We start from the raw sequence: 72089 nt of genomic DNA, 5'->3' as shown, positions 1-72089 counted from the left end.
CTGTCAATTACCAACAGGGCCTAGTATACCCAGGGAAAGCAGATCTGTTCCAACCTCAGATGAACAGACCTTAGGCCCATGTTTTCAAAGCTTTCCCCTGAAACAAGTGGTACATGCACAATCTGAATTATTCTGACCCTTCCTAGACGCACGTAGAAATGTAAATTATATTTTTTAATGATGAATAGTTTGCTCCATTTTTAAAGAAACAAATATAAGCTGTTCCAGACCACACTCTTAAATCTAACTGAGGAAAAACAGAAATCCAATAACAGAATCTGTCTGTCTCTTATTAGCCACTTTTCTAGACAGAGCTAAGAGTTCTACATTCTTTCCTTTCCTTTATTTAATTCCCATATCAATGCTGATAAGTAATTGTTACTCCCGTTTTCAATTGAATAAACTGAGATCACATGACCAGCTTAAAGTTACAGAGCTGTTTCATGGTGTGGTCAACATTTGAGCCCAGGTCAGTCTGACTATTACAGCCTCATGGTTTATCATAACAATGATAACACTACTATTTACACAAAAGATGAAAAAGATTATGCTAATACTACTTCACTACTGAAATAAAATAATAATTATTAACAGCGAGTAACAATAGAGTAGCAGGGGAATCTACAATAGACAGCTCAGAAAGAGAGCAAAAGTAGTGAGCTATGGTTTCCAAGAACAGCTCTAGATCTGTGTGAGACGGGGAAATGCTGGGCCTGAGAAAGAATGCTCTGTCAGTTCTCAAATCACCTAGACCAACATCATCTAGGTCCTGTTTAATGCCAGTGTTTCCAGTTGATTATCCAAGAGATCATTAAGTCCATGGTAAAATCTAATCAATTCTGCTAGATGTTTCTAAGACTTGGGAAAGTAGAAACTTCTTAAAGATGCTCAAGTGAATTCAGCTCCAAAACAGGCTTCTACTTCACAGTGGGCTCTGGTGTGTGTGTGTGTGTGTGTGTGTGTGAGAGAGAGAGAGAGAGAGAGAGAGAGAGAGAGAGAGAGACAGAGACAGAGAGAGACAGAGAGATAGAAACAGATGAGACAGATTTAGAGAGACAGACATGGGGCGGGGGGAGAGAGAGAGAGAGAGAAGAGAAGGAGGGAGGAGGAGGAGGAAGAGGAGGAGGAGGAAGAAGGGGAGACAACACAAGTGGAAGAACATGTGTCATGGTAAATCTACTGCTGCAGGTCAGGAGTATCACAGAGATGCAATACCTTGAACATTAGTTCTCTGGGTCCTGGGGTTGGATAGGGTCACCAGCCTTAGCATAGACTATGGGGGAAAAGTGCCTGAGGAAGGGGCTCTATATACAGTAAGTGTGTTCTGGAAAGATCTTACCCTGTCAGATGCCCGGATGTTCCAGAAAACCCATACTTAAGGCCAGCCTCCCCACTGGGCCAATGTGGTGGGAGCTAGGGCAGAGGCAGTCACTCTATGGGCCAGTGGGTCCGCTGTGCACCCAGCTCATAGTCCACCGGCCAAAACATGAGGAGGACATCTGGCTGCCTCCTGTTGGCCAAGCTGGAATCTTCTAAACCTCAAGGGCCCTGGTCATCCTCTGGCATTCCTCAAGCATACCCAGAGTGCACAGTAGGGACATTCTTCTTTCTTATTTTAAGAGGAGAAATTATTCGTGGTGTATATTAGGGGGAGGGGAAAGATGTTGCAAATATTCCCAGGAATTACTAAAATTCACACTGAACTGCATAGAAAGAGGTGCTAACCTGTTCAGGCCACCATAACATGCTTGTTCCACACATGGCTGTTAGCCCCTCTCTCATGCAAGACACACTTCCACAGGCCAGAGATGAGAGGGGTAAGCAAGATTCCTGTCTCTGATTTCCTTGGACTGAATTCTTCCATCAGAGCTAAGTATTCCAGAGGCATTCTGGGGCTTTTTGTACCTCTCTGCTCTTGTTTGGATTCCCACCACACCCCAGAGGAGGTCAGTCTGTTAGCTTTGTTCTAAGCCACACTCAAATCTGAGCCTGGAGTGCCGACTAGATGCAAAGTAAAATTCACACAGTCTGTGTCTCTCAGCCCTCCAGCCAGCAGTGGATTAAGTGCATATTCTCTCTGTGAGATGATTTCCATAGTGAAGCTAATCAAAGACTGCGGTGGTCGGAAAGTTTTTCTATAATAGTTCAAGGAAATCTTCAGACGCACCACCACATAGCTGTCTTAGCACAGCTCTTTGCTATCCATTTACTATTATCACTTTCTTTTTTTATTCTCTTTTTCTTTCTCTATCTCACTCCCTTTACCTCGTCTTCTTTCATGCTTTGTTTTTGTGGATTTTTGAACATGTTATCTTATATCTGTTGAGGACCAAGACAGGATTTACACATCTCTGAACACTGAGTGCTTTGCACAGTGCTTGGGGGCAAAGTTAGGCATTCCATAAAAGTCCCTCTTCACTGAAGAGATGGCTCAGTGGTTAAGAGCACTGGCTGCTCTTGCAGAGGGCCTGGGTTCAGTTCCCAGCACCCACATGGCAGCTAACAACCATTTGGAACTCCAGCTCCAGGGGGATCTGATGCCCTTTTCTAACATCCCTGGGCAATTGCACGACATGAATGCACACTTACGTACGCAGGCAATACACTTATACACATAAAATAAAAATAATAAATAAAATAAAAACAAAAGTCCCTTTTCTTTCTCTCCCTCTTTCCACTCCCTATCAGGGACCTTCCTGGGTTCCAGGCCTGGATGTGGATAACATCAGTCATGTAACAGAAGCAGTCATGCCTTAGGCACTGCAAAGACAGCATCACCTGTCTAAAAAGACTCTCGGGGAACTAATTTCATAGATTTTTATTTTAACAGTTTCTCTTCAAACAACAGGCTCTTCGGCTCCCTCAGTGAAGTCAACTCATGACACGAAGAAAAACAAACTGAATGTGGGACTAAGGATCCAGAAGACCTTTTTTTTTTTTTTTTTCAGAGCTGAGGACCGAACCCAGGGCCTTGTGTTTACTAGGCAAGCGCTCTATCACTGAGCTAAATCCCCAACCCCTAGAAGACCATTTTAACTAATCAAAATTCAGAGTCATTGGGGAAGATTTCAGTCCAACCCCAAACAGTTCCAAAAGCCCTAGTTTTGATGTTGTCTGTCTCCAGTGAAGCATATTAGCCAGTAAAGTCAGCAGAGACCAAACCCACCTTGCTGGGTGTGTGCAATGTCAGGATACCTGGTCATTAGGTTCCCTTTGAGTGAAAAAAGCAAACTGCTTTGGAAAATAAACACCTATTTTCAAAATCTCAGAAACAAGGTAGATTCTACATTCTGCAGTGGCCCCGTACCTGAGACTTAGGTCATCACAAAGGCTGGGTTATGCCAGAGGAAAACAACTTCACGTACAGTCTCATACCTACAACTGCAACTCTTGTGTCAGCTGCTTCAAGGACTGACTCTGATCGAAGTAGTGTTTTGACTCATTGATAAAGGAGACTAGATTGATCACCCAAGATATTTAAAGCGGAGGATTAAACTAGGCTTTTATGGATTGTCATAGGTTGATTTGGACAATGGTTCCAACTTGTTCAAGCCCTTAAGTGGAGCATTACCACATTGTCCCACGGCCATGGCCATGTCACTTGCTTAAACCAATGACAAAGTAACAGATGAGATGAAAACAGTCTTAGAAAACACTTGCACGTTGGAGTTTTCCCTGTCTTCTCTTAGAACCATGAGTTGACTTCTGGAACGATCTCAGGCTAGCCAGATAGAGAAAAATGGTGACACAAGAGCAAGGATGAGCCTTCCTTTCAGAGCTCTCCTGTGCCCCTTACCTCTTAGCAAGCCCTGCCAAGATTAACCAACCTGGTTCCAGAGAGCAGAATGTAAATTAAGCCTAATTCATGCTATGAACCCACAGAGCTGAGAGTTATGTAAACAGCTATTCAGCCATCAGCCTTGGAGCATGTGTCAGGAAGCAAAGACTGACAAAATAGGGGTTCATTTCCTTTAGATGAAATAAACTTCGTTCTTATATAAAGAACCTCTAAAAATCAATAAGGTACTTTATTCTACAAAAATATTCTCATTCACATGACATACTATATTATACACGTATATCTTTTGCTTCTTATTTTATGACTGAAACAATTTCCATCAGTTCCATTAGTATGTTGCTAACAGGCCCAAGGACATTTTGACTTTTAGCCAAGAAACTGGCTACATTTCTTTAGGGTCTTTTTACCCTAACTGCCTAGCCAATTCCTACCTCCTATTCTTATCACACCATCCTCTGAAGGGGTTACCCAAATTGCCAACAGGAAATAAGGACGTCGACCGCTCTGGCTTCTTCCACGCTGAGCAGGGACACGGTGATTTTAAGAATAGCAAGATACAGGTCAGTGTGCATAGCATGATAACTTTGATGCTAAGAGTGATTGGGCTGGAGAGATGGCTCAGAGGTTAAGAGCGCTAACTGCTCTTGCAGAGGTCCTGGCACCTACATGGCAGCTAATAACCATCTATAACTCCAGTTCCAGAGGGAATTCAATGTTCTCTTCTGGCCTCCGAAGGCATTGCATGACATGAGTGCACATACATACCTGCAGCCAATAATACATCCATACACATAAAAATAATAAAATAAAATTTAAAAAGTGAAGAGTGAAAATGTGTATTTTCAGGAATGTTTATAGTGTGTGTAAAATCTTTTTGACTTATGACTAAGAAATTAATAGAAGCACATGACTCGTAGGGGTGAGGGAGTCCTGGAAGCAAGCAGGTGGTCAACAGGAGTAGGGAAGGAATTTTTTGCCATCCACTTTTCTCTCCTAGTCACGTCACTGGTCCACTAAAACTGCTCTTGTAAAGGGTGATGGTGAATCGTATTGCGTTCCAATTCAGTGTTTTTCTGCCACTTTCCCCGGCTGCATTGGCAACAACTGACTATGGACACCTCTTGGTCCTTCAACACTGTCTTTGGCTTCCAGGACTTTACATTCTCTTAGCTTGCTTCTTGCTTACCGGTCCTTCTCAAGCACCTTTGAGAGAATCAGTAAAGGATTCTCAGTATTTTCAGGAATGTTTATAGTGTGTGTAAAATCTTTTTGACTTATGACTAAGAAATTAATAGAAGCACATGACTCGTAGGGGTGAGGGAGTCCTGGAAGCAAGCAGGTGGTCAACAGGAGTAGGGAAGGAATTTTTTGCCATCCACTTTTCTTAAAAGGGGTCCTTTTAAGCATTCTTCGTGTATGAAGGATGTGAACCAATGTATCAGTCAGCTTTTGCTGAGTAACAAGCTCACAGCTCCTTGCTCTCATTTGCTGGTATCTGAATGCTGGCATGCCCAGCACAGAAGCCTTAGAATCTCTGATCCATAGCATGTCTCCTGGTGATCAAGTCCCTCTTGGCTTTACACATTTTCTTTTTTGTTATCATACCTCCCAAACTCCATCTCCATATTTGCGTTTCTTTTCTGAACTCCAGACCCTTAGTAATTAATAATGATAGCTATCTCAAATTCAAAATGTCTAGGAAAGAATTTCTGATCTTCCCTTTTATACCCGCTCTGGTTTTGGTATTGCAGTTGAGGTAAACTGATCAAATGCTCACTGTCTAAATCTTACGATCACACCTAGTTGTTCCTCTCATGAGCACCAGGCAATTCAACCACAGGTGGTCACTTCCACTGTCACCACCCAGTCTACTTTTAGCTGCTGCCTAGGTAACTGTAACAGCCGCCTAACTATACTCAGAATGTTGTTGACCCTCCAAAGGTCATGAGCTGAAACTGCCAGTACAATAGTGTCAAGAGATGGGTATTTACGGTCATACCCAAAGAGTAGTGCTGCTGTCAGCTTTGGTAAGAGAAGCTTCTTTTGCTGTTGGCAGTGGTGATGGCAGAGACTTATAATAGTCAAAGTTCTGAGAATAAATGACTGTGGAAAGTTTAGACCTAGATGGGACATACATGCCACCTCTTTCAAGACTCAGGGAACATTATGGGAGAGGGGTAGAAAGAAATGTGAAAGCAAGAGGAAGAGGGTGTGTGTTGTATATAAAGCTGTGTTTCAGGCATGACATGGTCAGTGCACTCTTGAACACTCAGCAATCATGATAACTGTACAAGATTGGGCCTACAACATTCCATCACAGAACAGGGAAGGGCTCCTGAAGCCCTGCACCTCCCTGAGGCTCTATAGGTAGGGGAGGAAGAGACATTGTCATCAGTGTCCTGCATCAGTGTCCTGGTCAGCCACTGGTAAGTTGCCAGTGCTCCTGTAGGTAAACCTAAACTCACTGAGTCACAAAACAAGCAAACAAACAAAAACAGGAAATTTTCCTATCTGCCAGCTGCTCCTGTTTTCCCTTCTAATATTTTGACATCAATAGGTATAAAAAACAGCAGGTTCACTCAACTCATCACCATTTTTTTCTACTGACACAGCTGTCTTTTCATTTGAAGTAATAGTTCTATTTGAGAAAGTGTTCACTTATTTTTTAAAGACTAACATATTTATACTAGGAAGTGGTAGAAATTAGATTTATATTGATATGTTTAAATGAAAGTAATTATTCTAAGTTTCAAAGTATCATTTTATTAATTTATAATCTCTGTTGAAAGTTAATATTAATTGATCCAAATCTATGTTAATTTGAAACTAATTCCTATTAACATTTCATATAAATGAAGTAGGTTTGGTTTAATTGTACTAACTCCAGTGGCTTTCGTTCATTGTAATTATTCCTGTAATTATCCATGAACTATTTTCAGATGATACCAATGCTGATAGTTCAGAGACTCCACTGCAAGAATCATTGATCTAGTGTTTGTTTGAATATTTTTACTGTCAATTGTTTCATAAGGACAGAGTCAATTTTCATTATCAGAAATTCTCATATACTACATTGTTCTTGCAGAACAAGAAACTTTTGTATATTACCTCTATTTTTTTAACTAAGAAAAGACAAAACGAGTTCTATTCCTCTTGAATCACAGTCACTCAAATATTTGAAGAAAACCCCTTCTCCTTAAACATATTTTCTTCAAAATAAGTACCACTTGTTCCTTCAGTCACACCACTCTCCACACAGGCCTTCCTTGCTCTAGCTGTCTTTCCACTGACACTTTAGTTCATGTTTCTCTACAATGTGACGCTTCAGATTAGCATAACAATAAATAATTTTTAGGCCATAAAAAAGAGACGAGACTGAAGAGATGGCTCAGTGGTTAAGAGCACCTGCTGCTGTTCCAGAGGCCCCATGTCAGGCTGCTCACAACCACCTGTAAATCCAGCTCCAGGGGATCTAATGCCCTTTTCTAGTCTCTATTAGCTTTGTATTCAGATGCTCATACCCATGTACTGGGGTAGAGGGTGGCTTTAGGAGGTGTTTAGGTCCTGAGGGTTCCAGCCTCATGAACAGAATTAGCGAAAGTCTTATGAAAAATGCATGAGGGAGCCTGTTTCTCCCTTGCCTTGGAGAAATATACAGGGTGAACATATGAGGACTAGACCCTCATCAAACAACAGATCTGATGGAGCCTTAAGCTTGGACTTCTTAGTCTCCCAAACTGTGAATAATAAATTTCTATTGTTTACAAGCTATCTAACATAAGGCATTTTATTATAGGGGCCAAAATGGACTAGGATATTAGTCTCACTGTTTCCAGTCTCACCCCTCAAATCTTTCCTCTACCCAACAGAAAGAATGGTCTTTACAAATAACCTGTCCTGTCACCCTGCTCAAAACCCTCCCGCATGCTGACTTCGGAGCCTCGACTCCCCTGGCTAGTGTTCATAGTGCTAGAAGGCACAGTGCATACTACCAGAAGGAAAAGATCATCATCAACCTTACCCAACTGTGAATCTTGTGAACTACAACAACTAGCCTAGCAAGATATGCCCAGCAGTACAATAGCAGCATGAATATTATGGGAGTAACCAACCACTATGATTTGGATTTAAGGTCTGCTTCGTAGGATCTAGCCCATACCTAACACTGATATCAGGCTTAGGAACCTGAGGCTAGGCAGGTGACAGGACATAAGGGAGAACATAATACTAGTTTTCTACTAAATAATTATCATATTAAACTGACTACTAATGACTTATTGTTATACCCATAAATTAATACATCTCTCAACTCTCACAGAGAAGTTTCCTTATGCAGCAGATGGTGATTAACACAGAAACCTAAAACCGGCCAATGTGCAGAGAACAAGAGGCTGCAGAGCGCTTACCCCTGAAAAGGACATCCCTGCCTCCCAAAGCTCAGGGATCATTGTGGAAGAAGGGGCAGAAAGATTAGAAGGGCCAGAGGTGGTGGATGACCATAAGGAAACAGTTTTCCTGACAGCTTGTCAGTTACTCGTATGAACTCACAGCAATGGTGACTGCATGCACAAGTCCCATGCAAGCTCAAACCAGACAAAATCCCAGCATAAACATGGGGAATTGGATAAGAAACCCCAAATCAACCTAAGGAAATTTTGGCAGCTGATGACTACTGGAAGAGGGAGAGAGTCTATTTTAAGGATGGGACTCTTGGTAGGTTAACCAGGCTCCAGTGGATGGATCCACAGTGAAGGACATTTAGGGACACAAATGAGATTCTATAGGCCTTATTATATACTAATATAATATAATATAGTACATAAAATTGATGGGGGTGGGTTAGTAGGGGAGGTGCAGATAAGGGAGGAGATCTAAATACCATCAAATTATATTGTATAAAAATTCAGGCTGGAGAGATGGCTCATTGGTTAAGAGCACTTGGCTGCTCTTGAAGAGGACCTGGGTTCAATTCCCAACACCCACATGGTGGCTAACAACCATTGGTAACTCCAATTCCAGGGGATCCAATGCCCTCTTCTGACCTCTGCAAGCATTGTGCAACAAGGGTTCATTTATATACATGCAGACAATATACTCACACACACTTAAAAAAAAAAACAAAAAACAAATATATTTTTTTTAAATCATAAAAATTCAACTGGGCCTCATGGCACATGCCTTTAATCCCAGCACTCAGGAGGCAGAGGCAGGTGGATCTCTGTGAGTTCGAGGCCAACCTGGTCTACATAGTGAATTTTAGGCCAGCTGGGGCTACAGGGAGATCCTGTCTCAAAAAGACCAAAAACAAAAATCCTAAAAATTCAATAAATGGGGGACTGGAGAGATGGCTCAGCGGTTGAGAGCATTGACTGCTCTTGCAGAGGACCTGGGTTCGATTCCCAGCACCCACATGGCGGCTATGAACCGTCCTTAACTCCAGTTCCAGGGGAATCCGAAGCCCTCTTCTGACCTCCGCAGCATTGCACGACTTGGATGCACTCACACACATGCAGTCAATACACTCATACACATAAAATAAATAATAAATACATAAATAAAATATTTTTTAAAAATTCAATAAATGTGAAGTTCCCCTCCCTGCCAAAAAAAACACCCCTCCAGCAGTTCCTATCTATCTTACTCAGAATAAAGCCAAAACATGTACTGGCTCCAAGGTCCTCATGATTACTTCAAGCTCCTACAGGACTCCCTCCTCGCCTCGACTTCCTAGTGTTTGTTCAAATTTCACCTTCCCAGCTGAACCTGCTTGGTCACTATGTTTAAAGCTGCACCCACTCCTTCTCCCTCATCATCCCTGTTTAGTTTTCCCTCTGGTGTCCTATTCATCGTCTAACCTTTTACACAGTGTCCTTGTCTATTACATGCCCCCTGCCACCACTAGAAATAAGTATCATTGTTCGTTGCTACATTTCTAGCCCTGGAATAACATCTGTCCTTGCCATAGGCACTCAATACCTTTTTAAAAAAAATGAATCTAGGGTGAGCAAATGGGGTAATGTTCTGAGGCATGTCAGTGGTTACTGATTCTCTTCATTTAATTAAAAGAGAAAAAGAAAACAGGAAGTTTTATGAGAAAACAAAAAAAGGGAAAATGTAGTTAGCTAAAGAAACGAACTTCAGTCTTTAAGAAGAACAAAGTAGCTTTATGAATAATCTGCACCCAAATCATTAAGCGAGAGGTCCAGGTACATGCAAGCTTTTAACAAAAATATATGCTCCTCCAGTGTTGCCTAGGAAACTGGTGATAATAGCTGTCTTTAAATAAAGAAAGTGAGTGGCCAGGAGGGGAAGGTTAGCAGAAACTAGCATTTCAATGACCAACCCTTAGCACTCTTGAATGTTGTACCATGTACAACAATATTGATTAACTCAAAAGCAAAGATTGGTATCTGTGAGTAGCAAATCCCAAAGTAACACTCAATTGATAAGGGATGAGATGTTCATATTCTCTCTGAATAGGAAGACTCAATCTCAAGACTTGAGTGTAAGACCTATCTGAACATACTAAATTGTCTATGTTGGGAGGCAGAGGCAGGCAGATCACTGTGAGTTTGAGGCCAGCTTGGTCTACAAAGCAAATTCAGAAAAGGGGAAAAAATTAAAGTGTCTATGAAATAAGTGACTCAGGCCAGCGAGATGGCTCCCTCAGTGAGTAAAAAGGCACTTGCTGCCAGGTCTGACAACCTGAGTTCAATCCCTGGGACCCACAGGATAGAAGAGAATAAACTCTCGCAATTTGTTATCTGATCTCCACATGCACACTGTCTTGTGAGTGTATATACACACACACACACACAGACACACACTCATACACATACACGCACACTAACTAATTAATTATTTAAGTAATTTTTAAAAAATCTCAGGAAGGGCAGAGGCAAAGCCATTGAATGCCATCAAACACCAGCTGGTACAAAAGGGATCTTGGTCAGTCCAAATAACTTCGAGTGTTTGATCCAGATGTTGACCAGTCAAGCCAAGATGATATGGTTAGAGCATCAAACATAAGCCCCTCCATTGCCCCATTGTCCCAACACACTCCTCTTGGGGACTCATCTTCCTGATGAGCCAGAGTGCTCCAGGACAAGGAAGAGAATCCTCCCTCATAACTCTTCTGAACATTTCAGTCACATCTGCCTGAGCAAGGCCACTTTGATGAGGATATCATAGCTCAGCTTTCACTTGGTGTGGTCATCCTTGCTTGTTTCTTCATTCAGAGGGTTCCAAGAAAGCCATGGCCTGTCTATGTCAAATTTCACTCAGTCACAAGAAAATGAGGAATAGTCACTTAAAATTATTTATTTATTTATTATTTAGCGTGTGCCACCGAGTGTGTGTAGGTCAGAAGACAACTCTCAAACGTTGGTTCTCTTCTGCCACCTTGTGGGATCCAGAGTACAAGCACCTTACCCACTGGGCCATTTCACTGGACCAACTTTCTTATACCACTCATTTATTGAACTGGGAGGTGTGAAAATGCCTTCCATGAAAACTTCAGAGCCTTGGTACCAATGATATTTCCAGTAGTATTAATTTAATTAATTCTACTCATTCTAATTCCTGCACAACACAGCAGCTTTAGGTATTACTTGACTTTTCCTATTTGTAGTGGGTGAATGCACTGGCCATCCATGTCTTCTAAATGTTCCAGTTTCTGAGGTGGCCACTATGCATTTGGACATCTGCCTCAAGCATGTTTAATAAATGTGTGTGCCCACAGGAGAGAGACTGGTATTTAAATTCACCACCTGTAAGAGAAACCCCTGGCCCTTGGCAGTGTGACCATTCTTTGCCACTTTCAGTTACTCAGTTCACCTCTACTCCTAAAACAGACAAGAGTAATAGAGAATTTAGCTTTACCTAGAAGTCTATCAAAATCAAACACACCTAATGGACCATATGCTCTTAATGCTAAACTCTGAAATCATTAGTTGTGGTCTGGTAATGAAACATCTCTCCCAAAGGCTTTTGGGTTGAAAGCTTGGTCTCCAACGCAATGTTTAGGGGTGGGGCTTTGGGGAAATCATTAAATCATAAGGGTATTGACTTAACTATGGATTAATCCATTGATAGATTTATAATTGAATGGATATTGGGAAGTGATGGGAACTGTGGCAAGTGGATCTGATCAGAGGAAGTGGACCATATTTGAAGCGTGTATCCTGTCTTGGCCTCTTCCTCTCTGTGTCTGCCTCATGTCTTCTATAGGTGAGCTACTCTGCTCTACCACATGCTGCCTAGTGCAATGCTCTAGTTTACTTTGCACACACCCAAAATCAAGGACAAAATCTTGAGGTACAAGAAGTCTTTTCACCTTGTTTATGTTGGGTATTTGATCATAGTGATATAAAATGACTAAAACACCATGCATACTTGAGAGAGAGAGAGAGAGAGAGAGAGAGAGAGAGAGAGAGAGACTCAGCGTGCAGTCCTGGCTCACCTGTAGAGCAGGCTGACTTCAAACTCATAGAGATCCACCTGCCTCTGCCTCCCAAGTGCTAGGATTAAAGGCATGTGCCACCACTCTAGGCTAGAAGCATTTTCTTAATTGCTAGTTGATATGTAGGCAGTGCCATCCTTAGGCAGGTAGGCCTGGGCTTTATAAAAAACGTAACTAGGGGCTCGAGAGATAGCTTAGAGGTTAAGAGCACTGGTTGCTTTTGCAGAGGACTGGGGACTCATTTCCCAGCACCCACATAGCAGCTAACCATCATTCTTAACTGTAGTTCCAGGGGATCCAACGTCCTCTTCTGACCTCCATGCACACTTACACACTTATAGGCAAAACACTCATACTCATAAAGTAAAAATAAAGCAAAAGGAAAGAAGGTTAGGAAGAAAGAAAAGTAAAGAAACTGAGCCAGCCAGGGGAAGCAACCAGTGAGCAGCATTTCTCCACGGTCTCTACTTCAGTTCCTGGCTTCAGGTTCCTGCCTTGGGTTTCTGCCCTGGCTTCCTCAGTGACAGACTGTTACCTAGAGTATAAGATGAAATAAACTCTTTCCTTCCCAACTCGCTTTTGGTCATGGTGTTTATCACAGCCAATTAGGACAATCAGCAACATAGATGTGGGACAGAAGCTTTCAGAAAAGAAGGGAGTAAAGGTTAGGACACCTAGCTCAGGGAAATGCGACCATCAACACCCCCCTAAGAATTTCTACTGAGTGCTTTGTGCCTGAGAGTCAACCTCCCACTGAATGACCAGGTGATGTGTGTGTGTGTATGTGTGTGTGTGTGTGTGTGTGTGTGTGTGTGTGTGTGTGTGTGTCTGAATCCTGCAACAAGGGTACATATTAGAGAGTATGAGAATTCTGTGTGCAGCAGTTATCAAGAGAGAGGGCAACCCTGTTCATGATCACGTGTCATTTTCTTTTCATGTAAGTCTCAGGAGAAAGGTAGCATTTATTTGCAAAATGAAAAGGGAATGATTCCTTGGCCTATAAATAGCATGTGCCAAAGATTCTTTTCAAATAGGAAACTTAGGTAACTTAAATGATTTGTTTGGCCAAAAATACTTTAATTGCACACTACTTAGCAGGAAGTTGTCTACTGTGAATGAGGCCCTGGGACAGTAGCCAGCACACAAACGTCAATAATCAAGGGGACTGTCTAAGCCAGGATGGACTCTTGGTTGCCAGAACATCATGATAGATATGGTCACTAAAGAGATGTTGTGAGGCAGGTCTCTGGAGGAAGGTGTGGCAAGTGTACACATAATCTACATTTAAACCTGCTCCTCTGTCAAGTCCCTGAACTGACTTTTTAGAGATTGCAAGTTCCTGATTCTTTTACACAGTCAAGTTTCTTATCATTGTTGGGTTTTCTATGTCTGTTTTGTGTCCACACTCAGAATTGGGATATTTCACACAGAAAGTCAGATTTTTTCCTCCATATTGGAAGCTAGGATATCCGGCTACAAGCAGTCATATGGAACAGCAGCAGTGGCTTCCAGTGTGTAGCGCACAGGCTCTGCACCCACCACAGACCAAACACCCTATACCCACACAAGGATGCTGTGTGCCAATAACCATGCCACCATCCTGTAAGGAATATCCATCTGAGCTAGGTAATTGTGATTCATATCTGTAATCTCAGCACTCAGGAGTCTGAGGCAAGAGGATTTTGAACTCTAGGCCAGCCTACGTTACAAGAAGAGTCTCATGTATCTCAGGCTGGCCTAGAACTCCATATGTACCCAAGGATGACCTTGAAGCTCTACCCTTCTGCTCCTACTTCCCTAGTGCTGAGATTATAGGCACGAGCCACCATGCCTGGCTTTAGGTGGTACTGAGATTTGAATCTAGGGCTTTGCCCATGCTAGATAAGCACTCTATCAAGTGAGCTATGTCTCCAGCTCCTTATGGCTCCTTTCAATGTGGAAACATGAAGAACTGACTTAGCAGTCCAAGGTTTTCTAGAAAAAGAAGGAGGTGCTTTGATAGGACAACAAACGTGCAGACAGCTGACCTGTACTTTAGAGCCCTCGTTGTACATTTCTGGTAAATACTTTTTCAGAGAAAGGAGGAGACTTGGAGAACCACACTCACCACGTAACAGAAACAAGCTGAGCCAACAGTATGAGGGAAGCAGACTGAGGTCAGCGAAAAAAGGCATGTGTGAGAAGCATGTCTGTAGAACCGAACAGCAAGATGATCCATGCATCAAGCACTGGAAGATGGATTGGAATCCACTGAACACATCGGCTCTAACCTTAACTGCTAGGAAACTCTTCGTACAGAAATGAATTTGACACCAAGACAAAAAAGGTAACTCATTGACGCCAGTCAGTCCCTCCAATAGCATATATGAAAAGCAGGATGCGTTAAGCTGAACACACCTGAAAGGCAAAATCCACAAAAAATCCCATTTGCATTGTTGCTGGGTCACCAGAGAGGCTTCCTGTGGTGGCCTAAGAGGAAAACCCCAAGTCAAGAAGAAAACAAACCCAAGTTTTGTTCACTTTCCAGTTTGGACAGATTACTCCCTGGGGTGAGACCATAACGTTTCCTAAATACCAGTATGACAGTGTGACAGGGAACATGCTAGGACCAGGTCCTGAGGGGGTCAGTGTTTACTTTCTTTCTTGTTCCTGGGCAGAAGAAAAAATGAACCATATCTTTTTCTATAAACATCCTCAATATCAAAGTAGAGTAATAGATTTATTTAATTAAAATAGATTAAAAACAGACTGTGTAAAAGAATTAGAATTCTCAATAATTTACTGTTATTTACACTGGCATGTGCTGGTCATTAGTAGACACTAGGAGGGCAAGCTTGTAAGACCCAGACCTTCCTGTGGGCCAAGCTGCAAGCTTCCTTTCTTCTCATCCCTTCCTTTCTGATTTATTATGGCAATTATGTCAGTGAGTGCACCCAGGGGAGCTTCAGACGCCCTGGGCGGTGGTGACAGCATCACAGCCCTGCTACTGCTGACAGGTGCTGGCAGACAGGAAGGGCTTCGTTTTAGCTTGATGCTCAAGTTCATGTGCACATGAGATTGAGAACAATTTCTCCTCCCTGCAGCCAACACTCTCCATCCACGCTAGACCTTCTGTAAACACTCCTTTGGGTTAACTGAAAACCTAGTTTCTAGGGAGATGAAAAGTAAAAATGAAAGCCATACATCCTGTTTCCCTGGGAAGTCCTAAGTCTCTTAACGTCCTTGTGTGGTCCAGAGCTTGGTGACTTATCACAACCCCACCTTGAAATGCTTTGTGCCTTTGATGCATGACGGAAATGTGGGGAGTCAGGGCCATGTGACCAAGAGGAATGCTCTCCCCAAGGAAGGCAGTGAGAGTGAGAGGTGTGGCTTGCAGGCACCAAGCAGGGGCAGTGAGACCCAGGAGAAGAGGCAAGCGAGTGCAGGCAGAAGGCCCCTTTGAACCGCAGGTCATTCTGTTGCTGGAGACCTGGATCCGCCTGTGGACACCAGGAGTTGCTTGAGGACATCCAGGCCCTGCAGAGGTGGAGCCTCAGGCCCCTGGGAGGCCCAGGCCGAGCAGCAGCTTTGGCCCTTGGAGGTCACATAGTAGACAACATGAGGACATGTGATCAAGGGCCAAGGTGAGGGAGGCCTGATGGAGAGGCTCAGTCCAAAATGTCTGTCTCAAATGGAACCAGGTGGTAATACGACAAGTTGGTAACATAAGCCTCTGGGTCATCAGCATCCTCCATCTCTGAGGTGAACTCGCCGCCATTTTCAAACCTGAAAAGAGACACCAGAGATGAAGGCTATCCTCATGAGATCCCAGCTAGGGGGAAGAGAGGGTAGGAGGTAGGCAGTGGGACAGTGCTGAGGGATCCAGGCTCTGTGGGAATGGAATGAAGGACATCCACAATGTGAGGTCCTACCCAGGCATGCTGCAGACACGTTTACACAATGGGAAGACACGCGGTTACACACTGATTAACTGGATGAAATGAATGGTGCTGTACAGACTGGCAGGGCTTCTGGGCTTTACAGCCTTTGCAACTGCTATCTGTCTGTTTTAGCAGAATGTTTATCTGGCTCTCCTGTTCAGTGCCAGACTCTGTGTCAGTTCAGAGAGCAGCAGTTGACAATCAGGTGACTTGTCCTCAGGGAGTAGGATCCTGGAAGGACATCAGGCAGGGACACTGCAGGAGGCTCCCTATGGTCATGGAGGTAGGCTCTTCCTGGTGGCCAGGCCTGATTCTGTCCAGACTGATCCAGGTCCTGGATGACAAGGACTGGGTGGATGTGGGAAGCTTATGTGGGTGAGGACAGCTGGAGAAAGAACAGGTGCCCCAAAGGAAAAATCACAGACGTGTCCTCCTGGTTGTTTCCCTGAGTCTGGCCCACACTTAAACTTGGAAACTTGATCCCCAGTGAAACAGCATTGTTGCGGGGTGGGGGTGGGGTGGCTTTAAGAGGAGACTAGGCTGAGAACCCTGCCCTAGAGAGATGGGTTGTGGGAGAGAGTCCATTAGAAATGCAAGTTCAGCCTCTGTCCCTTTTTCCGTCAGACTTTTTCTGTGACTGTTCATTTCTGCTGCTCCTTTCTCTCATTTCTGTCTGTCTGTCTCTCTCATCTCCCACCATGCAGCAAGAAAGCCCTCACCAGATGCCAGCTCCTTGATAATGAATTCTGCCAGACTCCAGAACTATGAGAAAGTAATAGAAATGGCTCAGTTTGTGGTTTTGCGACAGCAAAACCCTCCAGGAAGGGAGACACTTAATCATTCCTATATTCCTAACCTGAAACCAATGCCTGTATGACAGGAGGAGGAAGAGGAGGGCAGGAAGGGGCCTTCACAGTCACTGAACCCTATGTCCCTCAGATGGTTCTGGGCACTTAAGAATGCCACCAATCAGCAAGCAGTTGTGGAAATTTGAATCCCCCTACAAACCTTAGAGTGACCCAAAGTCCCCAAATGGACCATACTGCACAGTCACAAGCCTCTGACATGGACAGACTGGAGTATACTATGTGGAATCCCGCTGACCTCAAACAGTGGGGCTCTCTGGCAGTTTCCTCTAGTCAAAGCTGCAAATTACATAGCCTTATGCTGAAAAAATAGGAGATGACAGCTTTCAGTCTAGCCATCTGACTAGAAAAGCCTGCAGAGATGGGTTTCCTTTGCTTCCACAGTGTGGTGTAGGGTGTGGAGGTGATTTGGAGGCTGTCTGTACCTAGCTGGGGAAGGACACTGTCCAGCTCCTTCCTTAACTCCTTCCTATGGCTCTTCCCTGGGGTTCCTCCCTATGACTCCTCCCCATGGCTCCTCTTCAGGGCTTTCTACCCTGGCTTTCAAGGTGTTTCATAAAGAGCTCTTAACTGCACTCAAAGCAAGTGTGCACACAGCACTCTCTGAGAGCTTCCCACCACCTGCTCTGCCTTTGCTACCTCACCTCAGACAGCAGGATGTCCTGAAGACAGGAGGAAAGAGGAGAGAGCTGGAGGGAACTGCCAAATGCCTCAGGACCAGTACTGCCAGGACTCCTGCTGCCCATGCTGCTCCCTAAGTGTTCACTCACTTAAACCCACTTTCCCCCTCGGCCACATTTGAGCACCATTGTATGGTAGCCTCTACTCACAGCCTGGGGCCACATAATAAGCCTCAAGTACCATGTGCCTTCTTGTCTCTGAGTGTTCAACAGACTTCTCCTGAAAGATGGTGGTGGCCTGTTCTGAGCACTTGTGGCCACTCTGTCCTAGGTTCAGCAACAAGGGAGATAACCTCCCCACAAACTGAGCCAGGGACTCCCTCTGAATGCTGCTCCTACCCATGTCAGTCTTCCTGGGACCAAAGCTCTTTCCCTTTGCTTTCTCTCCCTGACAGGTATCCCAGAGCAGACAGCCATGTCTGCAAGATTTGGTGCTTCTGAGAATGACCTAGCGAGCCACATGGGGGAGGGGCACCCCATGGTGCCCTGGGCAAGGCATGCCTAGGGGCCAGGAAGCGAGAGGGTACTCTACTAGCAGAACTGTTCATGCCAGATTCTCATGCCAGCATCTAATGTCATGTACCCTGTAAAGGATCGCCTTACCAGCTATTTAAGAAACACCCTGAGAACTGGGAAGGAGGGGGTTGCTGACTGGGTTAGTCCCATGTCCCTGACAGGGATCCCTGAAGGCTTATCACAGAACAAGGGTGCCATATAAAAGGCTCGGGCTCATCCTGGCTATATCTACCATCTCCTGCATTGATTGGCATGGTGTGTGACTCAGCATAGGTGCTCAGCTCATCCTAGCTTTCATCCACCTCTGCTGAAGGTACCAAGCAGATAGGACTGAGCCACCACCTTCCAGAATCCACACCACCCCACTGCTATGCTGCTCGAGGACCCCGAGGGAGACACTGCGGCCAGCATCGCCTCTCAGGTATTCCTAAGTCAGGCAGTATACACTGGTCCTCTGCAGTGTTTGGAGGTCCACTCACAATGAAGCAGAATAGCCACTCTAGCCACAGCGAAAGCAAGGAGAGGGGAAAGAACTTCCTGAGCTCACACAACCGAGAAGCCTGGACTTGGACAGTTAAGAGAATCCCCACCCTGTCTGGGGCTCTGCTGCCTGCTAATTCACCAAGAAGCTGACAGGCAGGAGCCAAGCATGAAGGCAACTATGCTTATTGGTGTCCAGGTGCTGGGCTCTCTACAGCACATTCTGGTCAGAAGTTCTATTGCCAGAGGGAGGCAAAACACAGGGAACAGTTGTCTTTGATTGTCCAGCCCTCAGTGATCAAAGCTTCTTTCTAGAAAACTGTCTCGTGGGTCAGGCTCCACCATGAACTGCTGACCACCTGCAAGGTTGCTGTATGTGTCACACTCCTGCATCTGGGGAGCGTGGAGGTCTATGACTCAGCCCTGGGTTCCAGACCTGAAGATAGTGCCACATAGCTATCAGACCTTGGAGTTTTAACTTCTCCTAAATGTCCCTCACATCTAGTGACTAGATGACCAGACCACCCTCCAGGTCAATGAATCTCACCAGACTATGAGGCAGGCTTTAAAAAGGAAAACCCCAAATTGGCAGAGTCTGCTACTGGGTACCTCTGCTGACACCCATTCCTTCTATTGAGCCCATGCACAAGCTACCAGTTTTGGACTCTATCTATGAAACCATGTCAAAACCAGTATGTACTCACAGATGCTCTGTGGAATCTACATCCAGGTGCTGGTCCTTCCCATTGGGTAGGCTGTGGTCAATAACTATTGTTTCTGTGTTTGCCAAACAAAATCCATTGGACCTCATGATTTCTGAAAAGCAAAGCAATGAGGTAAGTATTCAGGAGGGGCCAGGGTGTGAGGATTAAAACTTAGGGGTTTACCATAGACCAGCACCACTTAGGAAGAGAAAGCTTCTGTTTGCAATGGCAGTGGTTAATGCAGAGACTCATGATTGGTCAGAATGCAGAGACTAAGTGACTGTTGAATGCTCAGCACTAAATGGAACATCTGTCTCACCTCTTCCAAGGCTCAAGGAACATAATGAAAGACAGGCAGAAAGAATGTAAGAGCTGGAGGATGGGGAGAAGTGCTGTGAAAATGCTGTCTTCAGGACATGACATGGCTGTTGCACCCAAGAATTCACAACAGCAGTGGCTACCTTCCCAAGACTGGGCCCCTCCGCATTCCAGCATGGATGGAAGAGGAGCTCGTCAGGCCCCGCCCCTCCTGAGGAGCTACAGGCAGGTAACGGTTACTCCGGGAGGGAAGTCATATTTCCCACTGATGTAGACACTGGCAAGTTGTCCTTGTTCAAGTAAACTGCCTCCAACCCATGCTCATGCAAATAACCATAATTAAATTAAATGGGGCATATACAAAAAGACAGGAAAGTGGGAAAGGAGACTTATCGAGAAACAAAGGGGGGTTTGGTGGGAGGAAGAAGGAGGTAAGAGAGGACAGTGGGCAGGAGGAATATAATCAAAGTACAATGTGTGTGTGTGTGTGTGTGTGTGTGTGTACACAATTGTGAAATAAATTTTTAAAAGAACCTTTGGGTTTGTACCAACTTTCCCCACTTTCCCCATCTATCATCTGTTGTCCCCCATTCTCTCTCACACTGCACAGAGAACCACTCCAGTGCTCTGCTAGGCAGACTAAGGGGCTGACACCAGTACCAATAGGAGCAGGTGTGTCACTTCCTGAAGGAAGATGTTCTGGCTATCTGAGCAACTCCCCAATGTACCCTTCCCCATGGGTTTAAAACAGAAGATAAAGGATTAGATAGAGGATAGGGTTCATGTCTGTAAAGCTAAGTTTAAGGCAGATCCATTACAGTGCAACATGTGGCATCACACAGGGTCCCTGTTCTTTCTGAGCCCTGTCCTATGGCTGAGAAAAGGCTGACAACATCCACACCCTGGGTTGTCCTAAGTATCACTAACATCAGGGTGCATATTAAATCCAATGAATGTCCTGCTGACTTCGCTTTATATAAATGTGTATATACATTGATTTTTTTCCCAATAAGCACAGATGTGGGTACTTTAGAAAGTCAACAACCAAAAGTGGTTTGCTATATCTTGTTATTAGGTTGGAAGTGCTCAACATGGCTGGAAGAACTGAAGTGGAGAATGTATGGCCAGCACTGAGCTGGGGGCCTGGACACAGTTCCACGGCCTTGGGACTCATTGCCTCCATGGAAAACCTTTGTATTTGAGAATCTCCAAGGAGATTCCATGAGGTGCTGGACTCCATCATGACAAGTAGGCATCCATTTAATTACAGATACCCCTCTGAACATAAAAACCTATGATCAGGGCTGGAGAAATAGCTTGATGGTTGAGAGCACTGGCTGCTCTTACAGAGGACCCAGGTTTGAATCCCAGCACCTACATGGTGGCAAACAATCATCCATAACTCCAGTTCCAGGGGATCTGACTCCCTCTTCTGACCACTGTAGGCTTGTACCACATTGGTGCACTTACATAACATGTAAGTGATATACTCATACATATAAAATAAAAATAAGTAAATAAAAAATTTTAAAAACCCATGATGTTCAAAACCCTTATGTAAAGTAGGGCAGTGTTTCTATTACACCCATTCTCCCTCTAGACTTTTAATCATCTTTGGATCACTTATTATACCAGATACGATGTAAAATGCCATGTAAATAGCTGCTACGATAACAAAGAGGGAGAGGCTATAAAGGCCCAGTAGACATATTTTTTCCCAATACTTCTGGCCTGTGCTTAGTTGAATCCTTAGATTATGAACTCACAGATACAGAGAGCTGACGGTGTGAGAAGTATGACTTGGCTTTCATTTCTATCTGCTATACCTTTGATATTTCAGAAGGGACTGGGTTTCTGTCCTTCCCTTCAGCAGATGGGCAGGCCTGGTGTCTTCTTGGCCCTGGAGCCTTGCCTTCCCTATGAGTCTGGCTCTTTGCTTTGGCTCTCGGGCAGCTGAGCTCCTAGCTCAGGGCCACCTCTGTTTGTCCTCTCAACCTGAGTTCTCAACCTAAAAGACAGATGTAATATGCACCCAGGTTCTGGGTACATTCAGTCTGTCTGATTGCCTTCCTCATACTAGGGACAGTTCTCTTTCTCTCACCCTTTCTCTCTTCTTGGCCCACAGAGTACAGGAAGAGTATCTTTCACTGCCCACGAGGCTACTGGGCATCAGATGCCTTTGTTTCTAGAAGATTATCTTAAGTCTCCTCCCTACCTTACCACAATTTAGATTAATTTATTATCCCCAAGTATAGGTTTGCTTTTTCATGACTGAAATGATCACTTTCTGATTATTTTTAACTAGACAGTTGGTTCTCCATTCTTTAAACTTCTCTCCATTTGCATAGAATCGGAACTACAAAGAAAAATAGGTTTCCTCTTGACCCCCATGGGTGCGAAGCAACTACTCATCAATTAGATTTGCCAAGTACTTGCTGAAATTATGCCTGGCTTCCTGCAGAAAGGGCCATTATGTGTCATGGGTCTCTTGCACACCATCCCAGTCACTCACATCCGTGGGACAGCAAGTCGTGGCTCTTCCCTTCCTTCCTCCCAGCTCCATCTGTGGGATGCAACAGTGAAATGGAGCTCCACAAGCCATTAAGGAGTGGGTCTGGGAACTCAAATCAGCTGCATTTCTAAGTGTACAAGGGGCAAAGGGAGATGCTTATCAAAGCCTGGCTGAGCTGGCAGACTGGAAAGAACCGAGCACAAGTTCCAGTTCCCCTCACTTCCCCGTTCTAAGGGTGGCAGCAGACAGCTACTCTTTATTGTGCTTATTAACTCTGACCCAAATCTGTCTGCCTGAGGAAGTATAGGAAAACTGGATACAGCCTCCACACAGCCAGCCGGCAGCCCTTGTCCCCTTCTCCCACCCCTTTGCCGAGGGAATCTGGAACGAGGAGACCCTGAGAGTTCAAACAGATGTCACTGGTGCACATCACTTCTGAAAAAAACTTCAGAAGCTACCCGGCATAACTAATCTTTCCTAAATATGAGCTGCAGAGCCTAGAAGGTGGAATCTTTACCAACCCTTCCCAAACAGACATGGAGCTAGTCATTTCCCAGTTGTTTAAGACAAAAAACCTTTGTGAACATGAATAAGATCTAAATGTTCCCCAGGCCAGCTGAGCCCCAAGGACACCCCTGTCTCCACTCTGTGGGATGCAGCAACGGAATGAGGCTGCACAAACCACTAAGGAGTGGGTCTGGGAACTCAGATGAACTACATTTCTGTGTGTACAAAGGACAAAGGGAAGATGCTTAGCAAACACTGGCTGAGCTGGCAGACTGAAAATCATTGAAACCAACACAAGTTCTGATTCCCTCACCTCTTCACTAAGGTATATCGGTACGTCCATGCCTCAAAGTTGCAGGCCTCAGAGGGGTCTAACTTAAATTGCTGGTGTTTCACAAAAGATGGTTCCTGGGGAAGCTGTTTTCCTCCTGGATCCTGCCCCCACCCCACTACCACTTTCTGGGAGCCCTCAGACCTTGAATAAACCCCAGAGCAAACCAGGCTACGCAGCTGGGAGATTGTATAAACCTCAGAGCATCCATTCCAAACTGGCTTGGAGAGGGATTGCTGACTGAAAAGCACTTATTAATACAAAAGTGAGCACCAGAGCTGACTCCAAACACAAAACTCTCATATGTCTATGCTAGCTGAAAACAGGACAAAGATTCTACGACAGCTTATTTTTTTATTTATTCCATTCAGTTAAAAAGAAAGTCTTCAGAAGAGCTATCGTTTAAAGTTCTAAAAATAGTTCTCTGAAGTTTAAAAAGAGAAGAGAGCCTTTAGCTGTAGTCTATCTCTAACTGCAGGGACCACGGGTTTAAATGGTCACTTTGCTAACACTCTGCAACGGTGTCCTTTTTCCTCCATCTAGACACCGGACAGCAAATGCTTGAATGAGTGTTGCCCACTGGACCAGTCTTCACAGGAGGGTGGTGTTGTGGTCTTAATGTGAAGTGTCCCTCATAGGCTCCTGTGTTTGAACACTTGGTCCCCAGTTGGTCATGCTGTTTAGAAGACTGTGAAACCTTTAAGAGGGGGAGACTTGCTAGAGTGAGTCACTAGGGGAGAGCCTTGAAGTATTGTAGCCTGGCCCCACTTCCTGTCCTCTCTCTGCTTCCTGACTGCAGACACAATGTGACTGACCAGCTGCCTCACATTCCCCCAAGCCATGTCTTCCTCACCATGATGGATTATATCCCTTCTAAACTATAAGTCAAAATAACATCTTTCCACCTTAAGTGATTTCTTATCAGAGAAATTTGGTCAGAGAAGTGAGAAAAGTAACATGTGGTATGGGCCAAGGACCTGTGCCTTCAAGGACAAGGTCCTGGTGAGGTTCACATTAGGGGACAACAGAAAGACTAGCTGGAACACACTCTTCTGGCAATCTGTAGCATTAGCAAGTACAGACGCTGAACCTGCATAGAGCTGTTCCCACCCTGGTCCTGCTACCTATGCCTGGGGAGCAGGTTACTTCTTGCTTGATGCCTGCTCTGTAGGGAGCAGCCGTAGATTAAATGAGATGGTATATGTGGAGACTCTAATACTGGGGACTCAAATAATACTAATTATTACCATCACTTTTGGTCTTTTTTCCCCCATCTGTTGCAGCACAAGAATAAAAAAGAAAAAAAAAAAACCTGAAGAAAATGCTGATTAAAGAAAAATGACAGTACCTGTGACCTATTTTCAAACAAATTTAAAATGGGAGTTTCTTGCACATCTGTTTAGTACCCATAGCAAAAATCACTGCCTAATTTAATTTCTTTAACCACAAACCTGACTAACTCTGGAAATAGTCCATTTTCAAACTACATTTTTTTTTTTTCCAGTTCTGGGGATCAGATTCACTCATGCTGGGCAAAGGCCCGTTAAGCCACCCCCAGCCCTCAAACTAGGGTTTGTATTCCTATTTTCACACTCTTTATTGTTTAACTTTGAGCTAACCTGAGATTAGGAGGTAAATCATGAAATGGCAGACAGGGTTCTCACATTTTCATCCCTCAGCAGCTCCCCTCCGGACAGCATTTCACAGAGTCCCTCATCCAACCCAGGTAATGACATGACGGTTCCACTAACTGTATCCCTCCTTCACCGGTTTCCCAATAATGACCCTTTCTTCTGTTTTGGATCCAATCCAAGACCACTTGTCACACTGAGCTGCTGAGTCTTGCTCTCCTGTGACCCTGATGGCCCTTGACCTTTCCTTGTCTCTCAGGACTTGCAGAAACAGGCAAGTTTGAACATGTCTTTCCCTCAAGCTGCATTCTCCAGCAATTAGAACTAGGCAATGTACCATTGAAAGGAATTCCGCAGAGTAGAGCTGAGTTGCCTCTACAAAATATGGAGTGTGTGTGTGTGTGTGTGTGTCTGTGTGTATGTGTTACACAGTGTCCACAGGTCCACAGGTGATACTAACCTGGATCTGTAAGGATGGTTCCACCAGGTGTCCAAAAGCAAGCTTGCTCTTTTCCCTTTGTAACTAACAGTAACTTGAAGAATACGGCCTTAATACTGTGCAAACCCTGTTTCTCCTCCAACTTTCACCCATCTTAGCGTAGCTCCATCAACAGATCTTTTCTGCACTATCTCCCAGTGTGCATGTTGCTGTAAGGGTGATTTTCCTGGTTTGTAACTGTGACTGAGCTTACATGTGAGATGTCCTTACCCCTTTGGGTCATTAATTGTTCCATTGCTTTTCTTTTGTAGATATTTAGTCTCAGCCTTGGAAGCATGCACTATGTAGTCCTCCTCCTCCCCTTCAAATCCTAATACAGTATTTTCAATGTACTCTAGCAACAGACCAAAACCCAAAACGACACCTTTTCATTAACTGGATAACAGAGTCATCTGCATATGGTAAAAATTAAGACTAAGACTAAACAGATACTGGATTAATGAACAAAAAATATATTATTTACAAAAATATATCTCCAAACCTTGACCTGAATGACTGACCCGATTTTATGAACTCTTATCAGAAATTAGCCCTAGCCAGAGGAAACTGAGATCTGTGTTTTCTTCTATGCTGCATAGCCACATCCACGCTTCAGAACACTTTAGATCTGTGTTTTCCCAGGCTGGATAAGCATTTGGATCAGCATGGGAAAAGACTGCCCAAAGCTGAACAGCTGTCTTGGCAGAGGCCCCAGAATACTAACAAGTGTTTTCAGCACAACCAGTGTCTTGCGCCATCTAGTGGGGCCCTGACCATCTACAGTCTCAAAACAGAAAAGTATAAGCACTCAGGGCCCCTCACTGCCAACTCACCATAACTTAGGGATCGGGGGGGTCAGCGTGGGGCCCCATAGTATCATCTCCCCAAATGCCAGAAGGCATGAAGAAATACCCTGAGGGAAGGGAATAAGGGCAGGTATAGGTCCTGATCACGAATAGCATTTTCCCAAATGGCTAGAACTGATCAGTGTTAGAGTAGCATAAAGCCCCATAAGATTTACTGTTAAAAAAAAAAAAAATTAAAATCCCTGGCCTGGTTAGAACCTTAACTTTCCAGTTTTGCCAGGCACCTGGTCACAGGACCACCTTAGGAAGGAGGGTTCACTTTAAGTCATGCTACAGAGAAAGGCAAAAAACTTGGTGCATTAATGAGATCAGAGAAACCTTTCCTACCCCCAAACTCCACCTCTTAGGACCCAGTTACAGACACGAGGTCTCTGTAAGTCTTGCCCATTTTTCCAACTTCTTCAGAAAAGTGTAACCTCTCCTTTTCTTTTTTGTAGCCCTTTTCTAACAATGCTTTCCCTAACGCTTTGGGCTATCTCAACATCTTGTGTTTCTTTACTCTCTCTCTAAGGCGCCCTCCTCCTCCCCACCATTTTTGATTCTCCCTCCATTTTCCTCAAGGCAACTGCTGAGATTTATGGTTTGTCTTCCTTGGGGACTTTTCCTTAAATTTTAATAAAATTTCCTAGTTTCTGTTTGCTCTGTTTGAGTCCATTCTTAAGTTCTTCTATGAGTGTGATGATGGACCCTCTGGGGACCTTGCTTCTCCCCTGTATCACCAGGATATTAACGGGTAAGCAGGGTTTGCTTCAACGATTCTGGAGGCTCACAGCACAAGCAATGGCCGGAGTCCAGTGGAGGAGACCCAGGGTATGAGGAGGATGTGACAAGATCAAAATTCAGCCAGGGCCAGATTCTGATACATCTGAGATGACAAGGGATTGCCCCCCTCCCAAGCATGAGACTGAGAAAAACAACGAACGTCAGAAGTCAGTTTGGGGTTCTTGGCCTCAGTGCTCTAGAGAGGGAATGGTAACAGGGAAAGTCATGTGCATGGGTTCCTGGGAGGCCAGCACTCTCCAGACTCTCGGCTTCCCCCTGAGACCCACAAATCTAGAAATGTACCGACTAGGGCACTGGGACATAAACCTGAAGTGCCCATGTGGGAACTGTTGTTTCCTGAGGGAATGTTGGTGCTTCTGGGAATAGAAGCCTCATCAAAAAGCAGCGTAGAAGCCACTGTGGCTCAGTGAATATGTCTCCTATTCCAGTGAAGAGCAAAGAACATTCTGCAAGGAGCTGACAGAATGCTGCTCATCACATGTACCCTAGTGTACATTAGGAAGTCCTGGCTCAGAGAGAGGTGTGGCTGGTCTGGGAGTCAGGATGGGAGAGTTGGGAAGGTTCAAGGACAGAGCCTCAGGAAAGGAGGAAGCATTCAGTGGGGTTGGAAACACTTCTCTGGAAAGAAACTGTTCCACAGTTTGCTACCTCATGCAGCAACATCCGTGTGTGTGTGTGTTTGTGTTTGTGTGTCTGTGTCTGTGTGTATGTGTGTGTGTGTGTACTACACCAACCTTTGCACTGAGGCTTTTAGCTTCAGGCCATTTACCACAGTTTGCTACCTCATGCAGCAACATCCGTGTGTGTGTGTGTTTGTGTGTCTGTGTCTGTGTCTGTGTGTATGTGTGTGTGTGCGTACTACACCAACCTTTGCACTGAGGCTTTTAGCTTCAGGCCATTTGCAGACTCCCTGCTTGTTCACCAAGTTTTATGCCCAGCCAAGTTTTCTCCTACCTGCCGGCCCCACACCAGCCCCTTGTGAACTGCTTCTCTTTTAGGCCCACCAACGCCTGAGGGGCACTTTCCCGATCTCTCTACCCTGTTTCTTCCTGCTTTTCTGACCCTACCTATCCCCGGTCTTTCTTTTTGATTCAGCAGCTGTTTTACAATGTCCCCAGGGCTGGCTATAACATCTCACAAGGCCATCACTTTCAGCCTTGCAGGATAGACATAGGCCACGTGGTCATCACATCACTGATAAAACAAGGCAGGAGAGGGCGCAGAGAACTCCTCCAACATCAGTTCCATGCAGCTTATCTGTCCCCTGACCTGGGGTCTCCGGGTCAATTGAAGCAGTGTCCCAGCCCCTCCCAGGACACAAAGCCCTTTAAGGATTTTGCTGCTCTCTGTTCTCCCATTTGCCCCAAACAGTGAAACAAAGCAAAATATGGGCACATGGTGCAAAAATTGTTCCCACTCAGACTAAAGAACTGACCCTTCCCCATGCTCTGAGATAGGGAATCTAGACAGTCAATGGGGCTTCAGAGCTCATAGTGAGCCCTGCAGGATGGGGGTCCACAGATATCATCCCAGATAAACAGCCTTACTAATTTCACTCTGCTCTAAAGAAAGTTTTGGAGACCAGGCCCCAGTTAAAGAGGGGCCCCTGCACTACCTGCCACTTTTGTCTAAGAATGCCCAGGAAGCTGTCTTGGGAGGCAATAAAAGTACCAAACACAGAGCATCCCAGATCGACCACCTTCCCTGTATATTCATAGTAACATCCAGGAGGCCTCTCTCAGCCCAAGTTCCAGAACCCACCCACCTAGTTCATACAAGCACAGAACTTAGGTTATCATCCTTGGGTGGTGGGTAACTCCCTAAGGACACCCAACAGCACCATCACTCTGTCCCTACCAGGCCTTGTCTTCTGATCCTTCCCATAGACAGCATGTGCTCCCACATCATCAGCTTCCTATTGATTTCCCTCCTCTCCTTTTCCATTCAGAAGTGCAACAATGAACGACAGACACCAGATCTTCCTCTCCTTTCCACAGATCAAGCCAGGCTCTCATGAACCTTCCATTCCTTTCCTTAGTGCCACCCATTAGGCTACAACGTGACTGCTCCTTGCCTGGGGAAACCTGGTCCTGGAGGCCACCAGGACAGAGCTCTTTTTCCTATAAAATGTTCCTCAGCACTCTTTGCCAAAGCAGCACTGCAAAACTGTAAGTCTGAGCCAGGAACAGTTAGCTGTACATGCCTATAATCCCAATTCTGAAGAGGTCGACACAGGAGGGGAGGAGTACTCCAAGTTCAAAGTCGGCCTGGGCTCACAGTGGGTTCAAAGTCAGTCTCTCAAAAAAATAAAACAAGAGCCGGGTGTGGTGGCACACGCCTTTAATCCCAGCACTCAGGAGAGAGGCAGGTAGATCTCTGTGAGTTCGAGGCCAACCTGGTCTACAGAGTGAGTTCCAGGCCAGTTGGGGCTACAGGGAGACCTTGTCTCAAAAAAAACAACCCCCTCCAAAAAAAATCCCACAACAAACAAATACAAGTCTAATGTTCTCAGGACAAGTATAACTCAGCTCTTAGGAAACTACCAAACAGGACCAAGGGACTCCTTCCATACCATCTAGCCAGAGGTAAGCTAGCAAACAGCAGCTCCCATGTACAATCCCATCTTACAGTGACTGGCCTCTGCTGACCTTTAGTGCTAAGAAGGCACAGTCCAGTGTCAGCACCAGGGATACCTAAGCTAGGAGTTTCCCTAAAACCAAGAGCCAAATTCAGTGCCATGTGACAGGAGCTCCCTTACTTCAGCAGGCCTGCCTACTGATTCCAGGTATTTGCCTCAAGATTGTCTAGCTGATATCGATACAATTATTACACTATTTCTTAAGTAAGTTCTAAAAGCCAAATAAACACCTTTGGAAGTAGGGACAGCATAGGCCACAGGTTAGCAAGCACCAAACACTCTGGTGAATAAAAACTGGGGAGACATTTCTCACCCAGCTATTTAATCATTCTGATAAATTGTCTTTCTGGAGCCCAAGGGTCGAGGCTGTGCTCACCCACCACCACAACAAACTGGAAAGGCCTCCCAACTACCACAGCCACTGAGAACAGTTCTCCCCATGTTTTCATTGCTCTTACCTGATATTTTGACAGGACTTTGAAAGCTGGGTTGAATTTTATGGACATTATCATTTTTTAACACCTGATCTAGAGGTGATCTTTCAAAGAAGGTGAGTACAACTTCTGACCTAGAATACTGGGGAGAAAAACAGTAATTATTGAAAATGAAAAGCTCCCCACCGTGGGTCCCATCTGTCTCAGTATTTCTGCACAGCGGTGGCCCTGACAGAGGGTGAAGCCTAGGAAGCGAGCGGTCCTACACCTAGTGGCCAGATCACTGCAGTCATCATTTACATGTAACTAACATGCAGGGCCTCTGGATAAGGTGGGTGGCTCTATGGAACATTCTGTACACAGCTGGCATTTCACTCACAGCTCCTTTTTTACTATCAATTGAGTTCCATCTACCTTCCCCAATTCCAGTGCAGAAAACAAAAGCTTTAAGTGTTAAGGAGTTCTGCCTGATTCAAGTTCAGGTTTTAGTCAGTACTCCACATAAAGTTCACAAGCTTAATTTAAAGGGAGCCATAGCTAAACATCGTGACGGGCCAGTGTTGACCCTTACTTACATTCCTCTAGGCTTCCCTGTGCCTGTTCTAAGCTGCCCGAGCAAGAACAGTGGGCTCTGAGTTGAGGTTAGCAAAGGCAACTAGAATAGGGAAGACCACTGTCCCTTCCTGTCCTACACCTACCTGGCTCTACTTCTACTTTGTCCCCATAAGAGAAACAAAAACCAGCAGAGAGCCCACAAAAGCCTTCCGGGGATGGAGCCATAGCTCAGAGGCTAAGAGCACTGGCTGCTTTGCAGAGGACCTGCGTTCAGTTCCCAGCACTCACATGGTAGCTAACAGCCATCTGAAACTCCAGTTTTAGGGAGTCTGACACCCTCTTCTGGCCTTCCCAGGTACTGCATGCACATGGTACACTTACATACATGCAGGCAAAATACTTATACACATAAAATAAAAGTAAATTTTTTAAAAAGTCTACCTTCCCCTGATTTTGTCTGCCTGGACTAGAGGGGAACAAAATGCTGAGATGCAGTAAGTCAGTCAGTACTAGAAGCGAACACCTCTAAGTTTGGGTGATGACAGACCACTCCTCCCTCCCTGCCCCACTCGAACCCCATGCTCACTTTAAACGGCATGCTGATGATCATCTTGAGCAACTTCTCCACTTCATTGAGCCTGGTCTCAATGTCATGTGCATTCTTGATGGCAACCAGTCCTATGAGAGGGACAGAAACAGCCACGTCAGAGAGCAAGCAGCACACGTGTGTTTATAAAGTGTCTCATGACAAGGACGCCACCCCTGACCGCACCCTGCATAGTGAATTGTTCTGTTGTCTAAAGAAGATACATCCTGAGACTCCCACAGATGTTTGAAACCATGACTAGAGCCAGACTCTAAAATGTAATGCTTTTCCCACCTTAACTCAGCCGAAATCACACATGGTGACTGTCGCCTCTGTAGGCTGACGTGAGGTGGCAAGGCCACTATGAAATTCATCTTCACACTTCCACACAGAAACGATTTCCTCTCACCATAGAGACTTTAGCAACCTCAGCACACATTTTTTTTTGTTTGCTTCCTTATTCACCCTTTTTCTTACAGAAGCACCTCAGCTGCCCTTCGCAGAGCTGAATGGCCAACATCACCAACCTCACGTTTCAGCAAAATAGGGGACTCTAAGCGCTGAGATACCAACACGTTAGACCTGATTACCAAGACAGCTGCTAAGTGATTGAAGGGCAAGAGGTATATACAGCATGGAAACACGGGGCAAAGGAAAGAGTCTGACCACAGGAAGGACAGGGCAGGGTGGTTCAAGATTTCATCATGCTGCCAGAATGGCATGCGATCTGAAATGTGTGAACTGTTCATTTCTAGAATTTTCCATCAAATATTTTCAGACAGGAGTTGGCTTTGGCCTTAAAAAGCAGGAAACAAAACCTCAGTTAAGGAAGACTTGGTACTCGCTGAGTTTCACGAAGTCTTGGGAGTCCTGTTTTTAGCCTGTGAAGCACAGCAGACATTTATGTTTCTGCTGGAGCCAAAGCATGGATTCAAAGAAAATGGCAGACTGTGAGAAGGGTGTGTGTGTGTGTGTGTGTGTGTGTGTGTAAGATCCCTTGCAGTGTGACACTCTGGGGCCGTTCTAACACCTGGACACAGCTGGGGCTTAGTCAGAGACCACTTGGGTCCCCAACCATAAGGGGTGGTTGATCCAGGTCCCACCAATGACATAGGGAAGGGCTCACTCAGCCAACCACAACTGCCCAGACCACAAGACCCATGTAAAATGAGCCCATATTTAGACAAGTCATATAAATGCCATGTTTAGAAGGCTCTTTGCTCTGAGAAAACCCAAGTGGGAATGACTCACAGCCCTCTTCAGGAACCCACATAGCTACTCTTGTTATGGTCACTACCGGCTCTGACTGGCTGTTGGGTCGTGCAGTATTTTATTTTTAAAACCCTGTAGCTCAAAGCCATACTTAGGAGACATGGAATTTTCTGTTTCCACATAAGCAATGCAAGCCCAAGACTTCCCACATCAGTGTCTCCTACCAGTTCCCCAGGGATGGAATTAGACTCCTAGGCACACTGGCTTCTCCCTAGACTCTATATGACCCAGATGTCACCATCCCTGTGAGCCACAACAGAACTCCAGAGGCCCAGCTCCCAGAACTACATTCAGTCACTGAAGTGTTCTCTGTTTCTAATTTGGTTTTGTTCACAAAGGGGAAAAGGCTGTTCAGTTTTCAGGCAACTCACCACCTAGGGGGACAAAGCAATCAAAATAATTTCTTAAACTATTTGATTGAAATTAGTGCTCCAGCATACACACTTCCTGAGAATACCCCCCTTCCCAAGATTCCCCACACATTAAGAGGAGGGCATTTCTGAAAGCCTGGGCCATCCCTAATGCCTTTCTCCTTCACCTGGCCCTCTGGGTATGCAAGTGTCCCTGCTTGCTGAGGACTTCTGATTCTGCCCACTCCTCAGTCTCCCAAGTCCCAGGCAGCCAGCCATGGAAAGTGCAAGACCCAGAGGCAGCAGGGTAGGCTATGACTGGCCCACTGGAAAACCCTGGGCTTCACACACACCATGTCTCCGTGCATCCAAGCACAATACCTTGACCATCACTACAGGAAGGGATGAACTACCCTCTCCCACTCCTCCCTGGCTCTACCCCACCCTTGCCTATTAAAGGAAGTAGGAAGAAAAAAGGAAAGCAAAAAATACCAGAGTGTCAGTAATTTCTGGATGCCTCTGCTCCTGCCTTGAATCCCTTGCATAGAATTTCAAATATTCATGTACTGATATATACATGCATGTGGCTTGACATTTTGAACATGATGTGGTATATATGACAGTGGTCCCATAAAGTGGTATCACCTAGCAAAATCATGCCTGGCTCTTAAAATGTCCACATAATGACAGAAATCACCCAAGGGCACATTTCTCATAGCATCCCTGTCAGAAAGTATAGCTGTGAGTGCACACGAGGGTGTAGGCACTGTTCTCTGCACCAGACTGCTTTGAGCAACCCTTCCTTGCTACAGAGAAATCCTTAGGGGACAGAGCTAAGTCTAAACTCTCTCTTGAAAACTGTCTATAAAGAGAAGGTAATAACATTAACTCATTCTCACTTCTTTATTTAAAGACAAGTAATGCTGTTGCCTTCCAATTTTTGAGAACTACAATACCAGTTCTAAGTCCATCAAATTGACACAGTAGCTCTGCTTTTATGTTCTGAAAATGCATTGTGTAGTACAGCCAATGTTTATCGTACAACATTGCAATACACCACGTCTGCAACAATTTGTAGAATGGGAAGCATCAGTTCACAGTTCTCCAAGATCATGATTCTTGAACGTTTTCTGTGATGACATAGCTCTAGTTCCATCTTTGTTTTTTAAATATTTTTTTAAAAAATTTCGCTGGGCGTGGTAGCGCACACCTTTAATCCCAGCACTCAGGAGGCAGAGGCAGGGGGATCTCTGTGAGTTCAAGGCCAGCCTGGTCTACATAGTGAGTTCCAGGACAGCTGGAGCTACAGGGAGACCCTGTCTCAAAAAAGACCCCCCTAAAATTTTTTTTCATGTGTACTGGTCTACATATCAAGTTCCAGGCCAGCTGGGGCTACAGGGAGACAAAGAAAGAAAGAAAGAAAGAAAGAAAGAAAGAAAGGATACATGAAATTGTCAGAAAAAAGTGATGGGGAGATATGGGAGGAGTTGGAGGGGAGGGAGTAGGCATGGATTTGATCAAAATACCTCATATGCATATATGAAATTCTCAATAAAAAATTTTTTTAAAGTTCATGTGTATAAATGTATGGCTTGCATGTATGTAAGTGCACCTGTGTTGTGCAGTGCCCGTGGAGGTCAGAAGGCTGTGTCAGATCTCCTGGAACTGCAGTTACGGATGGTTGTTGGCCGCCACATGGGTGCTGGGAATCAAACTTGGGTCTTCTGCAAGAGCAGCCACGCTCTTAAGTGCTAAGCCATCTCTCCAGTCCCCATCTTTGTTTTTCTTATTTGGGTTACACCATCACTTAGAGAGGTAAATATACACTGCTTTCAATCTTGCAGGGTGGCCTAATGTCATGAATAAAATATAGAACATCTGGGTAAGTATGAATTTCAGAGAATCAATGAGCAAAGCACTAGTAAGGCCTGGTATACTGAAAATGTGCCTGCTGTTTATCTCACAATCAGCATGAACTGCATGTCTAGCACTTTGCCCCCTTCGTGACCCATCTTTCCCAACTGCAATAGAGCGTTGGAAACAGAATCAAAACATTGATCCCGCTGGATGTGACCCCAGCCCACGTTACCATCCTAGTGCCCTGCCATTTCCCACAGCCTCGGGGCAATGCTGAGAAACAGGTCCTGAAGTCCAGCAGAGCCCGCAGTGCTGCCTCTGGGACATGCAGCCAGGAGAGCACTGTGGAGATCACAGTTGATTCAGATTATGAGCCATTCTTATTCTTTCTGCTTCTGAATGGAAGGCAAGAGGCTCTCCTTGGAGATATAATCATGCTTGAGACTCAAGCAGGAAGAGGCATCTCACTGGGGAAGGGAAAATGATGGGAACTCTCCTGTGCAAGCACAGAAACAACAGGTGATTTTTGTTGGAGCTTTTAGTCCAAGGCACTTCAATCATTTAGTTCCCCATGCTGGCTCCTTGGGGACAATCAAGCTGGCAATCTAGGTTGGTTTTCTTAAAGAGACAGCTTCCTGTCCCCAAGAACTCTTCCCACATGGATGACAAGGAACACTGGCCTCTTTCCCCAGAAGGGGCTCTGCTGTTTCACAAAGTGATGGATGGAGTCTCCCTGATTTACTGAAACTCCCCCTATGATGCTACAGCCAGACAGCCATGGCTGCAGCTACAACCCCCAGGGCTCCACAGCAGGGCCTCAGGAAGCAGGAAAGAGCCCACATCCAGCATCCAACATCCCAGCCCTCACCCCTAGCAGCCCCTGGCCAGCAGGGCACAGATGAGCCCAGAAATCACGGGCTTCTGACAGCCACAAAAACAAAATTCAGGTGTCCTCCCCTTGGGGTACAGGACCCTACTCCTCTCTGATTGTTTAAAAAGTGTTTTCTGGGGCCGGAGAGATGGCTCAGTGGTTAAGAGCACTGACTGCTCTTGCAGAGGACCCAGGTTCGATTCCCAGCACCCACACAGCAGTCCAGTTCCAGGGGAATCCGATGCCCTCTTCTGACCTTAGTGGCATTGCACAACATGGGTATACTTACATACACACACTCATACACATAAAATGAAAATAATAAATAAAATATTTTTTAAAAATTAAAAAAACTGTTTTCCAACAAAAGGGCTTTAAAGTGAAATGAACACACACACACACACACACACACACACACACACACACACACACAGGACCATGGGGCCACAATGGCTTCTAACTGTTTCACATTATCTGGGGTCTGTTAGTTTCACAGCTGGTGGGATCCTCAAGCACCTGCTGCCCAATTTATGTCATTTCTTTATTTTTCAGGGACAGATGACAAGAGCCATGGGTCCAAGCAGGATGACAAGTATTTGCATGCTGTTCTAGCCTACCTGCTGCACTTTTCCTTTGGGAATCAAGTTACCTGGCACCTAATGGCTAGTCTGGCTTTTCCAAACATGACTTGTATGTAAGCCACAATTTTCAACCATATCCTTAAAAATATTTTATTATTTTTATTTTATTCTATGTATATGAGTATACTGACTGCATGCATGTAAGTGCACCCGTGTCATGTAACGCCTGAGGAGGTCAGAAGAGGGCGTTGGATTCCCTGAAACTGGAGTTACAGGTGGTTGTAGGCCACTGTGTGGGTGCTGGGAATCGAACCTGGGTCCTTTGCAAGAGTAGTCAGTGCTTTTAACCACTGAGCCATCTCTCCAGCCCCCAACCTTATTTTTTTTTTCAAGTACTTAAATTCAACCATTTCAGGTCACCTGAAACTTCTGGCTTTTATATTCCAAATACTTTGGATGACAGGAGGATCTTGTCTAACATAGTTTTGCTGCCTGAGAGTGTAATGATGAATACTGTAGGTGGGTGGATAAGATAGGGTTGAACTTGAAAATGAAATTAAACTTCCTAGGAAGACTGTTGTTCTGGAACTTGCCAGCAGGGGACGCAAACACTTTGTGTAAGTTCCAGGATTTAGTTCTCAGAACTGTAATAAGATCCAAATGTCCACCACTCACACTGAAAGATTTGGGCCCCAAAGACTTCATGGTCCATGAAAATTTATCTAATTTCTGGAAGAATATAATCATTTACATTGTATTAACTTTTAAAATGTACCCTCACATAGTTTGTGACAGAAAAATTTTATCCAGATTTACCATAAGCAGTTAAGAACTTGAAAAGGTGTTATTAATATTATATAAATTTCAGCAAGCCACGTGTGCATATATTTAGAGGCTAAACATCAGCCAGGAGCTGTTCAGGGGCCTTTCTCTCTAAAGGGCTTTAGCCTCATAAGAAAAGAACACAAAATATGTTTGTGGAGGTTATGAGATTAACTGCTTTCTGCTAAAACATACACCTGCCTTGTTCCCAGAACCAAAACAGAATGAAGCAAGCTTAAACTAATATGGTTTCTTAGCCTCAGAAACCTGGGTCAAAAGTCCCACATTTCGATACCCAGAGCTTGGCTCCACACTTCTGACAGCTGCCCTGGGCTTCCTTGGGGGACCCGAAGGGTGGGGGAGAGGGGGAAGAGAGAACACTAACACCCCCTGATGCTGGGATTCTGGAAGAAAAGGCAGTATGCTGCCAGGGTCAGTAGAGAAGCAAATACATTAAGGAATATTCCCGGCCCACATCTCTTAGGAGAGAAGCAGCTTTCTGACTCTCCCACAAAGGACAGCCCCGGGGGAAACCTCCTATCAAGGGCACTTTCAAATGGGACCAGATAACAAACTGCCTTGAAATTGCTTCTTGTCCATTTAACAAATGTGCCCATAAAAACACTGCACATAGAAACGTAGCTCTGACTAAAATCATCTGTACATTGCAGAAGAGGTACATAATCTTGGGGCTAGGAGTACTGCTCAGTGACAAAGTGGGGGCTTAGAACATGTAAGAACCTGGGTTCCATCCTCAGCCAAAGTAGAAAATAAAATAAACAAAATGATAGAACCCAGGATCTCATGACTACTAAGTCTCAATCTAAGGGCTCTAAACACTGAGCCACAGCCCCATCCCAGCCCTATATTAAAGGCTGAATGTACTTCCGATTTTGGAAACAACATATTTTAAATTTTTAAGGAAAACATTCAATGCTTTCTAAGAATCTCCTCCTTTCTTGATGAGGATAGGTCCACAGCCTTGAACAAGTGCTCTCTACAGAGCCACATCCCCAGCCCCTGAACAAGTAGTTGATACTCAAAAAGCAGAAACTAAGGAATGATAGCTCCTTATTCTGTGCAGAATTGGAGTCCCAGAAGAAGCTCTAACATCCTGGAAAATGGTGGCAGTGACTCTTTGCCATGTGAAACTTGAGTGCTATATTGCAGGGCTAACTACGGGCCAAGTACATGCGTATGGCTGTGTTGACACAGGACAGAACAGTGCTGTGCCCTCAGCACCCTACAACACACAGGAGGACACTAGCTGGTTAGTTTCGCCATTTGCTTTTGGCTCCTGGTCACAGCGAGGCTCACAGGGATTGTAGGACAAGGAAGGGAGTGACATCCATAGTCTCATCTTTCCCAGGATTCAAAGCTGGACAGAGAATACAGGAAGAGAAGGTGGAGCCCAAAAGAAACTTCCCCAGGACCCAAAGGAGGAAGCTGCTTTTCCTTCCTCTTCTATAGCTGCCTTTCTCCAAGTGAGAAAAAAATTCGTCTGAATTAATGTTGTGATTTTCCTGTGTTCTTAATCCTTCTCTGCTCCTTTCATTATTCTCCTGATGAAGCACAATTCCCTTCCTAAAATGCAGACTTAACATTTTTTTAGAAACCACTTACCAGCCAGGCAACGGTAGCACATGCCCATGATCCTAGCACTTAGGAAGCTGGGACAGGAAGGTCTAAAATTTGAGGTCAGCTTAGGCTAAAAGGTGAGATTCTATCTTAACAAAGCAAAAGCCCATTCACTTTGCTACTCCCCCGACCCCACCCAGTGCTGAGAATCAAACCCACAACCTCAGGTATGCTAGGCACATGCTCTACCACTGGGCTATACCTCCGGCCCCACCAGTCTGTCTTAAGACATAAAAGACACCTGGGGTACCTGCCCCTCTTCACCTCTCCATACAGGAAGGATGCACTGCTGGCTATTTTTCTAATGTACCAATTTACAAATTTCATAAACCAGGCATGGAGATGCTGTGCCCAAAATCATGGCAAGAGCTCTGCCCTCCCTGTGCATTTGTGCTGGCCACAAGGCGGTCAGGAGACATACATACGCTGACCACACATGGTTGGCAGAGCCCAGGTTCAAGGAGAACAGAGCAGGGGCTCCACCCACTCCAGCCGGAGGAGGCCTGAAGAGTGAGCAGATGAAGAGGGCAAGGGAGGGACAGAGAGAGGGAGGCACTGTGGCTACCCAGAGGCAGCTGTGAGAGCTGGTGAGGGTGGGCAGGGGTGAGCTACTGAAGCAGAGAGAAAGAAAAGCCCTGTGGGGTTTAAAGGAGACCACAACATCCCAGGCAAGTTGTGCGAGCGAGAACATCATACTCAACAATTCTGTCTCTTATAGTGATGCACACACTGGCCCAAGATTCCTCAGTCACTCAAGTCAGATCCACATCAAGCAATAAATGGGAATCAGTTAAACCATAAGCCCAGTCAGCCCATTTGGGTCCCACTGTGGTACATGGTGGGTTCTCTCTTAACCAGAGCAGGGAGTCACTGGGAGGATGGGGTCACACTTGTAGAGGGCACTGTTGGGAGCAGTGAGCAAGTTCATTGGTGAATCTGCCCTAAAGGATAGTGTGGCTTTGTTGGCCACCAGGCCTTCTCACCTAAAAACCTCTTATTGGGGTTACTGCTTGTGCCAGGACAAAGGACAGACAGACAGAGAGTCAAAGTCAGCAACTCTGTGTGTCTAGCTCAATAGGATTCACAACCTTGCCACAAAGATGTTATTACTGCTGTTATGTCAAGAATGCACCCACTAGTTGGAAGGAAAAAGGAGACAGGAGAGGGCAGTGAGTTAGGCCAGTAAAAACAAAATACGTGTATGGAAATGTCACAGTGAAGCTCACCACTTTGTATGCTAACCAAAAGAAGAAAAGAAGGAGGCTGATAGAAGGTACCAAGCTTTGAGGATCGAGGTGACTTAGCCCAAAGTCCCATGGCAAGCAGCAGGTGACAGAGCCAGGATAGCAATCCACCTGTCTGGGTGCAAAGATAGTACTGACCTGGCTGTGTGCCCTAGTTTGCTACCCAATCTCATCAAGCCTCCATGTTCTCATGGAGGAGGTAAGAAAGGTGATGATGGGAATTAGAGACACTGTGGGCCAAAGTCCCTTCATCCCTCTTTTCCCTGCTTGTCCAAGTACTGCTCCACGTTTTCCTCTCACTCCCTTCTGAGTGACATGTCAGCAAAGGATAAGGAAGACTTCTGTTCTTCAAACAAGTAAGAAGAACTTGCACAAGTAAATTAGCAAGAGAGATGTGGCCATGTGACCATCATCATTGAATTTGAGGGTGGCATGAGGACAGCATCGGCCCTTAGTTTAGTGTTACCAGGACAGCAAGTAGCATGTGGGCATGCACACTGAGATGGCATCGTTCAGGGGACATTGCAGCTGCCAGGAAAGAACAGTGCGCAGGACACCTCTGGCCATCAAGGACAAAAGTCAGATCAAGGGGCTCTCGGGGCCTTCTCCAGACAGAAATAACAATGCACAACTTTTAAGGGATAGACCAAAAGCGTTCAGTGACCCAAAATGCCAAAGGGAAACAAAAATAGTAATAAAAGGGGCTGGAAGTGTAGCCCAGAGATGGTGTGTGCTTAGCATGTATAAGGCCCTGGTTTCAATGCCCAGCACAGAAAACAGAAAAAAAACAAAAACAAAACAAAACAAAACAAAAAACAACAACCCACAAACACTAAAATTGTCTTTCTGTCCTATGGCAGTGCCAACATATTATAGCAGTGTGCCTTCCACCTGCTGTCCTCGGTCTCTTGGTGGCCCAGGGGAGGGTGTCATGGTCTCGAGTTTTATCACGGAGTCACAGCCAGCCCCTGCAGCCTCGAGAATTCTAGCCCATGAGCCTCCTCTACAGCATGCTGAGCTCCCACTGTGGAGAGCCCACAGGGCCGGTCTTTGATTTCCTCTTCATCACTATTCACAAGCATGGTAACTGCTCTTCTTTTGCCTACATACATGAATGGTTCTTTCACTTCTAGAAAGTGTTTGCCAAAACAGATGGCAGAGAAATATCAGGTCCAAAGTGGTCTGTAAAACAGAAGGGACCCAGGCAGCCTGAGGGGACTGAGGACACTGCCATCGGGCTCACCGTCAGATCTGATGGAATAGAAGCAAGTTTCCCCCTCTACGTTCTGTGGGAAGAAACTGTGACATGGAAGCAAGCTGCTGGACCACCTATGTAAGTTCTAACTGATTCCTTCTCCAGCTGGAAAGGTAACCCAGGTGTCATGGAGGTCCAGGGCACGGGACACCATCTGTGGCATGAAATTGGGAAACCAGAAACCAAACACAGCCAGGAAGCCATTTATGTAGAAATAAGAGGGGGCAAGGGTATGAGAGAGGATCCTGGTGTGGGCAGCATGGCGAGGACTTGGGAACAAATAGAAATCAAGGAGGAGAGATTGGAGGAGCAGGCAGCCCAGCCCAAGACGGGTCAGGGGTCCCGTGTATGGAAAGGAGTCAAAAATAGATCTGTGAGTCAGAGAAGATGCTCAAATACCCAGATAGGGGGTCAGTACAATCACACGGAAGCTTTGCATGGAGGTGGGGCTACAGCAAAGGTCAAGGGCAGCACCATCCACCACCACAACCTCAAAGGCCTGCCAAGGCTGGGCAGAGATGGCACCTCTATGCCCTGCTTTGCTGCCCAGTACTCAGTAACCTCTGCTGTCTTTAGCCACATTCATTAAAGAAGTCAACTCAGTGCCCCTGAGCAGCAGTTGGTCTACCCATCAGGCACTGTTCTCTTTGTTTGGGGTTAAACCAAGCTTATCCCTGATGTCCAGGTGAGGGAAATGTGAACAGAAGATGGAGCCAGACCCAGGAAATAGAGCAGATGTCGGGGATGTGGGAGTCAGGTGTCGTATCAGTGTCCAGTCCTTTCTGGCACTCTCCCAGGTGCCTTAATTCACCATCCTGTGGATTTCAAGTCTAAGAAGAGACTGTGTACATGCATGAGGCAGATGGATGATCATCATTAACAATGAAGCTGAGCACAGCAGAGACATCGTGCAAAGGCTCACATTCCTGTTGTACCTATAGAAAATGCTGAATGCTACGCTCCAGGCTGGCCGCCCCTGCCAGCCACTCCCACTCTGGCCTCCCCTAAGGTGGCTGCATTGTAGCACTGGACAACAAACCCTGTGTTGGGAAAACTCTAAGCTCATGCTGAGCTGCCTACACCAACCTCTAGTCTCTTCGTGGCTCTCTCTTCAAGGCCAATCAGTGTCCAGCCCCTTCTCACACCTGCTCCATTACCCCTGGCCCAAGCAGTACCTTATACCTGCCTCCTACTCCCTCTTGTTCTGATCCATCTTTCACAGTACAACAGCTGGAGTTTATCTCAGATCAAATCAATTCCCTATTCAGAGCCCTCAGTGATGATGGAGACCATGCCTGTAATCTGTCCCACTCTGCATCTCCCTAACCTACACTCTCCACTGCAGTCAAAGTGGCCACATCATGGCTCATTTCCACCCCCAAAGCACTTACCACAATCAAGGACTTTGCACCTGCTCTCTCTCTCTCTCTCTCTCTCTCTCTCTCTCTCTCTTTTTCTCTCTCTTCCTGGATGTTCCAGGTACCTACTAGTTTGTTCTCTCCTTCAAATTTGTACTCATTCATCAGTAAGACCATCCCTGACAACCTTATCTAAAAGCTTGCCTGTCCCTAAAGTCATAACCCTTTTTGGCTTACTTATATTTTCTGCTGAACATTTATCAGGATCTAACATATTTTAATCACTTGTTAATTTTGTTTATTACTGTATTTCTCCTAATCAGAATATAAGGACCATGAAGACAGGATGCAGGGCTTTTGTTGTTGGCTTGCTGCTCAGCTCAGAGTCCCCAGCACCTGCACAATGCCTGACACTCAGTAGTAGGCACTCGATAAACACGGAACTGAATGAATGAGTGCAAAGGAAACACAGAACTGAATGAATGAGTGCAAAGGAAACACGGAACTGAATGAATGAGTGCAAAGGAAACACGGAACTGAATGAATGAGTGCAAAGGCAAGATGTTTGTTGTAGCCACTAAAAATCCAAGCTCACCTGGCCACTTTGAAATAGGATCTGTAGCAGCAGAAGTAACCAGGGGGGTTCAGATGTCACAGACCTGAAGGGGTGCTGTGACAAGAGGATCAAAACAGTCCAAGAGCCTCAGTCAGTCAATGGGAAATTTTTGTATGTTTCTTTTTTAAAGCACAAACCTTCTCAGATGTGAGAGATGTAGACAAAGCAAGAGACTTTGCTTGTGGTCTGAATCAGCAAGTAGGAGATTTAAACTTAAGACTTGACCCAGGGTGAGGGAGAGCTGAAAAGTAAGAGGGAAACCCAGACTTAATGTCTACAGGAAGCAGATACTTCTCTTCCCAGAGCTGGGGGACAACACAGCCAAGAGGTATGTGTATCAAGTTAAAAGTTACCAACCTGCTTCCAGTTAGGGTCTGGTGAGAGACCAGCTTCCATGAAAGGGGATACAGGACAGAGGCAAGACAAGCCCCAAGGTCAGCATCACCCTGCCTCATCCAAACAGAAAGCCAGGGAGGAAAGCTAGTGAGCACTGTGTCTCTATTCCAAGCAGGGGTGCCAATAGCCCTGCCTGTGTGTCACCAGGACACCCACCAAGCGTAACACCGCAGAGGGAGAAAAAGTACAATTCTGTCCATAGAAAATTCTACCCCCTTGGCAAGCCTTGAGGAACCAAGAACCGAGACAGAGGGTTCAGTGCCTCTTCAATTGCATGCAGATTCAAAAATGCAAAGTGGTCTGCAGCTTCCCACCCTCTTGGTATGACTAGAGTAGTTCAGGAACCAGATTTCCTCAGGAAGCTTTTTAATGCAACCAAAGAGTGCAAATCTAAGCCAGCCCAGAAATTTCAATAGAGACTTGGGAATCTGAGGAACTGGAATGATCCTGAGAAAAAGCCAGCCTTGCCAATACCACACACAGCTGGTTACCTTTTCTGTTTATGTGGTTTGCAAATGCAGACAATCTTTTTATGCAAATAACAAATTTGCATGGAAATAAAGTAAAAATTTTTGTGTGTGTTACTATGAGATATTTTGCTTGGCAAATGACTTCCCTAGATTTAAAGGGATCAAAGAAGAAAAGGGGCCTCCCTGGCCTTGCAAAACCAAACTCCAATAGTGCTGTGGAAGAATCAGCTGGCCTACACTTAGAGAAAGGAAATCCCAAAGAGCCCAGGGCTTAAGGTGACCCCCTCTCCTCTGCTGCCAGGAACCATCCTCATCCCCACTAGGGGGTGCTAGCTGGACTCTTGCAAGAGGTTTCCATGAGACAGGACTCATCACTACTGACAGAACAGGTCCTAATAGTCCCATTTCAGGCTGTCTGAAAGTCCTTTCCCTCCAGCCACCGGTCTTCCCCCTAGGAGCTCTATCACATCTAACCTTCACTTCAGCTTTTTCTTACCCTTTAGGTACCTGAAGGCAGCTATCATAGCCCTACTTTTTCTCCATGATAACTACTGACTTCTAACCACATCTAAATGTTTCTTCATTCTTTGGAGGCAGTGTCTGTGCAGCACATAGCCGGAACTAACTCCATCAGTTTGCACAAGTGCAAAAGAGGCCAAGTAACAGGGCAAGGCAATTTCCCCCCATTCTCTCCTTTCTGCTCCAGGGAAGGCCTTTCACCCCTGCCTCCACACTGAAACCACACCTTTCCACAGCCTCTGCACCAGCAATCTTGGCCAGAAGCAGCAGATGCTAACAGTAACCCTAACAAGTGGCATCTAGATGCTTCCTGGCCTCAGACAATAATCTACCATGCATTTTAATTCTCATAAAAAACACAGGCAACAGGTACTATGTCATAGGTAAGGAGCCAATTCCAGTCGGCTGGGGGCGGGGGGAGGGGGCAGTCATACCTGAGTTCTGAGACCTGGTCAGAGGAAGACCCAGAAAGTCCAATTTGTTTAAGGCTTGCCTTGTTCCAGAAAAGGCCATTGACTAAACTACTGTTTGTCCTTTCATTGTTTTCCTGACTCAGATATTTACTTGTTAAATTAAAAATAGGGTAACATTTAGCAAATCCAAAACAAAACAGCAAACAGGTCCCATGTTCGAAACAGCATCCGGCTACTGGAAGGGGCTGGAGAGTGGAGAGCACAGACAGGCTTGTCCGTCAGAGCCTCCACACTCGAAGGCTTTGGGAGTCTGTCCAAGCCATGTGTCTGCCAGGGATGTGTCATGAGAACAGAGCTAATTATCCACATAATCCACACACGGGGTGGGGCCTATCCCCAGGGGGAAGTGGAAGTTATCTCAAGACCTCAGTCAGACAGGCTGCCAAAGAGATCTATACTGGGCGACCTTGGGTAACTGTTATCTCCCCGTTGCCCCCGCCCCGCACTCAGTTCGCAGGACACCGCAAAAAGGGAGGGCTTGTGGCCAAGGGTCTCAGAGCCCCCAGGCGGCAACAACTTGCGGGGGAAGAGCTACTCAGAAGCTCTATCCTTCCCCTGCCCGTTGGTCCCCAGTTAACCGCTCCCACCCGGTTCTTCCCAGTATCAATTTCGGCCTCTCCCCGGGTATCCTCCGCCCTTCCAGCCCCATAGCAGGCGGTAGGAAAAGGGAAGCCACCGCTGTAAGGGAAAACAAGAGTCAAGGCCAACCCAGACCGGTCGGTCACAAGGCCAGGGAGGAGGTGTCTGTAGCGAATCCAACCAGAACGCGGACCCATCTCCGGGTGGACTTTGGGTCGGCTCGGCAGCCGCAGACAGGGCCTCCCCTTCCGAGGAGCGGTGGAAGGATAGCCGCGTGGCACCTCACACTGGGGCTCAGCTGTCCCCAGGGCAGAAAAGGGATGTTGCCTCTCCCAGATCCAGGCGCGGCCGTCAGACCTGACGTGATCCCCCAATTCTGACAGTCTAAAACTGTCTTCACACTCCCCGCAAACTCCTGGTGCCGCTACTGGTTCCCCAGAGGGAAGGGGCGCAGCTGCTGCTCCGGGGCAGGGGTCTGGGGCCCAGCAGTGACCAGCCCTGGATGTCGCCTCGCGAAGTTGCCCCTTCCTCATGGGCGCCTTGTACTTGGGGACAGCCAGGGAACAGGTCCTGCTGACTTCGGTCCCTTTCCCACTCACCTCATTTCCCCACTAGGAGTGGGTGCCCCAGCTCCACCACCCGCTCCCGGTCCTTCCTTAAGAGTCGCGAGGTCTAGACCGCCTCTGTCCGGGGCCCAGAGGGAGAGAAGACGCAGTCTCAATTTAAGTAACTCTTCCCGCAGACTTCACAGCACTTTGACAAGCCCTCTCGACCGGGTCCCTCCTCTAGCACCTCTCCACCGCCCTGCGGCCCCCGCATCACCCCGCATCCCACAGCCCCGGCGCCCAGCAGCCCCCTGCAGCCCCGCACCTTGCCGCAGCGGCGCGCGCGCCAGCTCCGGCCTGTCCTCCGGGAAGGCGTCGCGAAGGCGCTTCCACAGGCGGCCCAGATCGGCGAGGCTCCGGTGCAGGTAGAGCACGCTGCGGTCTGACCACTCGGTGCGGATCTCGAAAAACTCCTCCTCGTCTCCGCGCCGGCTGACTATGAGCCTGCGGATGCCGTTCACCCAGCAGCCGCGCACGAACATGTTCACCAGCGACGTGCCCTCAAACACAGCCGAGGCCATGCCGCGGGACGCGCATGCCCCTGCCGACGGGGGCGCCCTCGGCCCCCCGCCCGGGGTCCGCCTGGGCGGAGTAGGTCCGGACAGGGGCGATCTGGGGGTCTCTGTGGAGCTGAGTCTGCTGGGGTGAAGTTGGTTTCCGCAGGGTGATCGGGGATCTCAGTGGAGCTGGGTGCTCCTGGGTGAAGTTGCTGGGTTCTCCTGGGTGAAGTTGGTCCCGGCAGGGCAGATCAGAGGTCTCGGTGGAGCTGGGTCCTCCTGGGTGAAGTTGGTCCCCGCAGAGCCATCAGAAGTCTCCAAGGATCCGGGTCCCTCCGGGTCGGTCCCGTACGGTTCTGCCCGGCCTCTGCGCGCACTCGGGTAGGCTGCTTGCGGCCCGCGCTAGGGGCGGCGCCGCGAGAGTCGGTCTGGTGGCGCGGGCGGCGTCTTTATAAGGCACTTCCCATCCCGGGCGGCGCGGTAGTAGACGTCGAGGCCGGCGGCGGCGCCTCCCCCGCCCCCCTCCCGCTGACTAGCCTCGGGAGGTGCCGGGGGCTGACGGTGCGGGGCGGACCCCGCAGGGCACCTCCTCCCTGAGTCGGCGGGACAGGAAGCCGGGCGGGCCCTGCGCGCAGGCGGGGCGGCGCGCCGAGACTTTTTTTTTCTTGCGGACTCTGGATGTTCTGGATTCCCCAGCGCCCGGACCCGGATCCGCGCACCTGAGTCGCGAGTCCAGACCGCGGGCCTGGCGCTCATCCCCTCGCCGCCCCGCAATACCGGGACTGGCCTGGGCCCCAGGCTGACCTGCCCCGGGTCCCGGCGGTTACCGGTGTCCCCGCCCCGGGCCCTCCCGCGCATTCCGGTCGTGCCTCAGCCCAGCTGAGGCCCAGGACGCGTCCGAACACAGACCAGAGGACAAGACTGAGCGGCGCTGGAAGGAGGGACCCCTGGAGCTCGGCCGGCCAACCTCGGGGTTGCCCTCCAAAAGGGCAGGTGGGACCCAGTGGTAGTGGGACTACGGTCTCCCGGGAAGGAGAGACTGGTGTGAGCTAGATGCCTTAGAGGAAGCGGAGGAGTTTCGGAAGTCCAGCTGGGAAAGCTGCCCATTGAGAACGCAGGCACAGCCACAGTCGCGCATAACTTAGACTGCTCCCAACTGAAAGATGTCTAGCGTTAAAGACTTATGAGTTGGTGTCAGACGTTACCTCGCCTGCCCACAGAGGGGGTGGAGGGGGTGGGGGGATGGGGGGAGGATAAGCCTTTACACAATTCCACAAAGTCGCCAAATCCCAAATATGGAGCAGAGACATTGGAGACTGAAGACAGGTATCCTTTCCAGGGACCCAATTTGGACCCGGGAGTAGTCTCGACCCCTTCCCCTTCCCTGCCCCTGGTTTATGTAGACCACCTCTGTCATCGCAATAACCTGTGCCCTTTTCCTAACCACAGAGCCCTGCTGTGGCATTCCTGTACTCCCCCCGCCCCCAACACGGCCCCTCTGGTGCTGCATCCCCAGGACCCCCGGAAGTATGACTCTTCAAGGAAGCCCATGTTTTGGGCACCTTTGCTAAGTATAAGCTTAGCTGGGAATAAGCAGGTCTTCATTTTCTTGTTGCCCAGGAGGCCTAAGTTGGTGAGCCTGGCTTTCAGTTTGAGCCAGACATTCCTGCTCGCTGAAGAAAGTGTTTTTATATTAGTGATACTTGTTTAAAGAGATCTGGAGCTGAGAAAACTAGATGGCTAAGTAAAGTAAAAATAGTCACTGGTGGGAACACGCTGTTTTTATTGCCCCATAGAACATTAACCATTTTTGTACACAGCCTAGAAACTGTATTTTAATATTTTTAAAATGGTTATGTATACCTGGGAGTGGTGGTTTGCACCTGAAATCCTATCACTCTGGAGGCTGGAGCCAGAAGTTACAAAGTTGGAAGCCAGCTTAGGGGTGTATAGGGCATTACAGACCAGCCTGGGCTGCTTAGTGATACTCTGTCTCACAATATATAAGTTTTTTGTTTGTTTTGTTTTTTGTGGTGTGTGTGTGTGAGAGAGAGAGAGAGAGAGAGAGAGAGAGAGAGAGAGAAAGAGAGAATTTGAGCCCAGGATGGCTCAAACTACTGGTCCTCCTGCCTTACTTTTCTGGGTGCTGGGATTACAGGCGTGTGTCATCATATCCAGCTCCCAAATGGTGTTTGAATCAGATTTTTCATCTTAATTTCCCCATGAGTAGAAAATTTTTGACACACATGCTTTCCATATTTGGGTGTCCATATTTCTAACCTATGCAAACTGGACAAATTTTAGAAGAACAAAAGTGTTTGCCCTTTGCAAGAGTGTAGAGACTGGCCATACCTTTAGAGACTGGCACTGGAACAAGCCCTGTGGAAGACAGGTTAGCCGGACTTGTCAAAGCTGAAAATGTGTATAACTTGTGGCCCAACAATTCCCTCTTCAGGGAATATGTTTTCCAATTCTAGAGAAATGTTTTCACATGTGCACTTAGAGATGTGACTGGGCAACTGTTGTTGCAGTTTTCTGAAGTGAGAGTGATAACTGAAATGGTATCCAAAGGGGAATGAATAAACTACTGGAACAGAAGCATGACTGACCACTGTACAGCTTAATAATGAACCAGCTTGGCCCCTGCATGCTGCAAATACTGACCCGTCTGGTGAGATGTGCCCACTGCTGGTGCAATAGTGGCATGACTGATATAGGAATAACCAGCCACTTTCTGATTGGAGATGAGGACTGCTCCACAGGAGGCATTTCATGCCCAGTACTATAAACCTTGTCAAAAGCTGGTGACTAAGAAGATCATAGGCCCTAGGAAGAACCTACTGTTACTTTGCTAAATGGTCATGCTGTCAAACTAACTTCTAAATGTTTAGTTTATACGCATAGACTTGTGTTGCTCTCAACTTTAGTCAAAGAAGTTCCCGTTTTTTGCAGGGGGTAGTTGTTAATGCAGGGACACATAACTAGCCAAAGTATTAAATACCAAAGTACCAAAACTGTGAGTACTTGGCTGTGGATGAATCATCTTTATCAACCTTTCCCCATCCAAGGCTCAGAGAATACTTCAAGAGAGGGAGCAGAAAGAATGGAAAAAAATGTAAGAACTGACAGATGGGGAGGAGGGTTGTGAAATGCTGACTGGACATGACATGGCTGTTGCCCACATCACCTCACAGGAGCCGTGGTTACCTGTACAAGATCAAGCCAGTCAAAACCCTAACATTGGTAGAAGAGGGACCCCACCACCCCCAGAACCCACCTTTGGCAGAAGAGCTGTTGGTAGTTGATGGCTACTGAGGAAGGGAGAGTCACTCTCTTTGGGGACATGGCTGCTGGTATGTTGCCCACACTGCAGTGGATGGTCCCACTCCCATGTGCATAGGGGTAGCACTAATTAGACTTGGGGTTATTAATTACAAAAGTAGCAAAGAGGACATGAAATTTGGAGGAAGATGAGGTATGGGACACGAGGGGGAGTTTGAGGGAGGTAGCGGTTTGGTGGATATAATCAAAATACATAAATGTGTAAAACTGTCAAAAGAATTAATGAAAATATTTTTTAAATGAATCAGGCCAAAACTTGTGGATAGATCTGAGATATGAAATGCCAGTGGACAGTCAGACATGAATGACCAACATCTGTAATCCCAGCACTGGACAGGCTGGGGCAGGAGGAGCTCAAGATTGAGTCCAGTCTGGGCTACATAATGATACCCTGTCATCAATGGAAGTGGTTAGAGAGAGTAATGCAGTAATATAGATGCATGTGATATGTGATAAGGCAATATCAAACTTGGAAAACAGCCTATCAAATCACTCAGTGTGGTTTAGGACATCAAGCAAATCAAGATGGGAGTGTATGGGGCTGAAGAGATGGCTCAGTGGTTAAGAGCACTGACTGCTCTTGCAGAGGACCTGGGTTCTAGTCCCAGCACCCACATGGGGGCTAACAACAATCTGAAACTCCAGTTCCAGAGGATCCGACAACCTCTTCTGACCTTCACAAGCACTGCATGACACGGGTGCACCTACCTACATGCAAGTAATACACTCATAAAATAAACATAATAAATAAAACATTTTTTAAAAGGTGGGAGTGCATTGAGGACTTTTTTTCTATAGCATTCTTATATAAAATTTTAAATGAGAATGCGTATACCTATGTGATTTTAATAGAGGAACTGGGGCTGTGGGAAGCTGGAAGTAAATAGCCAAGATGCTAGCATGATTAGGTGGTAGGAATAACACTATATTTTCTTTAGTATTTCTCTGTTACTATCTCCAAAATGCTTGGAACCAAAGGTGTTTCCAATTTTGGACTCTCAGTTTTCAAATATGTTCATAGATTTTACCAGGTTGAACAGCTCTAACCTGAAAATCTGAAATTCAAAATGCTCCAAGAATCTGGAACATTCTGAGAGTTATCTCCAATTAAATTGAGAATTTTAAACCCTCCACTGCTGTTAAGGATAAGGACAAGGTGTATGGTGGCAACTGTGCCTGGAACACCTTTGAGAACTCCTGTTGTATAAATGTCAGTAACAGATACAGGTGGGGTGGTTTCAGGTTAGAAATCAAGCTGATTGGCTGGCTCAGTGCTTAGGTCCACACAATCGAATGTGAAAATGGAGCGCAGCAAACAGGAGCGCTCTAGGTCACCTGTCCCACATCCAAGGGCAGTTTAGAATTACGAAGTTGTGTCCAAGAAGGAGCCCTAGTTGTGGGTAAGAGTTTTGGAAATCAGATACTTCAATCTGATTAATAAGAGTAAATAATGGACATGAAAATCCACATGAAATTCAGAGACTTTATTTTGAAGGGCTGCTTGGATATTCTATTTTTTCTTCTGTGGTTGTACTGGTTTAATTTTTTTTTCCAAGCTTTTCCTTTTCTTCCTAGCTTTCAAAATTAAGAGAAAGACAACACAAATGTCAGAAGCCTTTCCTCCAGGTCACCCTATGTGACCCACACATTTGGCAATAGACCACTCAATAGCAACTTGGTGCAAAGAGACTGAGTACTCAGACTAGAGCAGAAAGGATGGGGAGAAGATGTTGCCCCCAGGGCAGCTGGGATCCTGTAGTGCCACCACCATTTGTAACCATCCCCACCTCCCCTCCCCACTTTCCCAACATAAAGCCAGAGCCATAGGGAGCCTGATTTCATCCCTTGCTTAGGGAGGTTGGAAGCTTTTGTCTCACCAATTACTTTGCATACTGTAGGATGCTCAAGTGAGTATGAAGCATGTGGATGTCTGTTTCTCTTCAAAACAATAGCGATGGGACCTCAGAGTTGTGGGCAGGTTTCAGGTACATTGACAGGTGTGATACTCAGGAACAGAGGGGACAGGGAGATCATTGCTCCTTGCTAGATGAAGAAGCTGAAGGCTGGAGGTACGGGTGTGGGTTTTCTGGAATAGTCTGGAACAGAGATCAAGCTTCAAACTGAGCACTTCTGAGGACCTGATTGATGCAGACTGATGACCCACAATCCTCACCAGGACTTGTTTCTGGTGTATTGGTTTTCCTTCACTGTCCCAAAGCACAAAGTACCTTCACACCCAGGGCCACACCCAGGGCTACAATGGCCTTCCTCTATTGCTTAAACTATGGATTCCCACTCACTCATCCCACTAGCACTTCTCAAACTCAACATGCCCATGAGTCCCTGAGGGCCTCATTATAAAACAGATTGTGAGGCAGTAGATCTGAGCAGGGCCAGAGCTCCTGCATCCCTGATCCAGTCCTAGAGCCTATTGATGATCTGCCACTGCTGTGTGTAAGTATGAATGGCCATGGCATACCCTCACTTAATCTGGAATGTGTCAGAAGATGCTGTGAGATAATCTCACAATTCCCTACACCAGTTTATAATCATCACGAAGTCACCATTACATTTTCCTGGCTAGTATGGGATCTTCACAGGGAAGTGGCTGTAACAATGTCTTTCATATTTGCATTCCCAGTACATAGTGCCTGGCACCTGGTAAACACTAAATATCTGCTGTGTGAGTGAGTGAATGGCATGGATGACTGAATGAGACAGACAGCCACTATGGCCCTCCCATAGAAACTGTCATCCTATCCCCAGTAATGGGGTATTGAAGGAAAATTTCACAACCCTTCATCAGACCAAATTTTACTGGAGATCCAAACCTTAAGCTTTATGCCACTTTCAAAGAATGCAATCCAGGGGAAATGACCCAATGGTTAAGAACACTGCTTGTGCAAAGGAACTGGGTTCAGTTCCCATCACCCACATGACGGCTAATAACCATCCATAACTCCAGTTCCAGGCTATTTGATTCCCCCTTCTGGCCTCCATGGGCACTCCGCACATGTAGTGCACTTACATGCATGCAGGCAAAACACTCATACACATAAAATAAATTTTTTTTAAAAAAAGTACAACTCATGTGTTCATGATTGTTGTCTTTCAAAACTTGGATCCTAGGTACAGCTTATGGTTTTCCCTGGTAACATTTTTTGCATCTTCTAAGTTTAATATAAGGACTGGGCATCTCTGCTATAAGTGGAAAGTTATAGCAAGTTCTCTGCTATAAGTGGAAAGTTCGTCAGAGCAAATCTTTTGCTTTAAATGATCACATATCTTTTGTTATTGCAGATGGTGAGCTTACTGTGCATCTACTGTCCTTTACTGTTGCTTACGCTATCTCAATTACTATGTTACTCTGCTTTCTGTCACTGTAACAAAACACCTGGGATAAGTCAACTTAAGCGGGAAAATGTGTCTTCTGGTTCATAGTCACGTGGTCCTGCTGTTTTGGGCCTATGAGGAGGCAACACGTTGTAGTAGAAGTACATGGCAGAGATCTGTTCGCCTCACGGCAGCCAGGAAGCAGAGAGAGGAAGGGGGCCAGGATCCCAGTATCCCCTTCAAGAACATGACCCCAATGACCTAACTTCCTCCAACCAGGCTCTACCTCCTAAAGATTCCACTGCTTCTCAGTTGCACCACAAGTTGATGGCCAAGTTTCCAGTATATGGGTCTTTGGGGCCCACTCAAGGTCTAAACTGTGAAAACTGCAAAGTGAGGTTGGGCTACTCATGACACCTGGAGCTCTCAGGGTGACTTCTCTATGACACTTTGCACGGTGTTCACTATTCCTTCTCAACCTTGCCACTCCATCCCACCCAGTTCCCAGCTGCCTCATGTCTGTCCCTCACACCTGTACCTTGTCCTGTCTGCCCCTTTCCAAATGACGGAAATGGCAACTTAAGGCCTCGGTAGCAGGTTTCACCTTTGCTGCCTTAGTGGAGTTTGCATAAATTCAAGTCACGATTCTTTTATTTTGAAATTTTTATTTACTTCTGGTATAATACAACAAATAAATTATAGTCAGTAAGAATTAAATTTTTCAGTGAAAGGTAAATATAAAATAAAAAGAAGTTAAACTCCTATGATTGCAATTTGAATTGGAGGTGTTAGTATGAAATAATAGTGTAAATTTCTCCTTCTAAAATAATCACTACAGTCACCCCACAGTATTTTGGGAAATTTTGTTTTATTAGGGCACTGCCCCAAATCTAAATACACTCAAATTCCTTTTAAAAAATGTTTTACATTGAGCTGGGTGTGGTGGTATATGCCTTTCATCCCAGCACTTGGGATGCAGAGGCAGGCAGATCCCTATGAGTTTGAGGCCAGCCTGGTCTACATAGTGAGTTCCAGGCTAGCTGGGGCTACAGGGGACCTTGCCTCAAAAAGACCAAAAAAAAAAAAAAAAAAAAAAGTTTGAAGTTGTTTCTGCAAATGGCATGCAATCCTCCACATCCTTTAACTCTAGATGACTTATAATAACTGATACAATGTAATTTTATTTAAATAATTGTACATGTGCTAGGCATTCTACAAAAAGCATTCCAGGCCAACTAGGGCTACATAGTAGGAACCTGTTTTTTTTTTAAAAAAAATTTGCACTGGGCGTGTTGGCGCATATCATTAATAACAGCACTCAGAAGGCAGAGGCAGGTGGATCTCTGTGAGTTCAAGGCCAGCCTGGTCCACGCAGTGAGTTCCAGGACAGCTGGGGCTACAGGGAGATCCTGTCTCAAAAAGACAAAAAACAAAAAAACAAAACAAAACAAAATTTGCCAGGCATGGTGACACATGCCTTCAGTCCCAGCACTCAGGAGGCAGAGGCAGGCAGAGCTCTGTGAGACTGAGGCTAGCCTGGTCTACACAGCAAATTCCAAGTCAGATGGGGCTACAGGGAGACCCTTCCTCAAAAAGACACAAAAAAGCTAAATAATTATACATATTGTTTGGGAAATAATTATAAGAAAAAGGTCTATAAATATTCAGTTCAAACACAAATCTTTTGAATATTTTGCATCTATGGTTGGTTGAATCTATGGATATGGAGATCTGACTATTATCCACAGGTCTAACTGTGTTATCCACCTTTGTCCATTGCAAAGATTTATGCATAAATCACCACTCTTAAACATTGAGACTTACAAATCAAAGCAAGTTTAGGGCTGTGTGAGACTAACCAGACCTGATAGCCCATAGTTCCAGCTATTCAGGAAGCTCAGAGAGGAGGATTACAGGTTCAAGGCCTGCCTGGGCTACAGAGTAAGTTCAAGGCCAATCTGGCAGCCTGTCTGAAAAATCAAAAGTAAAAAGGCAGGTAAAAATTTACCTCAGACTAGCATGCAGAAGACCCAAGGTAAAAGATTGTGTGAGATCTTTCACATCATTCAGTAAATACCCTGTGGTCACACCTGGTGTCACTACCTCTTCCCCCACCCACTCTATCTCATCCATTCTATTGGCAGGAAGACACAAACATGTTAACTAATTCATATTATCATTGGCGCTCACATTTCTTAGCTTGCTGGAACATCTACTTGGCCCACTTTCCATGGGTTGTCAGAGGTAGTGAGCAGGTGAACTAGTGAGTTCATTTGTGGAAACTATAGCGAAAAGTCTAAAGTTCAAGCTGAAAATGTTTATGGATTAACATTGTGACTGGAGACAGTGTGTTTGGTGCTGGCTCATAATATTTATACTAGGACTGAGCATTACCGGAGGACACTCATTGTGTGCCTGTGTATGGTTAGATAAATTAAGATATCATCATTCTTACTAAGGACTGCATTTCTTCATATTCTGAATAGAGCTAACATTTCCATGTCTGAATATCATTTTTACCCATTGTGAGTTAACATAATACCTCATTAAATATCAGTGCTAGTCTAACAAGCAATAAAACCAAAATAAAACAACTTTAAATCTTTTACAACATAGTCACAAAGTAGAGACAGATGTATAGATACACATAAAGACATATTTGATTCCTCAAAGGATTTAAGATAACTTGCCAACATAGATGCACAATAAAATATGCATAAATTAGCATTTAAGGCCTAGGAAAATTTTAAAAAATAAGGAGCTGAGGAAAATTAGTGCAAAGATCCATAGATACTGATTCCATTATTAATTGTGGATTTACAGTGGATTCCCTCCAGTGGGTTCCTGTGTCTGAGGTAATACCTTATTCTGGCTTACAAGGCTTCTGCATGGCCAGCCCTGGTCACCCTGCCATCCTGTCACCACACATTCCATCATGCTCTGACCCTTTTGCACTCCTCAGTCTGCTCCTCTGTAAATACACCAGGCAAATCTCAACTCGGGTTCAGCAGTTACCCCAGAATGGCACAATTCCATAGCTCCTCCAATGGCTCCATCCCTAATTGCTGCTTGAATCTAGTATCTCTTCAGAATGTCAGCCTTGACTGCCCCCCCAGGAGGGACTTTATACAGAACAGCAGTACAGGCTGGAGAATTGGCTCAACTGTTAAGAGCACTGGCTGCTCTTGCAGAGGACCCAGATTCAGTTCCCAGCATCCAAATGGTGGCTAACAACTGACTGCAACTCCAGTTCCAGGGAATCTGATGCCATCTTCTGATCTGACAGGCATTGCATGACACAGGTGCACTTACATACATATAGGCAATATACTCATACACAAAATAAAAATAATAAATAAAAATTTTTTGAAAGACCAGCCTGGTCTACATTGTGAGTTCCAGGCCCACTGAGGCTGCAGGGAGAGCTTGTCTCAATAAACAAACAAAACCCTACCCCTACTTGAGTGGCAGGAAAGGTGGCTCAGAGGTTAAGAGCATGTACTGCTCTTGCAGAAGATTGGGGTTTGGTTCCCAGGACCCATATTACGGCAGATCACAACCTGTAATTTCAACCCTAAGGCATCCAACACCCTCTTCTGGACTCCACAGGTACATGCACTCACATGTGCACATACCCACACATAGTCTTGTATGTATAATTTAAAATAAAATAAATCTTTAAAAAATACCAGCTCCATCCTGCCAAAAGCAACTTTCAGATTTGATGCAATCCTCATTAAAATTCCAATACAACTTTCTATATAAATTGAAAAATGAATCTTAAATTTCATATTGAAACACAGAAGACTCAAGAAAGCCAAAGCAATCCTGACCACCAGTAAACACTGCTGCGGCTATCACCATACCTGATTTCAAGCTATACTGCAGAGCCATAGTAATCAAAGCTAATAGCATCAAATGGACACACTGAGCAATGGGATAGACTTGAGGACCCTGACATAAGCTCAAGCTCCTACAACCACCTGATTTTTTACAAAGAGGCCATGAACACACTTTGGTGAAAAGACAACAGCTACAACAAATGGTTCTGGTCAAACTGGATGGTACAAGTAGAAGAATGAAATTGGGTACCTATTTTTCACCCTGCACAAAACTCAACTCCAAATGGATAAAGGACTTCAACTTAAGACCAGATACCCTGAATCTATAGAGGAGAAAGAAAGGAATACACTTCAACATATAGGCACAGGACCAGTAGTGCAGGCATTAAGACTGACAATTGACACATGGAGCCTCATAAAATTAAAAGGCTCCTGTCCAACAAAGGACATGATCATCTGAATGAAGAAACAGCCTACAAATGGAAGTGTATAATATATATATATATATATATATATATATATATATATATATATATATAACTTGAAAAAACTAGACACCAAGAAAAGCAACCCAATAATGAGTCACGACGCTGAGTGTGGTGGCACATGCCTTTAATCTCAGCCTTCAGGAGGCAGAGGCAGGTGGATTCTCTGAGCTCGAGGCCACCCTGGTCCAAATGGTGACTTCCAGGCAGGCTGTGACTAGGAAGACCCTGTCCAAAAAAGAGTCATGGAACTAAAAAGAGTTCCCAAAAGATAAAATACAAACGACTAAGAAGTTTTTTTTTTTTTTTTTAAGTTCAGCGTCCTTAGCCATCAGGAAAATATGAGTTAAAACTACTTTGAGAGTTCATCTTACCCCAGTCAGAATGGCTAAGGTAAAAACAAAACATATAAGCAAACAAAATGACAACAAATGCTGGCTTGCATGTGGGGAAATGTTAAAATTCATTCACTGCTGGTGGGAATGCAAGCTATGGAACTCAGTGTGGAGGTTCCTTAAAATGGTTGAAATCGATCTACCATATGATCCAGCTATATCACTCTTGGGCATATTCCCAAAAGACTGTATATCCTACCACAGAGATACTTGCTCATCTGTGTTCATTCCTGCACTATTCACAATAGACAGGAAATGGAAACAGTCTAGATGTCCATCAATGGATGAATAGATAATGAAACTGTGGTACATCTACACAATGGAATAGTATTCAGCTGTTAAGAAAAATGAAATTATTAAATCCATAGGTAAATGAATGGAACTGGAAACAATCATTCCGAGTGAGGTAAACCAGACCTAGAAAGACAAATATCCCATATTTTCTCTCATTTATGGATGCTAGCTTTCAATCTTTAGATATCTGTGTTTTCTTCAGAATACCCATAGAGGGCAAGGCACTTGTGAAGGGTCATAGCGGATGACTTTCAATGAAGGAGAAATAGAACACAGTGGTATAAAGGGGTAAAGGGAAATAATGGAACAGGAAGGGTTAAATGGGGAAGGGGATGGAAAGGTAGGGGAGAGGAGTGACTATGGGAAAGAATAGCTAGCACAAAGGCCTTTTGGAAAAGTCATATGGAAACCCACTACTGTAGAAGCTTACAGAGAGAGAGAGAAGGAGGGAGAGAGAGAGAGGGAGAGAGAGAGGAGTTTAAATTGAATTGTCCTATAGTAGGGTGACAATGCCCATACTAGACATCACAAGCTAACAAATAAAAAGTCCCATGTCAAGAATGAGTTACCTCTTTTAGAGTTGGTCAGTAAGGTTCCATAGACCCCCCAAATGCTAAGGCTATTGCCATTGTTCTTGGTTAGCCTCCAGAACTTGACAGTAAGACAGACCCTATTGCTGAAGACAATACATACATTGTTTACCTATCTCTTTGTCTGTTTGCTTGCTTGCTTGCTTGTTTTTTGAGACAGGATAGCCCTGGCTGACCTGGAACTTGCTAGGCAAACCAGGCTGGCCTCAAACTAACAGAGCTCTGCCTGCCTTTGCCTTCCAAGTTCAGGGATTAAAGGCATGTACCACCACATCTGGTGATACCATATACTTGTGTCATAGAACATAGAAATCAAGCTGGAACTGACCTGGATGCTTCATCCCTACAAGATAGCTTTCATAGTGCTAGAAGGTGGTATGCATGCTGCTAGAATAGAAAAGTAATCATCAGTTCCATCAAGCTGTGCACCCTGCAAGCTACAATAATGTCCAGCCTGGCAAGATATGCCCACTGGTACAACAGTGGCATAAATGTTATGAGAGCAACCAAGCACTTTTTAATTGGATTTAAGGCATATTCTACAAGATGGCATCCATACCCGGCAATGTTATTGAGGACAACAACCCTGTGACTTGATGGGTCATAGTCCACAGGGGAGAACATACTAGTGTTATTTTGCTAAATGGGCTTAGTATTAAACTGACTCCTAATGGCTTATCATTAAACCCATAGATTAGTGCATCTCTCAGCCCTCATCAGAGAAACTTCTTTTTGTAGTAGATGGTGATCAACACAGAGACCCACAACTGGTCAACATGTAGAGAATAAGAGACTTCACAATGCTCAGTCCTTAATGGGACACCTTTACTACTTCCTTCCCCTCCAGGCTTAGGGATCATTATGGAAGTGAGCGTGGAAAGATTGTAAGGGAGAGAAGTGGTGGATGCCTACAACAAAACAGTGTTTCCTGGATGTGACAAGGCCGTTGCATGTAGGAACTCACAGCAGTCGGAACAGTATGCATAAGACACTCACAAGCTCAAACCAGACAAACTCCTGGCATGGAGGGGAGGTAGGCACGGAGTCCCATCCCAATAGGCAAGGAGCTATTAGCAACTGATAACTGCTGTGAGAAGAAGAGTTGACCATACTCCAGGGAATAGACCCACACCCAACAGTATTTGGGCAACACAAATTGGACTTGATGGACTTTTTTTTAAAAAAGGACATGAAGTTGGAGGTTAGGGATTCAGGAGTGGATCTGAAAAGAGATAGGAGAGGGGCATGATCACAATTCATATATTTTTCCTGATGTTCTCAAAGGCCATGCAGATGGTGAAGGTCTGCCCTTCCTGCCCTTGCTGGGCCAGGATCCTCTGTGAGCACCAGACTGTCCATTGCCTGCAGTAGGATGACCATCTCTACCCATATAGCTTTATGAGCTCCCCAAGAGGTATAGATTATGGTGTTAAAAACTGCCCTCACTAGGTAAATAAATACTAAAGGCTCAGATTTTATATAAGCCTAAGTGACACTCAATTTTTATCAAGTACATTAAGATTATTCTCAAGCTGGTGACTTTTCATAGAGTCAAGCATCAAGGAAGTGGTCCAGCACTGTGTCTGATATAATACAAGTTCACATAGCATATAAGTCAACCTTGGGGTATCCACAGACTAAGTAAAAGAAGCGCATAGAGCTCTAAGACAGCATCCTGAGTACCTGTGGGTCATGTGAGAAAGCTTCCTAGAGTGTCTATAGAGCATGCAAGACAACTTTACAGAGTTATTCCCAAGGAGAAAAAGATGTGGCAGCTGTGTTTGAAGCCCCCTTATTCCTGAGAAGCCAAAGCACAAGGCAGATTGGTTCATCAAAGGGCATAAGAACCCCCCAAAATTGAGTGTAGAATATTGCCTCTTATACCCAAATTCCCCAATTAGATACTCAACTAAACATTCACAGTTATTTAACATGGCAGCTGAAAAAGAAGATAATGAGCATTTGACTGTGGTGAGTATGTCCATTGTAACAAAATTCAGGCTCTGTGGGGTAGCAATATCATCCTGAATGCATTGGTTGTGTCATATAACATGAACTTTAAAGACTGATACCCAACAAAGATTTTATTCTATGAGTGAATTAAAGGGGATGGAGGCCCTTCAGCAATGTTTCAGGAGTTATAGAGGAGTATTTTGTATGATTCTTCCTTCATCTGATAGCTGCTTATCAGATAACTGCCCCACATCTTGTTGACTGCATGGTTTCAGTCTGATCTTATGATCACCTGGGACTAAGTAAACAAGAGCTCTTGATTGATAAGACCAAGGCTGAAATCCACTTTGCTTCATCTTATGCAATAGATATGTTACTAGAAAGACATGGATGTACTAAATGCCTACATTTATTAAAATGAGCATGAATTTGGAATGCCTGGTATGTATTACTGCCTAACCTCACCTTTGTGGAGGCTGACATTTCTCCCGGACAACAAAAGCTGAAGTGATTCCAAAGACCCACTCTGGTTTGGTAGGAATTAGAGTTGGACCATCCAGGAGGGTTAAAAATCATTCATGTTTATTTTTATTTTATGTGTATGAGTGTTCTGCCTGCATGTATGTAAGTGCACCACATGTATGCAATGCCCACAGAGGCCAGAAGAGGGCATTGGATCCCCCAGAACTGGAGTTATAGGCGGTTGTTAGCCACTGTGTGGGTGCTAGAATCAAACCTGAGTTCTCTACAGAAGCAGTCAGTGCTTTTAACCACTGAGCCATCTGTCCAGTCCCTAGGTTAAGGTTTAATTTATAAATAGGCATAGTAAGAGATTAACAATAATATAATAATAATAAAAAATAACAATGTACTGTAATGAATTTGTTAGCACCAGTACTTTTGTGCTCTGGGGTCATTACTAAATAAGTAGGAATTATTGAGCACAAGCACTGTGAGACCTCTGAAGTGGATCTGGTGGCCCAGAGGACTACTAAGTGATGCAACATACATGGCATGAATAGGCGGAGCAATGGAAGGACTCAGTGGGATGGTGTGAGATTCATCTGCACTGAACGGCATGCAATTTAAAGCTTTTGGGGTCTTTTTATTTCTGGAAATTTTCCATTTAATACTTTTAGATGCATGGCTAATTATTGAGTAAGTAAAACTGCAAAATGCAAAATTATAGGTAAGGCAGTGAGGGTTACTATATTTATATTCATACCCAGCTTTGCTCTATGCAAATCAGTGTATCAGTAAAGGCTCTGATTTCTCTCTCTCCTCGCTAGCTGGCTTCTGTATCTATTTCCATATCTGTACATCCCAGGTATTTCAACTAGGTGAGAAACGTCTGCTATCCATTGTCTTGAGACCAACCAGGTGTAAATTCTGCCAGACAGAAAGCATTTGATGAACAAATTCAGGAAAAGGCTTTAGTTCAGGAGTGAGTGATGCAGTATTGATCACATTTGTACTAGTGTTGTGCCGAGCTGTTCCGACACATATACAGAAAGGAAAAGATTCTTTCCCCAGGGACTTTTAAATTTGAACATTCAAAACAACCTGGTCATAAAGGGGGGGGTGTGCAGGGGAGGTGGCACCTACACTCATCATTCCAGAACAGATTTCAAGAAATAAGTAAAGAAATATTTAATGAGGTAATGAAACATATAATTTTGACCAATGATCGGAGAAAACCTAACTAGAGCACGTGTTTCCTACTTCCATTTTTACAATGCTTATAATGCTTATATTGGACCTCTGAATGAAAACTGTGGGTGTGCCCATGTGTGTGCATGAGTATATGTGCCTGTGTGCCTATGCGTGCTTATGTGTGCATGTGTGCATGTGCATGTGTGTGCCCATGTGTGTGCATGTGTGCGTGGGTGTGTGAAAGGTTTGTGCTCTGTGGTATTTTATTGCCACCATGCTCTTTCCCCATCCCAAAATGTACAGTCTGGAAAAAAAGCACGAATTCCAATGGCCAACCTTGAGCTAAAGTACAGCCACAGTTCAGGAGCTAAGCAATTGCAGACTTCTCTTTTTTAATAACCTATTTTAAACTGGCATCTCTTCAGATTCTGATTATACTCCTTCTAAGACTCCACTCCAAGTTCAGCATCAGCAAATCCCTGTCTAACAATAAGTTAGACTTTTTTTTTTCCTGGCTTGCCGGTGTGCTGTACCTGAAAGACAGACAATACAGGAGCACCACCCTGGTGGTGCCCACAGGGCCCCTTCCTTCACACCACGTTGAAAGATGGTTTCACTCAAAATCAGTCGAAATGGCTAGTATACCCAGGGGAGCCACATGGGCCTGCTTAGCAAACAGCCGAGACTCACGTGCTTTTCAGTGTCATACCCATAACCATACCTGTGTGTAGTTTAATCCGTTTCATCTTTCAGAGGCCTTGATGTAATTTTGCACTCAATGATAATAGCTCTTGGTAATTAATTTTGTGCTGTGGACCAATTTAGTGAAACAAGTTTTGACACGTAGTCAGCATTTTTCAGTGAGAAAAGGTGGAATTGAGGAGAATTTTTTCAAATGAGTATCTGATTGATTTCACTTCCCTGTTGCTGCTGCTGTTCCTGTCACTTAATGAGATGTAAGAACAAGGACAGGTGACTAGAAAAGGGAGAACGACACTGATCCTGGGAATATCCTCGTTCAAACCAAACTCACACACAGGCTTATGGACAGTCTCTTGACTGTGTTTTATGCTGTTTAATTGTTTCATAGAAATAGAGAATGCAAAGCATTTTAAAGAGGTGGGTATAAATATTTCCACATAATCCTAGATTAAATACTCCACTGTGCAGGAACCTTGTATTGTCTAGCCAACGCCATTCTCTATCTTCTGCCTGCACTGTGTGGGTTCCAAGCTGTGAGGAAACATCAGAGGTTTCAAACAGAAGATGTTTCCAGGATCTCTTATGCCAAAGGAAGGGCATTATTCTCTTGCTAGGGTGGGGAAGAGGTGGGGGGAATCATATTCTCTTCTTCTGAGCCAGTACATGGTGGTCTCCTGGGTTCTTCAGGGGAACAACAAAATGGCTGAAAGCCAACACTTTACAAAACATTTCTGTGACAACATGTGAACAGCACACTTCCTAAGGAAATGAAACTCCTAAATGCCACTGTAATTTTATTGGTGATCTTTCAAGAATTTGCCTTTTTTTTTTCCAGTTTAATGATTATAAATCCACATGTAAAACTTAGATCTTTAAGTCTATTTTCCAATAGTAAGTCGTTTTTTCATTTTATTTTTCTATTTAATCTTTTAAAAAATATATTCTTCCAGGACTATCTCTCTATTCTCTAAAAGCCCCTCTTTGGTTGATGGAGCATGCCTTTTATCCCAACAGACAGATCTCTGTGAGTTCAAGGCTAGCCTGCTCTGCATAGTAAGTTCCAGGTCAGCTGGGGCTATAGGGAGACTCTCTCAAAAATACTCCCCCCAAAGCCCTTCTTTGTCCATACCTTTTCTGACCTTCTACTATTCATTCATTCTACATATTTAGGTGACAAAGCTTATGACCAACACCCATGGTGGTGGAGAATCTTCTGTAATGTTAACAGTTTCTTCATAAAAGATAAGCCATCATATGCCTTGAGAAGAAATCAGGTGATCAGGATAGTTTGTTGTTTTAATGTTTGGATTTTTTAGCTGCTATAATTTGGACCTAGACTGACCCCCATAGGCCCATGTATTATTAAGGGTTTGGTCCCCAGCTTGACACTGTGAAAGGCGGTGAACCTTTAAGAAGTGGGGCCTAGTGAGAGGTTTGGGTCCTTGGAGATGGGCCTTCAAAAGGGATTGTGGGACCCTGATCTTCCCCTGACTCTTTCTGTCTGAATGTGAAGCGAGCAGTTTTGCTCCACCACGTGCTTCCACTGTAATATGCCACCTCGCCACAGGCTCAAAGCAACAGGACCAAGTAGTCATGGTTTGGAAGCTCCATAACTGTGAGCCCAAATAAACCTTTCTTCTTTGTAAGGTGATTTGTTATAGGGATGTATAGGGATTTGTTATAGGGATGGAAAACTGCCTAACACTTTAGCCTAGGAGATCCCAGAACCGGGAGACTTCAGGGATGGAAAAATTATATTCTAGAAGCTGGTTGTCTGGTGCCTCTGGTAAGTTCATATATTAAATTTTAATCCACATGGCTGTGTTTTCAAAGGAGAAGACATTTGTAGTGTAAAGTGAGCAACAGCCACCACAGCTCTACCGTAATCAAAGTGATTGCTTGGTTTGCTTTCTGTAGAATGCTTCCTGGAAAATAAGGCTTGGAGTTCTCTCCACAGCATACCATTAATTTCTGGGTTTTGTTTTTCTTCCTCCTTTGGTGCTGAGCATTGAGCCCAGGGCCCTCCCTATACATGGGGAACACATGTTCTCTATCACTGAACTCTGTCAGATTGCTTCTTTCTGCCCCAAGTTTCCTGCCCATTTTGAGGGTCACTTTCAGACAGTGCAGGATTTGAGGCATATTTCACTTGAAGGCCTTCTAGTACATGTTAAACAGCATATTGGATTCATCACAACAGACGCATGTCATGTCCTGGATTTTAGCCATTCTGAACCCTAGGAAGACAGAACCACTAAGGTGAGATGCCATGGATATACATGAGTGTCCCAAACTTCCAATTCCATCCCTCTGATAAAAAGCATTATCATCCTGCAGCATATTTCTGCCATCCAAATTTCTGCTGAAACATGCTAATAGTTTAAGCAGTTCAGAGCATTGTGTCTGGAGGGAAGGTGCAGATAGGAAAACACAATCAACTCGAACAATAGGGTAAGAGAAATCATGCCTAACCACAAGGGATAAAGAGGAAAATAGCTATTTCATTCTTCTCCCTCCTTTTCTCTAGATTGTTACAGCTCAGTGGCATCTCAGTGGCCTCCCGCTACTCAGCAGCTTGGTGGGTTCATTTGCATGTATCTCCCTGAGCTGCCCAACCCTTTTGTATTCTGCCCAGCTAGCTGGGGCACGAAGGGAGTAGAGGGTCCTCTCAGGGACCAATTTCAAACCAACTGCATCTTTTCTTCAAGGAAAAGAGAAGTCTAAAGATGACTTTCTATTTTTCATCTCCTCCCTGACTGATAGACATCCCCACAGCGACCTGGTAGCCCATTCCCAGCTCCCGGAAGTGTCTGTGAGGGCATTTGAATCTGAATTTTGTTCTGTGTGATGGCTGAGAGTTGAGCCTCTAATCTTATTATCAGCCTCTGTGCTTCTAGTGGGTTTTTCTACCTTCTTCAAAGCTGTACTTCTGATTTGTAAGCCTAGCTAACAATTACATTTTCGTTGCTGAAGGATGCTAAATAGAAGAATGCTTTTGGCAAGAATTAATCAAACATCACAGCAGGGTACAATAGAGGCTGGTGTTATAAAACTCCTTTTCTGTGCTTAAAAAAAAAAAAAAAGTAGTACTGATGAATCCATTCACCAGACGTTCTAGCCTGACTGCCCCAACGAAGAATAATTTCCAGGCTTGGAGAGATTGCTTAATTACTGAAGCACCAGCTGAGTGAATGGCAGAGAATGTGCAAATCATTCCCCTCAGACTGGTCAAAGGCAGAGACAAAATGCCCCATCCCCAGCCTGTCTTGGGGTCCTCCATCATGGTAAGCCCTATGGAGCCAGATGTTTTTTTCCTGGGTGGTTTCATTTAATCCGAGGAGGACAATGTTTTTAAAATTTTCATTATATAGATTAAGAGCCAGAGTCTAATAACTTTCCCGCATGGTAAGAGACAGATCTGAGATAAGTAGCTGAGTCTGCCCCATCAGGTGCAAAAATCTGTAGAAATCTTCACCTAGTCTTGATCAGAGCCTTCCAGGTCTTCTGCCCAAATGCAGCTTTCAAGGCTCTTCCAGAGCTGGACCATGCTCTCAGATCTGGTTTCCTTTTACTTGGCACCTTTCTTTGCCAACCAACAAACCTGCTTTTCGGGCTTCTTTTTGCCTCAAAAATCTGCTCTCTCATGAGGTGGGTGATTCTCATACCAGGTTTTCCCTTGTTTATATCTGGGGTGCTAATTAAAACTATAGGCACAAGCCCGGTGTGGTGGTGCATGCCTCTAGTCCCAGCACTCGGGAGGCAGAGGCAGGCAGATCTTTGGGAGATCGAGCCCAGCCTGGTCTACATAGCAAGTTCCAAGCTAGCTGGTTTTAGGGAGACCCTGTCTCCAAAAACAAAAACAAAAAACTCCCACAAAACTATCTTTGGAACAGACGAATGCTGATCTTCTGAAGGGAGCTAGTTTCCATCAATGTGACTTGTTATAAGAGAGGAAGACTGCCCCTGCCTGGTCTCTGGCTCTATGTAGTCCCACAATTGTGACACTAAGACAAAACAGAAGGGCAGGGAAAATTTGGGGGATGTGAGAAGAGGAAAGAGTTCCTTACTCTGAAACCCAGTTGAAGTCTCTCATCAGTGAAGAAGCAAGAATTTCAGCCCAGTTCACAACTGCTTAAGGCCTTTTTCCTTTCCCAGATGTAAACCTGCAGCTCTATTTGTGTTTATTTTTTATTTTGTCTTTTAAAGACTCTCACTAAAAACTCGATTTATAGGAAGCGTTGAAGTCATGAATCCTTTGATCTGAGTCATTGTCCCTGAAAATCTAGGGAAACTATTCAGCCTGCTGGGGGTGGCAGTGTAGAACTGTGTCCCTGTCCCCCTCACCACTGACAATACCATCAGCTGTAAGTCCCAAATCATGGCAAACAGAAGCCAGCACTATACTCTTGAACTTTTAGAACTGTAAACTAAATAAATTTCTTTTTTTTATTATTATATATCCAGCCTTGGGTATTTTATCATAGGAAGGGAAAGCAGACTAATTCAAGTTAGGGAAAAGACATGATTTCAAACCATATACACATGTATGGAGGATACTGGCTAAATGTTACCTCAGTTTTAGTATCTTGTTTTAGGGTATCACAGGATATATGTAATATTAGCAGTGATCATAATTTGATGCATTTTTTACTTTTTCTCTTCTAAAGAATGGCTGCTGCTATTTAACATATTTTAATTTAGTATGAAAAAGCACAACTTATTGGCAAAACAATTTAAAACTGGCCTGTTACACTGTGTGGATCTAGGCAAACAGGTGTTAAAACATCTCCCAATGACTCATGTTCAGAGTATCCAAAACAAACCATAGATTCAGTATCTTAACGTTTTCATAATTTGTTTTAAAATGATGAAAGAAAAAAAAATTTTTTTTTGTCTTTTTGAGACAGGGTCTCCCTGTAGCCTCAGCTGTCCTGGAACTCACTACGTAGACCAGGCTGGCCTTGAACTTACAGAGATCCATCTGCCTCTGCCTCCCAAGTGCTGGGATTAAAGGTGTGCGCTACCACGCCCAGCGAGAGAAAATATTTTGTGTGCTAAGTTTTACTTTTAATAAATGGGATAGTCACAATTCTCTTTGTTAGAGAATTTCTCTTTGTTAGAGAATTCTCTTTGTTAGGAGACTTTAATGTCCTCTAAGAATTTTGATTCAGTGGATGTAATTGGTAAACATTTCGATGCTTATTTAAAGAATAATTGTGTTGTATTTAAATGTCAGTATTCCAAATGCCTTGCTTACTTACCTGATGGCTTACACTGGGTATGAATTAAACTGTATAAAACTAAGATTATGAACAGTATGGGTTTGGGGAGTTGCTCCGTGGTAGAGCATGTGACATGCGTGAGCTCCTAGGTTTAATCCCCATCTCTACCTAAAAATCTATAGATCGCTCAGTGGTTAAAAGCACTTGCTGCTCTTGCAGAGGACCTGGGTTCAATTCCCAGCACCCACATGGTAATTAACAACCATCTGTGACTCCAGTTCTAGGGAAATCTGATGCCTTCTTCTGATCTCTGAGGGCATTGCACAACATGGGTGCACTTACATACATGCAGGAAATATACTCATATACATAAAATAATAAAATATTTTAAAATGAAAATAGAAACAGGCACCATGAGCACCACAGTGAGTTACAGGGAAGCTGAGGTTCCTTTTTGAGGTACTTAGCCTCACTAATAAAAGAATTTATTAATGTACTCAAAAGGAAAGAGAAAATATAGTACAGGTTAGGTGAGAATTCCAGCAGCCACTGGGAAGACATGGAGAAAAAATGGAGTAAAAAGGTTAAAATAACAGTGAACTGGGCTTGAGGTCTGAATGTGCGGGACCTTGGGCAGGGCCTCGCCCCTCTCTTAGATAGTCATTGGGGATCTCACAAACCTAAAGTTTTATCTTATCAATTATAATCCTGTCAGGTGCTCTTCAAGAACCAATCAAATAAAAAATTTAGAGTCCTTAACAACCCTTGGAAGGTAAGAATTTCAAAATTCTCCAAAATTCTAATGTGGAGATTGAAAAAAGACTCTTTCTTTTGGAAGCCCACATGCCTGTCTTACTTTTCCCCTGAGTATCTCTCTTTCTTTTAACCTTTGCTTTTATTTTTTAAAAATATTTTATTTATTATTTTTATATTATGTGTATGGGTGTATTACCTGCATGTATGTAAGTGTGACCATGTCATGCAATGTCCGTGGAGGTCAGTGGAGAGTATCAAATCCCCTGGAACTGGAGTTATGGACAGTTATTAGCCACAATGTGAGTGCTGGGAACTGAACCTGGGTCCTCAGCAAAAGCAATCAGTCCTCTTAACTGCTGAGCCATCTCTCCAGCCCCTTGATCTATATGTAGTTGGCATGCATGTGGGTTGAATGAAAGAATGTATGTAGGCATGTGTATGAGCTGAGTATACAGTTTGAGTGCGTGTGTTGAGTGCATATGTGTTAAGTGTGTACGCCTGTTGAATGTGTCTGTTGTATACAGATGTTGAATATATTTGTGTTGAATACGTATATTTGTTAGGTATGTCTGTTGTGTATGATGTTGAGTGTGTATATGTTGAGTATATGTGTATATGTTTTTGGGCATGTATGTTGAGTGTGTGTTGAATGCATGTCTATTAGGCATGTGTTGAGAATAAACGTATTGGACGTGTGTTTGCACACACCCCTGTGTTGGGAGTGGATGTGATAGAAGCAGACCCATAATCATCATTGAGGACACATGGCAGTGTGTGCAGGGCTCTGTTGGGGACAGTTTGGGGCTGGAATCGAAGAAGTTTGTGCTATGGACTCCAGCAGCAGAGGTGGAGGCTAGCAGGGAGGCAAGAGAACATAGACAAGGGATTATGCTAACTTGAGGTGGGTGGGTCTGGGAGAGGATGATAGGCTGTGGGATTTAAAGGCACCACAAGGGTGCCTTTAACCCAGGCAGAGGGTTCTGGGTGTTTTAGGAAGAAGATGGATTTTTCATTCAGATGAGTTTGAAGTCATGGAATTTTTCCCTCAATGGAACTTGAAATTAAATTTTTACTGAACTGTTTGCTTAAAATACATGCACACACAAACACCACTAAATGAACTCAGTGCATTATGTACATATGTATATTTATAAACGTATGTATGTCTGTGTAACAATAATAATCAAAGAAGGGGACAAGAAATTGAAGGGGGGACATGGGAGGAATTGGAGGGGAGGCTGAAAGGGGTGGAAATTATGCAAACACAATGCTCATGCATGCAATTCTCAAAAAATAAAAGTAAGGGGCTGGAGAGATGGCGCAGGGTTAAGTGCACTGGCTCCTCTTGCAGGGGATTGGGGTTTAGTTCCCAGCACCCATGTGGCAGTTAGCAACCATCTGTAACTCCAGTTCCAGGGGAATTCAATGCCCTCGTTTGACCTCCCCTTGCACTGCACGACATACATGCACTTGCATACATGCCGGCAGTAGACATAAAATAAAAATAATAAATAAGAGGCTGGAGAGATGACTCAGGGTTAAGAGCACTGGCTGCTCTTGCAGAGGACTGGTGTTGGGTTCCCAGCACCCACATGGCAGCTAACAACCATCCTTAACTCCAGTTCTAGGGGATCCAATGCCCTCTTCTGACGTCTTTGGGGATTGCACAACATGAGTGTATTTACATACATGAAGGCAATACATGTAAAGTAAAAAAATAAATAAAATGTTTAAAAAGTAATAATAAATAAAATATAAAAAAATAAAAACACAACAGAAATATTAAACTATTGTCCAAGAAAGAACAGGAAGAAGAAACGTTTTGGTGGACTGGAAGAGGTGAAGAGATGGAGTGGTCTCCCAACTGTGGATCCCTGGTGAGGGTTTTCTACAGGGTCTGTGCAAGCCCAGGGCGACTGAGGCAAGCAACAGGAATGTGACAGTGGGTCTTTTCTGATTCACTTCGTGTACACCAGCAGCTGTGGCCGTGGCTGTGGCTTCTCTGCCTGGGTCCCGTGGGCCAGCAAGGAGGGTAGCCAAACCAGGCAGTCCTCTGCTGAATTCCTGCTTCTCACAGTGGATCCCTTTGCTCAGAATTCAGGAGACAGCCTTTTTTGTCTGCCTTATTCTACTCCAAATAAATAGATCCCTAAGTGATGGGCAGCAAAGTAGGAAGAGATGGTTTCTGACTCACAGTTCCCTCCTCACGCTGCAGGCTAGCCAAGAAAGCTATGCCTCTGTTGCCCCCCCCCCCGTAATTTTCCTGCAACAGCTTGAAGTCCCTTCCAGGAAAACAAAATTCAATGAAATCAGCAAGGATGTGCAGTGACATGCATGGCTGAGTGTGTGCCAGGCATAAGCTCATCTCCGAGGCTGCCTGCTTGGGATGAAAATACAGTTCCCTTCTTGACCAGAAAAACAGCATGTGTTTAAATTCAGCCAGTTCAGCTGGCGAGAAGAAAATGAAGATAATTTAGTTTCCCCTCCAATACTCACAACTGCCCTCCCAGTCTGCTTCAGAAACCACACTCACATTAATTCATTGTTTTTATACATTAAGGCCTGTGCATCTCATAGAATGTGCTCTGTACTCTTTATTCCATTAGGCCCAGGGAACTTTACCTCTCAAACTTTCCATAGCTTTGGGCACCAATGGCCCTGTGCTGCCAAAGTTGCTGAGATTTGGAGAATCAGTAAAGTCCTAGAAATGTAGTTTCCCATGAACTGTGACATCAAACACTTGACTGGGATCCCCCACCCTCACCTCAAGCAATCAGACACGGAACACTGGTTCCCCAGCCTCCCATCATTTTAACAATTTGAAAAATTAGCATGAAAGGCAATACCAAAGTATCTGACAAATTGGACTGACTCATGTCCTAATTAATCCTGTAAGTGACTTACTGTTCTTTGTTTCAAATCCTGCACGTCCAAACCAGCCTGAAGTTAGTTACCCAGGCGTCTACATCTGAAGCTAAATTGCAGGCAATTCTTTCTCTTCCTTCCCTTCTCCACAGATGAGGTATCCCTCCTTCCTGCACTGCTGGGAAAACA

General features: G+C 44.9%; 1 protein-coding gene across 1 annotated transcript; it reads right to left on the bottom strand.

Annotated features, from left to right (window-relative positions):
- Positions 1–14960: 14960 nt before the first annotated feature.
- Pxdc1 (PX domain containing 1) lies at positions 14961–46900 on the bottom strand. The gene is made up of 5 exons (XM_008831670.3): positions 46237–46900; positions 31066–31157; positions 29949–30066; positions 19427–19538; positions 14961–16025 (listed from the first exon to the last, which is right to left on the bottom strand). The coding sequence occupies exons 1-5, from the start codon at positions 46490–46492 to the stop codon at positions 15908–15910; spliced, it is 696 nt and encodes a 231-aa protein (XP_008829892.1). The 5' UTR covers positions 46493–46900; the 3' UTR covers positions 14961–15907.
- Between the last annotated feature and the right edge of the window lie 25189 nt (positions 46901–72089).

This window comes from Nannospalax galili, unplaced genomic scaffold (assembly GCF_000622305.1).
Source record: "Nannospalax galili isolate Female #2095 unplaced genomic scaffold, S.galili_v1.0 scaffold72, whole genome shotgun sequence".
NCBI classification, from domain to species: Eukaryota; Metazoa; Chordata; class Mammalia; order Rodentia; family Spalacidae; genus Nannospalax; species Nannospalax galili.
The sequence above is the reverse complement of the archived record's forward strand: the minus strand, read 5'-3'. Positions and strand labels throughout refer to the sequence as shown.

Bases quoted from the DNA above. Each gene is read 5' to 3' on its own strand.
- Pxdc1 (XM_008831670.3), bottom strand. From the start codon at position 46,492: ATGGCCTCGGCTGTGTTTGAGGGCACGTCGCTGGTGAACATGTTCGTG. The intron at 30,067-31,065 runs GTGAGCATGGGG...TTTTCTCCCCAG, and splicing joins TCATCAGCATGCCGTTTAAA to TATTCTAGGTCAGAAGTTGT. The intron at 16,026-19,426 runs GTGAGTACATAC...GTCTCTTTTCAG, and splicing joins GTAGATTCCACAGAGCATCT to GTTTGAAAATGGCGGCGAGT.